The sequence below is a fragment of the Rhipicephalus microplus genome, unplaced genomic scaffold (genome assembly GCF_043290135.1).
Source record: "Rhipicephalus microplus isolate Deutch F79 unplaced genomic scaffold, USDA_Rmic scaffold_14, whole genome shotgun sequence".
Classification (NCBI taxonomy): domain Eukaryota; kingdom Metazoa; phylum Arthropoda; class Arachnida; order Ixodida; family Ixodidae; genus Rhipicephalus; species Rhipicephalus microplus.
The window spans coordinates 41173660-41239252 of NW_027464587.1; positions in this window are offsets into that span (position 1 = coordinate 41173660).

A 65593-nucleotide genomic window follows, 5' to 3' on the forward strand; every position below is an offset into this window, starting at 1 on the left:
CGGAGTTTTCTAGTAGTGAAGTTTCTAGTTATGGAGTCTCTAGTTGTGGGATTTCTAGTTGCGGAGTTTCTAGTTGCGGAGTTTCTGGTTGTGGAGTTTTTAGTTGTGGAGTTTCTTGTTGTGGAGTCTGTAGTTGTGGAGTTTCTAGTGGGAGATTTTCTAGCTGTGCAGTTTCTAGTTGTAGAGTTTCTAGTTGCAGAGTTTCTAGTTGCGAAATTTCTAGATGTGGAGTTTCTAGTTGTGGAATTCGTAGTTGAGGAGTATCTAGTTGTGGTGTTTCAAAATGTGGAGTTTCTAGCTATGGAGTTTCTAGTTGTGGATTTTCTAGTTGCGGAGTTTATTAGTTGTGGAGTTTCAAGTTGTGGAGTTTCTAGTTGCGGAGTTTCTAGTTGTGGAGTTTGTAGTTGTGGTGCATCTAGTTGAGGAGTTTCAAGTTGGGGAGTTTCTAGTTGTGGATTTTGAAGTTGTAGAGTTCCTATTGGCGGAGTGTCTGGTTGGGAGTTTCTAGTTGCGGAGTTTTCTAGTTGTGGAGTCTTTAGTTGTGGCGTTGCTAGTTGTGGAGTTTCCAGTGGTGGATTTTCTAGCTGTGGAGTTTCTATTTGTGGAGTCTCTAGTTGTGGAGTTTCTAGTTGTGGAGTTTCTAGTTGCAAAGTTTGAAGTTGTGGAGTTTCTAGTAACGGAAATTCTTCTTGCTGAGTTTCTGGTTGTGGAGTTTCTAGTGATGGAGTTTCTAGTTACGGAGTTTCCAATTGCGCACTTTCTAGTTGTGGAGTTTCTAGGTTTGGAATTTGTAGTTGTGGAGTATCTATTAGTTGTGTTTCAAGTTGTGGAGTTTCAAGTTGTGGAGGTTCTAGTTGTGGAGTTTCTAGTTGTTGGGTTTCTAGTTGCCGAGTTTCTAGTTGTAAAGTCTCAAGTTGTGGAGTTTCTAGCTGTAGAGTTTCTAGGTGCAGAGTTTCTAGTTGCGGAGTTTCTAATTGTGGAGTTTTTAGTTGTGGAATTCGTAGTTGTGGAGTATCTATTTGTTGTGTTTCAAGTTGTGGAGTTTCTAGTTGTGGAGTTTCTAGTTGTTCGGTTTCTAGTTGCCGAGTTTCTAGTTGCAAAGTCTCAAGTTGCGGAGTTTCTAGCTCTGGAGTTTATAGTTGCGGAGTTTCTAGTTTCGGAGTTATATAGTAGTGGAGTGTCTAGTTATGGAGTTTCTAGTTGCGGAGTTTCAAGTTGTGGAGTTTCTAGTTGTGGAGTTGCTAGTTGTAGAGTTTCTAGTGGTGGATTCTTAGCTGTGGAGTTTCTAGTTGCAGAGTTTCTAGTTGCTGAGTTTCTAGTTGCGGACTTTCTAGCTGTGGAGTTTTTGTTGCGGAGTTTCTAGTTGTGGAGTTTCTAGTTTTGGAGTTTCTAGTTGCGGAGTTTCTAGTTGAAGATTTTCTAGTTGCGGAGTTTAATAGTTGTGGAGTTTGTAGTGGCGGAGTTTCTAGTTGCGGAGTTTCTAGTTGTGGAGTTTGTAGTTGTGAAGTATCTAGTTGTGGTGTTTCAAGTTGGGGAGTTTCTAGTTGTGGATTTTGAAGTTGTAGAGTTCCTAGTTGCGGAGTGTCTGGTTGGGAGTTTATAGTTGCGGAGTTTTCTAGTTGCGGAGTCTGTAGTTCTGGAGTTGCTAGTTGTGGAGTTTCTAGTGGTGGATTTTCTAGCTGTGGAGTTTCTAGTTGCGGAGTTTCTAGTTGCAGAGTTTCTAGTTGCGGACTTTCTAGCTGTGGAGTTTCTAGTTATGAAATTTGTTTTTGTGGAGTATCTACTTGTGGTGTTTCAAGTTGTGGAGTTTCTAGTTGGGAAGTTTCTCGTTGTGGAGTTTCTAGTTATTGTGTTTTTAGTTGCCGAGTCTCTACATACGAAGTCTCAAGCTGTGGAATTTCTAGCTGTGGAGTTTCTGGTTGTGGAGTTTCTAGTTGTGGAGTTCCTAGTTGTGGAGTCTCTAGTTGTGGAGTTTGTAGTTGCGAAGTCTAAAGTTGTTGAGTTTCTAGTTGTAGAATTTCCAGTTGTTGAGTTTGTAGTTGTGGGGTTCGTAGTTGTGGGACTCGTAGTTGTGGAGTTACTAGTTGTGGAGTCTCTAGTTGTGGAGTTTGTAGTTGTGGAGTTTCTAGCTCTGGAGTTTCTAGTTGCGGAGTTTCTAGTTGCAGAGTTTCTAGTTGCGGAGTTTTCCAGTTGTGGAGATTGTAGTGGCGGAGTTTCTAGTTGCGGAGTTTAAAGTTGTGGAGTTTCTAGTTGTGGAGTTTGTAGTTGTGGAGTATCTAGTTGTGGAGTTTCAAGTTGCGAAGTTTTTAGTTGTGGATTTTGAAGTTGTAGAGTTCCTAGTTGCGGATTGTCTAGTTGTGGAGTTTATAGTTGCGGAGTCTGTAGTTGTGGAGTTTCTAGTTGTGGAATTTCTAGCTGTGGATTTTCTAGCTTTGGAGTTTCTAGTTGCGGAGTTTTTAGTTGCGGAGTTTCTGGTTGTGGAGTTTCTAGTGTTAGAGTTTCTAGTTGTGGAGTCCATAGTTGTGGAGTATCTATTTGTGGAGTTTCAAGTTGTGGAGTTTCTAGTTATGGAATTTGTAGTTGTGGAGTATCTAGTTGTGGTGTTTCAAAATGTGGAGTTTCTAGCTGTGGAGTTTCTAGTTGAGGATTTTCTAGTTGCGGAGTTTCTAGTTGTGAAGTCTCTAGTTGTGGAGTCTCTAGTTGTGGGATTTCTAGTTGCGGAGTTTCTAGTTGCGGAGTTTCTGGTTGTGGAAATTCTAGTTGTGGAGTTTCTAGTTGTGGAGTCTGTAGTTGTGGAGTCTGTAGTTGTGGAGTTTCTAGTTGTGGAGTTCCTAGTTATGGAGTCTCTAGTTGTGGAGTTTCTAGTTGCGGAGTTTCAAGTTGTGGAGTTTTTAGTTGTGGAGTTTCTAGTTGTGGAGTTTGTAGTTGTGGAGTATCTAGTTGTAGTGTTTCAAGTTGTGGAGTTTCTAGTTGAGGAGTTTCTAGTTGTGGAGTTTATGGTTGTAGAATTCGCAGTTTTGGAGTATCTAGTTGTAGTGTTTCAAGTAGTGAAGTTTCTAGCTCTGGAGTTTCAAGTTGCGGAGTTTCTAGTTGCAGAGTTTCTAGTTGCGGAGTTTTCTAGTAGTGAAGTTTCTAGTTATGGAGTCTCTAGTTGTGGGATTTCTAGTTGCGAAATTTCTAGCTGTGGAGTTTCTAGTTGTGGAATTCGTAGTTGAGGAGTATCTAGTTGTGGTGTTTCAAAATGTGGAGTTTCTAGCTGTGGAGTTTCTAGTTGTGGATTTTCTAGTTGCGGAGTTTATTAGTTGTGGAGTTTCAAGTTGTGGAGTTTCTAGTTGCGGAGTTTCTAGTTGTGGAGTTTGTAGTTGTGGAGTATCTAGTTGAGGAGTTTCAAGTTGGGGAGTTTCTAGTTGTGGATTTTGAAGTTGTAGAGTTCCTAGTTGCGGAAATTCTTCTTGCTGAGTTTCTGGTTGTGGAGTTTCTAGTGATGGAGTTTCTAGTTGCGGAGTTTCTAATTGCGCAGTTTCTAGTTGTGGAGTTTCTAGGTTTGGAATTTGTAGTTGTGGAGTGTCTATTAGTTGTGTTTCAAGTTGTGGAGTTTCAAGTTGTGGAGGTTCTAGTTGTGGAGTTTCTAGTTGTTGGGTTTCTAGTTGCCGAGTTTCTAGTTGTAAAGTCTCAAGTTGTGGAGTTTCTAGCTGTAGAGTTTCTAGGTGCGGAGTTTCTAGTTGCGGAGTTTCTAATTGTGGAGTTTTTAGTTGTGGAATTCGTAGTTGTGGAGTATCTATTTGTTGTGTTTCAAGTTGTGGAGTTTCTAGTTGTTCGGTTTCTAGTTGCCGAGTTTCTAGTTGCAAAGTCTCAAGTTGTGGAGTTTCTAGCTGTGGAGTTTATAGTTGCGGAGTTTCTAGTTGCGGAGTTTCTAGTTGCGGAGTTTCAAGTTATGGAGTTTCTAGTTGTGGAGTTGCTAGTTGTAGAGTTTCTAGTGGTGGATTCTTAGCTGTGGAGTTTCTAGTTGCAGAGTTTCTAGTTGCTGAGTTTCTAGTTGCGGACTTTATAGCTGTAGAGTTTTTGTTGCGGAGTTTCTAGTTGTGGAGTTTCTAGTTTTGGAGTTTCTAGTTGTGGAGTTTCTAGTTGCGGAGTTTCAAGTTGTGGAGTTTGTAGTTTTGGAGTTTGTAGTTGTGGAGTATCGTGTTGTGGAGTTTCAAGTTGTGGAGTTTCTAGTTGTGGGTTTTGAAGTTGTAGAGTTCCAGGTTGCGGAGTGTCAAGTTGGGAGTTTCTAGTTGCGGAGTTTTCTTAATGCGGAGTCTGTAGTTGTGGAGTTGCCAGTTGTGGAGTTTCTAGTGGTGGATTTTCTAGCTGTGGAGTTTCTAGTTGCGGAGTTTCTAGTTGTGGAGTCTCTAGTTGTGGAGTTTGTAGTTGTGGAGTTTCTAGCTGTGGAGTTTCTAGCTGTGGAGTTTCTAGTTGCGGAGTTCGTAGTTGTGGAGTCTCTAGTTGGGGAGTTTCTAATTGCGAAGTCTAAAGTTGTTGAGTTTCTAGTTGTGGAATTTCTAGTTGTTGAGTTTGTAGTTGCGGGGTTCGTAGTTGTGGTACTCGTAGTTGTGGAGTCTCTAGTTGTGGAGTTTGTAGTTGTGGAGTTTCTAGCTCTGGAGTTTCTAGTTGCGGAGTTTCTAGTTGCAGAGTTTCTAGTTGCGGGCTTTCTAGCTGTGGAGTTTCTAGTTGCGGAGTTTCTAGTGGTGGAGTTTCTAGTTGTGGAGTTTCTAGTAGTGGAGTTTCTAGTTGTGGAGTTTGTTGTTTTGAAGTCTCAAGTTGTGGAGTTTCTAGTTGCGGAGTTTCTTGTTGCGGAAAGTCTAGTTGGGAGTTTCTAGTTGCGGAAATTTGTAGTTCCAGAGTCTTTAGTTGTGGAGTAGCTAGTTGTGGAATTTCTAGCTGTGGATTTTTTAGCTGTGGAGTTTCTATTTGCGGAGTTTTTAGTTGCGGAGTTTCTGGTTGTGGAGTTTATATTGTTGGAGTTTCTAGTTGTAGAGTCCGTAGTTGTGGAGTTTCTATTTGTTGGGTTTTAAGTTGTGGAGTTTCTAGTTGTGGAGTTTCTAGAGAATCTAGTTGTGGTGTTTCAAGTTGTGGAGTTTCAAGTAGTGAAGTTTCTAGCTGTGGAGTTTCTAGTTGCGCAGTTTCTACTTGCAGAGTTTCTAGTTGTGGTGTTTCAAGTAGTGAAGTTTCTAGCTGTGGAGTTTTACTTGCGGAGTTTCTAGTTGCAGAGTTTCTAGTTGCGGAGTTTTCTAGTAGTGGAGTTTCTAGTTATGGAGTTTCTAGTTGTGGAGTTTCAAGTTGTGGAGTTTGTAGTTGTGGAGTTTGTAGTTGTGGAGTATCTAGTTGTGGAGTTTCAAGTTGTGGAGTTTCTAGTTGTGGATTTTGAAGTTTTAGAGTTCCTAGTTGCGGAGTGTCTAGTTGGGAGTTGCTAGTTGTGGAGTTTCTAGTGGTGGATTTTCTAGCTGTGCAGTTTCTAGTTGCGGAGTTTCTAGTTGCAGAGTTTCTAGTTGCGGACTTTCTAGCTGTGGAGTTTCTAGTTGCGGAGTTTCTAGTGGTGGAGTTTCTAGTTATGCAGTTTCTAGTTGTGGAGTTTCTAGTTGTGGACTTTGAAGTTTCGAAGTCTCAAGTTGTGGAGTTTCTAGTTGCGGAGTTTCTTGTTGCGGAAAGTCTAGTTGGGAGTTTCTAGTTGCGGAGTTTTCTAGTTCCGGAGTCTTTAGCTGTGGAGTAGCTAGTTGTGGAGTTTTTAGTGGTGGATTTTCTAGCTGTGCAGTTTCTAGTTGTGGAGTTTCTAGTTGCAGAGTTTCAAGTTGCGGACTTCCTAGCTGTGGAGTTTCTAGTTGTAGAATTCGTAGTTGTGGAGTATCTAGTTGTGGTGTTTCAAAGAGTGAAATTTCTAGTTGTGGAGTTTCTCGTTGTGGAGTTTCTAGTTGTGGTGTTTCTAGTTGCCGAGTCTCTACATATGAAGTCTCAAGCTGTGGAATTTCTAGCTGTGGAGTTTCTGGTTGTGGAGTCTCTAGTTGTAGAGTTCCTAGTTGTAGAATTTCCAGTTGTTGAGTTTGTAGTTGTGGGGTTCGTAGTTGTGGGACTCGTAGTTGTGGAGTTACTAGTTGTGGAGTCTCTAATTGTGGAGTTTGTAGTTGTGGAGGTTCTAGCTCTGGAGTTTCTAGTTGCGGAGTTTCTAGTTGCGGAGTTTTCCAGTTGTGGAGATTGTAGTGGCAGAGTTTCTAGTTGCGGAGTTTCAAGTTGTGGAGTTTCTAGTTGTGGAGTTTGTAGTTGTGGAGTATCTAGTTGTGGAGTTTCAAGTTGCGAAGTTTTTAGTTGTGGATTTTGAAGTTGTAGAGTTCCTAGTTGCGGATTGTCCAGTTGTGGAGTTTATAGTTGCGGAGTCTGTAGTTGTGGAGTTTCTAGTTGTGGAATTTCTAGCTGTGGATTTTCTAGCTGTGCAGTTTCTAGTTGCGGAGTTTTTAGTTGCGGAGTTTCTGGTTGTGGAGTTTCTAGTGTTAGAGTTTCTAGTTGTGGAGTCCATAGTTGTGGAGTATCTATTTGTGGAGTTTCAAGTTGTGGAGTTTCTAGTTATGGAATTTGTAGTTGTGGAGTATCTAGTTGTGGTGTTTCAAAATATGGAGTTTCTAGCTGTGGAGTGTCTAGTTGTGGATTTTCTAGTTGCGGAGTTTCTAGTTGTGAAGTCTCTAGTTGTGGAGTCTCTAGTTGTGGGATTTCTAGTTGCGGAGTTTCTAGTTGCGGAGTTTCTGGTTGTGGAAATTCTAGTTGTGGAGTTTCTAGTTGTGGAGTTTGTAGTTGTTTATTATCTAGTTGTGGTGTTTCAAGTTGTGGAGTTTCTAGTTGAGGAGTTTCTTGTTGTGGAGTTTCTCATTGCGGAGTTTCTAGTTTTGGAGTTTATGGTTGTAGAATTCACAGTTTTGGAGTATCTAGTTGTAGTGTTTCAAGTAGTGAAGTTTCTAGCTCTAGAGTTTCAAGTTGCGGAGTTTCTAGTTGCAGAGTTTCTAGTTGCGGAGTTTTCTAGTAGTGAAGTTTCTAGTTATGGAGTCTCTAGTTGTGGGATTTCTAGTTGCGGAGTTTCTAGTTGCGGAGTTTCTGGTTGTGGAGTTTTTAGTTGTGGAGTTTCTTGTTGTGGAGTCTGTAGTTGTGGAGTTTCTAGTGGGAGATTTTCTAGCTGTGCAGTTTCTAGTTGTAGAGTTTCTAGTTGCAGAGTTTCTAGTTGCGAAATTTCTAGATGTGGAGTTTCTAGTTGTGGAATTCGTAGTTGAGGAGTATCTAGTTGTGGTGTTTCAAAATGTGGAGTTTCTAGCTATGGAGTTTCTAGTTGTGGATTTTCTAGTTGCGGAGTTTATTAGTTGTGGAGTTTCAAGTTGTGGAGTTTCTAGTTGCGGAGTTTCTAGTTGTGGAGTTTGTAGTTGTGGTGCATCTAGTTGAGGAGTTTCAAGTTGGGGAGTTTCTAGTTGTGGATTTTGAAGTTGTAGAGTTCCTATTGGCGGAGTGTCTGGTTGGGAGTTTCTAGTTGCGGAGTTTTCTAGTTGTGGAGTCTTTAGTTGTGGCGTTGCTAGTTGTGGAGTTTCCAGTGGTGGATTTTCTAGCTGTGGAGTTTCTATTTGTGGAGTCTCTAGTTGTGGAGTTTCTAGTTGTGGAGTTTCTAGTTGCAAAGTTTGAAGTTGTGGAGTTTCTAGTAACGGAAATTCTTCTTGCTGAGTTTCTGGTTGTGGAGTTTCTAGTGATGGAGTTTCTAGTTACGGAGTTTCCAATTGCGCACTTTCTAGTTGTGGAGTTTCTAGGTTTGGAATTTGTAGTTGTGGAGTATCTATTAGTTGTGTTTCAAGTTGTGGAGTTTCAAGTTGTGGAGGTTCTAGTTGTGGAGTTTCTAGTTGTTGGGTTTCTAGTTGCCGAGTTTCTAGTTGTAAAGTCTCAAGTTGTGGAGTTTCTAGCTGTAGAGTTTCTAGGTGCAGAGTTTCTAGTTGCGGAGTTTCTAATTGTGGAGTTTTTAGTTGTGGAATTCGTAGTTGTGGAGTATCTATTTGTTGTGTTTCAAGTTGTGGAGTTTCTAGTTGTGGAGTTTCTAGTTGTTCGGTTTCTAGTTGCCGAGTTTCTAGTTGCAAAGTCTCAAGTTGCGGAGTTTCTAGCTCTGGAGTTTATAGTTGCGGAGTTTCTAGTTTCGGAGTTATATAGTAGTGGAGTGTCTAGTTATGGAGTTTCTAGTTGCGGAGTTTCAAGTTGTGGAGTTTCTAGTTGTGGAGTTGCTAGTTGTAGAGTTTCTAGTGGTGGATTCTTAGCTGTGGAGTTTCTAGTTGCAGAGTTTCTAGTTGCTGAGTTTCTAGTTGCGGACTTTCTAGCTGTGGAGTTTTTGTTGCGGAGTTTCTAGTTGTGGAGTTTCTAGTTTTGGAGTTTCTAGTTGCGGAGTTTCTAGTTGAAGATTTTCTAGTTGCGGAGTTTAATAGTTGTGGAGTTTGTAGTGGCGGAGTTTCTAGTTGCGGAGTTTCTAGTTGTGGAGTTTGTAGTTGTGAAGTATCTAGTTGTGGTGTTTCAAGTTGGGGAGTTTCTAGTTGTGGATTTTGAAGTTGTAGAGTTCCTAGTTGCGGAGTGTCTGGTTGGGAGTTTATAGTTGCGGAGTTTTCTAGTTGCGGAGTCTGTAGTTCTGGAGTTGCTAGTTGTGGAGTTTCTAGTGGTGGATTTTCTAGCTGTGGAGTTTCTAGTTGCGGAGTTTCTAGTTGCAGAGTTTCTAGTTGCGGACTTTCTAGCTGTGGAGTTTCTAGTTATGAAATTTGTTTTTGTGGAGTATCTACTTGTGGTGTTTCAAGTTGTGGAGTTTCTAGTTGGGAAGTTTCTCGTTGTGGAGTTTCTAGTTATTGTGTTTTTAGTTGCCGAGTCTCTACATACGAAGTCTCAAGCTGTGGAATTTCTAGCTGTGGAGTTTGTAGTTGCGAAGTCTAAAGTTGTTGAGTTTCTAGTTGTAGAATTTCCAGTTGTTGAGTTTGTAGTTGTGGGGTTCGTAGTTGTGGGACTCGTAGTTGTGGAGTTACTAGTTGTGGAGTCTCTAGTTGTGGAGTTTGTAGTTGTGGAGTTTCTAGCTCTGGAGTTTCTAGTTGCGGAGATTCTAGTTGCAGAGTTTCTAGTTGCGGAGTTTTCCAGTTGTGGAGATTGTAGTGGCGGAGTTTCTAGTTGCGGAGTTTAAAGTTGTGGAGTTTCTAGTTGTGGAGTTTGTAGTTGTGGAGTATCTAGTTGTGGAGTTTCAAGTTGCGAAGTTTTTAGTTGTGGATTTTGAAGTTGTAGAGTTCCTAGTTGCGGATTGTCTAGTTGTGGAGTTTATAGTTGCGGAGTCTGTAGTTGTGGAGTTTCTAGTTGTGGAATTTCTAGCTGTGGATTTTCTAGCTTTGGAGTTTCTAGTTGCGGAGTTTTTAGTTGCGGAGTTTCTGGTTGTGGAGTTTCTAGTGTTAGAGTTTCTAGTTGTGGAGTCCATAGTTGTGGAGTATCTATTTGTGGAGTTTCAAGTTGTGGAGTTTCTAGTTATGGAATTTGTAGTTGTGGAGTATCTAGTTGTGGTGTTTCAAAATGTGGAGTTTCTAGCTGTGGAGTTTCTAGTTGAGGATTTTCTAGTTGCGGAGTTTCTAGTTGTGAAGTCTCTAGTTGTGGAGTCTCTAGTTGTGGGATTTCTAGTTGCGGAGTTTCTAGTTGCGGAGTTTCTGGTTGTGGAAATTCTAGTTGTGGAGTTTCTATTTGTGGAGTCTGTAGTTGTGGAGTCTGTAGTTGTGGAGTTTCTAGTTGTGGAGTTCCTAGTTATGGAGTCTCTAGTTGTGGAGTTTCTAGTTGCGGAGTTTCAAGTTGTGGAGTTTTTAGTTGTGGAGTTTCTAGTTGTGGAGTTTGTAGTTGTGGAGTATCTAGTTGTAGTGTTTCAAGTTGTGGAGTTTCTAGTTGAGGAGTTTCTAGTTGTGGAGTTTATGGTTGTAGAATTCGCAGTTTTGGAGTATCTAGTTGTAGTGTTTCAAGTAGTGAAGTTTCTAGCTCTGGAGTTTCAAGTTGCGGAGTTTCTAGTTGCAGAGTTTCTAGTTGCGGAGTTTTCTAGTAGTGAAGTTTCTAGTTATGGAGTCTCTAGTTGTGGGATTTCTAGTTGCGAAATTTCTAGCTGTGGAGTTTCTAGTTGTGGAATTCGTAGTTGAGGAGTATCTAGTTGTGGTGTTTCAAAATGTGGAGTTTCTAGCTGTGGAGTTTCTAGTTGTGGATTTTCTAGTTGCGGAGTTTATTAGTTGTGGAGTTTCAAGTTGTGGAGTTTCTAGTTGCGGAGTTTCTAGTTGTGGAGTTTGTAGTTGTGGAGTATCTAGTTGAGGAGTTTCAAGTTGGGGAGTTTCTAGTTGTGGATTTTGAAGTTGTAGAGTTCCTAGTTGCGGAAATTCTTCTTGCTGAGTTTCTGGTTGTGGAGTTTCTAGTGATGGAGTTTCTAGTTGCGGAGTTTCTAATTGCGCAGTTTCTAGTTGTGGAGTTTCTAGGTTTGGAATTTGTAGTTGTGGAGTGTCTATTAGTTGTGTTTCAAGTTGTGGAGTTTCAAGTTGTGGAGGTTCTAGTTGTGGAGTTTCTAGTTGTTGGGTTTCTAGTTGCCGAGTTTCTAGTTGTAAAGTCTCAAGTTGTGGAGTTTCTAGCTGTAGAGTTTCTAGGTGCGGAGTTTCTAGTTGCGGAGTTTCTAATTGTGGAGTTTTTAGTTGTGGAATTCGTAGTTGTGGAGTATCTATTTGTTGTGTTTCAAGTTGTGGAGTTTCTAGTTGTTCGGTTTCTAGTTGCCGAGTTTCTAGTTGCAAAGTCTCAAGTTGTGGAGTTTCTAGCTGTGGAGTTTATAGTTGCGGAGTTTCTAGTTGCGGAGTTTCTAGTTGCGGAGTTTCAAGTTATGGAGTTTCTAGTTGTGGAGTTGCTAGTTGTAGAGTTTCTAGTGGTGGATTCTTAGCTGTGGAGTTTCTAGTTGCAGAGTTTCTAGTTGCTGAGTTTCTAGTTGCGGACTTTATAGCTGTAGAGTTTTTGTTGCGGAGTTTCTAGTTGTGGAGTTTCTAGTTTTGGAGTTTCTAGTTGTGGAGTTTCTAGTTGCGGAGTTTCAAGTTGTGGAGTTTGTAGTTTTGGAGTTTGTAGTTGTGGAGTATCGTGTTGTGGAGTTTCAAGTTGTGGAGTTTCTAGTTGTGGGTTTTGAAGTTGTAGAGTTCCAGGTTGCGGAGTGTCAAGTTGGGAGTTTCTAGTTGCGGAGTTTTCTTAATGCGGAGTCTGTAGTTGTGGAGTTGCCAGTTGTGGAGTTTCTAGTGGTGGATTTTCTAGCTGTGGAGTTTCTAGTTGCGGAGTTTCTAGTTGTGGAGTCTCTAGTTGTGGAGTTTGTAGTTGTGGAGTTTCTAGCTGTGGAGTTTCTAGCTGTGGAGTTTCTAGTTGCGGAGTTCGTAGTTGTGGAGTCTCTAGTTGTGGAGTTTCTAATTGCGAAGTCTAAAGTTGTTGAGTTTCTAGTTGTGGAATTTCTAGTTGTTGAGTTTGTAGTTGCGGGGTTCGTAGTTGTGGTACTCGTAGTTGTGGAGTCTCTAGTTGTGGAGTTTGTAGTTGTGGAGTTTCTAGCTCTGGAGTTTCTAGTTGCGGAGTTTCTAGTTGCAGAGTTTCTAGTTGCGGGCTTTCTAGCTGTGGAGTTTCTAGTTGCGGAGTTTCTAGTGGTGGAGTTTCTAGTTGTGGAGTTTCTAGTAGTGGAGTTTCTAGTTGTGGAGTTTGTAGTTTTGAAGTCTCAAGTTGTGGAGTTTCTAGTTGCGGAGTTTCTTGTTGCGGAAAGTCTAGTTGGGAGTTTCTAGTTGCGGAAATTTGTAGTTCCAGAGTCTTTAGTTGTGGAGTAGCTAGTTGTGGAATTTCTAGCTGTGGATTTTTTAGCTGTGGAGTTTCTATTTGCGGAGTTTTTAGTTGCGGAGTTTCTGGTTGTGGAGTTTATATTGTTGGAGTTTCTAGTTGTAGAGTCCGTAGTTGTGGAGTTTCTATTTGTTGGGTTTTAAGTTGTGGAGTTTCTAGTTGTGGAGTTTCTAGAGAATCTAGTTGTGGTGTTTCAAGTTGTGGAGTTTCAAGTAGTGAAGTTTCTAGCTGTGGAGTTTCTAGTTGCGCAGTTTCTACTTGCAGAGTTTCTAGTTGTGGTGTTTCAAGTAGTGAAGTTTCTAGCTGTGGAGTTTTAGTTGCGGAGTTTCTAGTTGCAGAGTTTCTAGTTGCGGAGTTTTCTAGTAGTGGAGTTTCTAGTTATGGAGTTTCTAGTTGTGGAGTTTCAAGTTGTGGAGTTTGTAGTTGTGGAGTTTGTAGTTGTGGAGTATCTAGTTGTGGAGTTTCAAGTTGTGGAGTTTCTAGTTGTGGATTTTGAAGTTTTAGAGTTCCTAGTTGCGGAGTGTCTAGTTGGGAGTTGCTAGTTGTGGAGTTTCTAGTGGTGGATTTTCTAGCTGTGCAGTTTCTAGTTGCGGAGTTTCTAGTTGCAGAGTTTCTAGTTGCGGACTTTCTAGCTGTGGAGTTTCTAGTTGCGGAGTTTCTAGTGGTGGAGTTTCTAGTTATGCAGTTTCTAGTTGTGGAGTTTCTAGTTGTGGACTTTGAAGTTTCGAAGTCTCAAGTTGTGGAGTTTCTAGTTGCGGAGTTTCTTGTTGCGGAAAGTCTAGTTGGGAGTTTCTAGTTGCGGAGTTTTCTAGTTCCGGAGTCTTTAGCTGTGGAGTAGCTAGTTGTGGAGTTTTTAGTGGTGGATTTTCTAGCTGTGCAGTTTCTAGTTGTGGAGTTTCTAGTTGCAGAGTTTCAAGTTGCGGACTTCCTAGCTGTGGAGTTTCTAGTTGTAGAATTCGTAGTTGTGGAGTATCTAGTTGTGGTGTTTCAAAGAGTGAAATTTCTAGTTGTGGAGTTTCTCGTTGTGGAGTTTCTAGTTGTGGTGTTTCTAGTTGCCGAGTCTCTACATATGAAGTCTCAAGCTGTGGAATTTCTAGCTGTGGAGTTTCTGGTTGTGGAGTCTCTAGTTGTGGAGTTCCTAGTTGTAGAATTTCCAGTTGTTGAGTTTGTAGTTGTGGGGTTCGTAGTTGTGGGACTCGTAGTTGTGGAGTTACTAGTTGTGGAGTCTCTAATTGTGGAGTTTGTAGTTGTGGAGGTTCTAGCTCTGGAGTTTCTAGTTGCGGAGTTTCTAGTTGCGGAGTTTTCCAGTTGTGGAGATTGTAGTGGCAGAGTTTCTAGTTGCGGAGTTTCAAGTTGTGGAGTTTCTAGTTGTGGAGTTTGTAGTTGTGGAGTATCTAGTTGTGGAGTTTCAAGTTGCGAAGTTTTTAGTTGTGGATTTTGAAGTTGTAGAGTTCCTAGTTGCGGATTGTCCAGTTGTGGAGTTTATAGTTGCGGAGTCTGTAGTTGTGGAGTATCTAGTTGTGGAGTTTCAAGTTGTGGAGTTTCTAGTTGTGGATTTTGAAGTTTTAGAGTTCCTAGTTGCGGAGTGTCTAGTTGGGAGTTGCTAGTTGTGGAGTTTCTAGTGGTGGATTTTCTAGCTGTGCAGTTTCTAGTTGCGGAGTTTCTAGTTGCAGAGTTTCTAGTTGCGGACTTTCTAGCTGTGGAGTTTCTAGTTGCGGAGTTTCTAGTGGTGGAGTTTCTAGTTATGCAGTTTCTAGTTGTGGAGTTTCTAGTTGTGGACTTTGAAGTTTCGAAGTCTCAAGTTGTGGAGTTTCTAGTTGCGGAGTTTCTTGTTGCGGAAAGTCTAGTTGGGAGTTTCTAGTTGCGGAGTTTTCTAGTTCCGGAGTCTTTAGCTGTGGAGTAGCTAGTTGTGGAGTTTTTAGTGGTGGATTTTCTAGCTGTGCAGTTTCTAGTTGTGGAGTTTCTAGTTGCAGAGTTTCAAGTTGCGGACTTCCTAGCTGTGGAGTTTCTAGTTGTAGAATTCGTAGTTGTGGAGTATCTAGTTGTGGTGTTTCAAAGAGTGAAATTTCTAGTTGTGGAGTTTCTCGTTGTGGAGTTTCTAGTTGTGGTGTTTCTAGTTGCCGAGTCTCTACATATGAAGTCTCAAGCTGTGGAATTTCTAGCTGTGGAGTTTCTGGTTGTGGAGTCTCTAGTTGTAGAGTTCCTAGTTGTAGAATTTCCAGTTGTTGAGTTTGTAGTTGTGGGGTTCGTAGTTGTGGGACTCGTAGTTGTGGAGTTACTAGTTGTGGAGTCTCTAATTGTGGAGTTTGTAGTTGTGGAGGTTCTAGCTCTGGAGTTTCTAGTTGCGGAGTTTCTAGTTGCGGAGTTTTCCAGTTGTGGAGATTGTAGTGGCAGAGTTTCTAGTTGCGGAGTTTCAAGTTGTGGAGTTTCTAGTTGTGGAGTTTGTAGTTGTGGAGTATCTAGTTGTGGAGTTTCAAGTTGCGAAGTTTTTAGTTGTGGATTTTGAAGTTGTAGAGTTCCTAGTTGCGGATTGTCCAGTTGTGGAGTTTATAGTTGCGGAGTCTGTAGTTGTGGAGTTTCTAGTTGTGGAATTTCTAGCTGTGGATTTTCTAGCTGTGCAGTTTCTAGTTGCGGAGTTTTTAGTTGCGGAGTTTCTGGTTGTGGAGTTTCTAGTGTTAGAGTTTCTAGTTGTGGAGTCCATAGTTGTGGAGTATCTATTTGTGGAGTTTCAAGTTGTGGAGTTTCTAGTTATGGAATTTGTAGTTGTGGAGTATCTAGTTGTGGTGTTTCAAAATATGGAGTTTCTAGCTGTGGAGTGTCTAGTTGTGGATTTTCTAGTTGCGGAGTTTCTAGTTGTGAAGTCTCTAGTTGTGGAGTCTCTAGTTGTGGGATTTCTAGTTGCGGAGTTTCTAGTTGCGGAGTTTCTGGTTGTGGAAATTCTAGTTGTGGAGTTTCTAGTTGTGGAGTTTGTAGTTGTTTATTATCTAGTTGTGGTGTTTCAAGTTGTGGAGTTTCTAGTTGAGGAGTTTCTTGTTGTGGAGTTTCTCATTGCGGAGTTTCTAGTTTTGGAGTTTATGGTTGTAGAATTCACAGTTTTGGAGTATCTAGTTGTAGTGTTTCAAGTAGTGAAGTTTCTAGCTCTAGAGTTTCAAGTTGCGGAGTTTCTAGTTGCAGAGTTTCTAGTTGCGGAGTTTTCTAGTAGTGAAGTTTCTAGTTATGGAGTCTCTAGTTGTGGGATTTCTAGTTGCGGAGTTTCTAGTTGCGGAGTTTCTGGTTGTGGAGTTTTTAGTTGTGGAGTTTCTTGTTGTGGAGTCTGTAGTTGTGGAGTTTCTAGTGGGAGATTTTCTAGCTGTGCAGTTTCTAGTTGTAGAGTTTCTAGTTGCAGAGTTTCTAGTTGCGAAATTTCTAGATGTGGAGTTTCTAGTTGTGGAATTCGTAGTTGAGGAGTATCTAGTTGTGGTGTTTCAAAATGTGGAGTTTCTAGCTATGGAGTTTCTAGTTGTGGATTTTCTAGTTGCGGAGTTTATTAGTTGTGGAGTTTCAAGTTGTGGAGTTTCTAGTTGCGGAGTTTCTAGTTGTGGAGTTTGTAGTTGTGGTGCATCTAGTTGAGGAGTTTCAAGTTGGGGAGTTTCTAGTTGTGGATTTTGAAGTTGTAGAGTTCCTATTGGCGGAGTGTCTGGTTGGGAGTTTCTAGTTGCGGAGTTTTCTAGTTGTGGAGTCTTTAGTTGTGGCGTTGCTAGTTGTGGAGTTTCCAGTGGTGGATTTTCTAGCTGTGGAGTTTCTATTTGTGGAGTCTCTAGTTGTGGAGTTTCTAGTTGTGGAGTTTCTAGTTGCAAAGTTTGAAGTTGTGGAGTTTCTAGTAACGGAAATTCTTCTTGCTGAGTTTCTGGTTGTGGAGTTTCTAGTGATGGAGTTTCTAGTTACGGAGTTTCCAATTGCGCACTTTCTAGTTGTGGAGTTTCTAGGTTTGGAATTTGTAGTTGTGGAGTATCTATTAGTTGTGTTTCAAGTTGTGGAGTTTCAAGTTGTGGAGGTTCTAGTTGTGGAGTTTCTAGTTGTTGGGTTTCTAGTTGCCGAGTTTCTAGTTGTAAAGTCTCAAGTTGTGGAGTTTCTAGCTGTAGAGTTTCTAGGTGCAGAGTTTCTAGTTGCGGAGTTTCTAATTGTGGAGTTTTTAGTTGTGGAATTCGTAGTTGTGGAGTATCTATTTGTTGTGTTTCAAGTTGTGGAGTTTCTAGTTGTGGAGTTTCTAGTTGTTCGGTTTCTAGTTGCCGAGTTTCTAGTTGCAAAGTCTCAAGTTGCGGAGTTTCTAGCTCTGGAGTTTATAGTTGCGGAGTTTCTAGTTTCGGAGTTATATAGTAGTGGAGTGTCTAGTTATGGAGTTTCTAGTTGCGGAGTTTCAAGTTGTGGAGTTTCTAGTTGTGGAGTTGCTAGTTGTAGAGTTTCTAGTGGTGGATTCTTAGCTGTGGAGTTTCTAGTTGCAGAGTTTCTAGTTGCTGAGTTTCTAGTTGCGGACTTTCTAGCTGTGGAGTTTTTGTTGCGGAGTTTCTAGTTGTGGAGTTTCTAGTTTTGGAGTTTCTAGTTGCGGAGTTTCTAGTTGAAGATTTTCTAGTTGCGGAGTTTAATAGTTGTGGAGTTTGTAGTGGCGGAGTTTCTAGTTGCGGAGTTTCTAGTTGTGGAGTTTGTAGTTGTGAAGTATCTAGTTGTGGTGTTTCAAGTTGGGGAGTTTCTAGTTGTGGATTTTGAAGTTGTAGAGTTCCTAGTTGCGGAGTGTCTGGTTGGGAGTTTATAGTTGCGGAGTTTTCTAGTTGCGGAGTCTGTAGTTCTGGAGTTGCTAGTTGTGGAGTTTCTAGTGGTGGATTTTCTAGCTGTGGAGTTTCTAGTTGCGGAGTTTCTAGTTGCAGAGTTTCTAGTTGCGGACTTTCTAGCTGTGGAGTTTCTAGTTATGAAATTTGTTTTTGTGGAGTATCTACTTGTGGTGTTTCAAGTTGTGGAGTTTCTAGTTGGGAAGTTTCTCGTTGTGGAGTTTCTAGTTATTGTGTTTTTAGTTGCCGAGTCTCTACATACGAAGTCTCAAGCTGTGGAATTTCTAGCTGTGGAGTTTGTAGTTGCGAAGTCTAAAGTTGTTGAGTTTCTAGTTGTAGAATTTCCAGTTGTTGAGTTTGTAGTTGTGGGGTTCGTAGTTGTGGGACTCGTAGTTGTGGAGTTACTAGTTGTGGAGTCTCTAGTTGTGGAGTTTGTAGTTGTGGAGTTTCTAGCTCTGGAGTTTCTAGTTGCGGAGATTCTAGTTGCAGAGTTTCTAGTTGCGGAGTTTTCCAGTTGTGGAGATTGTAGTGGCGGAGTTTCTAGTTGCGGAGTTTAAAGTTGTGGAGTTTCTAGTTGTGGAGTTTGTAGTTGTGGAGTATCTAGTTGTGGAGTTTCAAGTTGCGAAGTTTTTAGTTGTGGATTTTGAAGTTGTAGAGTTCCTAGTTGCGGATTGTCTAGTTGTGGAGTTTATAGTTGCGGAGTCTGTAGTTGTGGAGTTTCTAGTTGTGGAATTTCTAGCTGTGGATTTTCTAGCTTTGGAGTTTCTAGTTGCGGAGTTTTTAGTTGCGGAGTTTCTGGTTGTGGAGTTTCTAGTGTTAGAGTTTCTAGTTGTGGAGTCCATAGTTGTGGAGTATCTATTTGTGGAGTTTCAAGTTGTGGAGTTTCTAGTTATGGAATTTGTAGTTGTGGAGTATCTAGTTGTGGTGTTTCAAAATGTGGAGTTTCTAGCTGTGGAGTTTCTAGTTGAGGATTTTCTAGTTGCGGAGTTTCTAGTTGTGAAGTCTCTAGTTGTGGAGTCTCTAGTTGTGGGATTTCTAGTTGCGGAGTTTCTAGTTGCGGAGTTTCTGGTTGTGGAAATTCTAGTTGTGGAGTTTCTATTTGTGGAGTCTGTAGTTGTGGAGTCTGTAGTTGTGGAGTTTCTAGTTGTGGAGTTCCTAGTTATGGAGTCTCTAGTTGTGGAGTTTCTAGTTGCGGAGTTTCAAGTTGTGGAGTTTTTAGTTGTGGAGTTTCTAGTTGTGGAGTTTGTAGTTGTGGAGTATCTAGTTGTAGTGTTTCAAGTTGTGGAGTTTCTAGTTGAGGAGTTTCTAGTTGTGGAGTTTATGGTTGTAGAATTCGCAGTTTTGGAGTATCTAGTTGTAGTGTTTCAAGTAGTGAAGTTTCTAGCTCTGGAGTTTCAAGTTGCGGAGTTTCTAGTTGCAGAGTTTCTAGTTGCGGAGTTTTCTAGTAGTGAAGTTTCTAGTTATGGAGTCTCTAGTTGTGGGATTTCTAGTTGCGAAATTTCTAGCTGTGGAGTTTCTAGTTGTGGAATTCGTAGTTGAGGAGTATCTAGTTGTGGTGTTTCAAAATGTGGAGTTTCTAGCTGTGGAGTTTCTAGTTGTGGATTTTCTAGTTGCGGAGTTTATTAGTTGTGGAGTTTCAAGTTGTGGAGTTTCTAGTTGCGGAGTTTCTAGTTGTGGAGTTTGTAGTTGTGGAGTATCTAGTTGAGGAGTTTCAAGTTGGGGAGTTTCTAGTTGTGGATTTTGAAGTTGTAGAGTTCCTAGTTGCGGAAATTCTTCTTGCTGAGTTTCTGGTTGTGGAGTTTCTAGTGATGGAGTTTCTAGTTGCGGAGTTTCTAATTGCGCAGTTTCTAGTTGTGGAGTTTCTAGGTTTGGAATTTGTAGTTGTGGAGTGTCTATTAGTTGTGTTTCAAGTTGTGGAGTTTCAAGTTGTGGAGGTTCTAGTTGTGGAGTTTCTAGTTGTTGGGTTTCTAGTTGCCGAGTTTCTAGTTGTAAAGTCTCAAGTTGTGGAGTTTCTAGCTGTAGAGTTTCTAGGTGCGGAGTTTCTAGTTGCGGAGTTTCTAATTGTGGAGTTTTTAGTTGTGGAATTCGTAGTTGTGGAGTATCTATTTGTTGTGTTTCAAGTTGTGGAGTTTCTAGTTGTTCGGTTTCTAGTTGCCGAGTTTCTAGTTGCAAAGTCTCAAGTTGTGGAGTTTCTAGCTGTGGAGTTTATAGTTGCGGAGTTTCTAGTTGCGGAGTTTCTAGTTGCGGAGTTTCAAGTTATGGAGTTTCTAGTTGTGGAGTTGCTAGTTGTAGAGTTTCTAGTGGTGGATTCTTAGCTGTGGAGTTTCTAGTTGCAGAGTTTCTAGTTGCTGAGTTTCTAGTTGCGGACTTTATAGCTGTAGAGTTTTTGTTGCGGAGTTTCTAGTTGTGGAGTTTCTAGTTTTGGAGTTTCTAGTTGTGGAGTTTCTAGTTGCGGAGTTTCAAGTTGTGGAGTTTGTAGTTTTGGAGTTTGTAGTTGTGGAGTATCGTGTTGTGGAGTTTCAAGTTGTGGAGTTTCTAGTTGTGGGTTTTGAAGTTGTAGAGTTCCAGGTTGCGGAGTGTCAAGTTGGGAGTTTCTAGTTGCGGAGTTTTCTTAATGCGGAGTCTGTAGTTGTGGAGTTGCCAGTTGTGGAGTTTCTAGTGGTGGATTTTCTAGCTGTGGAGTTTCTAGTTGCGGAGTTTCTAGTTGTGGAGTCTCTAGTTGTGGAGTTTGTAGTTGTGGAGTTTCTAGCTGTGGAGTTTCTAGCTGTGGAGTTTCTAGTTGCGGAGTTCGTAGTTGTGGAGTCTCTAGTTGTGGAGTTTCTAATTGCGAAGTCTAAAGTTGTTGAGTTTCTAGTTGTGGAATTTCTAGTTGTTGAGTTTGTAGTTGCGGGGTTCGTAGTTGTGGTACTCGTAGTTGTGGAGTCTCTAGTTGTGGAGTTTGTAGTTGTGGAGTTTCTAGCTCTGGAGTTTCTAGTTGCGGAGTTTCTAGTTGCAGAGTTTCTAGTTGCGGGCTTTCTAGCTGTGGAGTTTCTAGTTGCGGAGTTTCTAGTGGTGGAGTTTCTAGTTGTGGAGTTTCTAGTAGTGGAGTTTCTAGTTGTGGAGTTTGTAGTTTTGAAGTCTCAAGTTGTGGAGTTTCTAGTTGCGGAGTTTCTTGTTGCGGAAAGTCTAGTTGGGAGTTTCTAGTTGCGGAAATTTGTAGTTCCAGAGTCTTTAGTTGTGGAGTAGCTAGTTGTGGAATTTCTAGCTGTGGATTTTTTAGCTGTGGAGTTTCTATTTGCGGAGTTTTTAGTTGCGGAGTTTCTGGTTGTGGAGTTTATATTGTTGGAGTTTCTAGTTGTAGAGTCCGTAGTTGTGGAGTTTCTATTTGTTGGGTTTTAAGTTGTGGAGTTTCTAGTTGTGGAGTTTCTAGAGAATCTAGTTGTGGTGTTTCAAGTTGTGGAGTTTCAAGTAGTGAAGTTTCTAGCTGTGGAGTTTCTAGTTGCGCAGTTTCTACTTGCAGAGTTTCTAGTTGTGGTGTTTCAAGTAGTGAAGTTTCTAGCTGTGGAGTTTTAGTTGCGGAGTTTCTAGTTGCAGAGTTTCTAGTTGCGGAGTTTTCTAGTAGTGGAGTTTCTAGTTATGGAGTTTCTAGTTGTGGAGTTTCAAGTTGTGGAGTTTGTAGTTGTGGAGTTTGTAGTTGTGGAGTATCTAGTTGTGGAGTTTCAAGTTGTGGAGTTTCTAGTTGTGGATTTTGAAGTTTTAGAGTTCCTAGTTGCGGAGTGTCTAGTTGGGAGTTGCTAGTTGTGGAGTTTCTAGTGGTGGATTTTCTAGCTGTGCAGTTTCTAGTTGCGGAGTTTCTAGTTGCAGAGTTTCTAGTTGCGGACTTTCTAGCTGTGGAGTTTCTAGTTGCGGAGTTTCTAGTGGTGGAGTTTCTAGTTATGCAGTTTCTAGTTGTGGAGTTTCTAGTTGTGGACTTTGAAGTTTCGAAGTCTCAAGTTGTGGAGTTTCTAGTTGCGGAGTTTCTTGTTGCGGAAAGTCTAGTTGGGAGTTTCTAGTTGCGGAGTTTTCTAGTTCCGGAGTCTTTAGCTGTGGAGTAGCTAGTTGTGGAGTTTTTAGTGGTGGATTTTCTAGCTGTGCAGTTTCTAGTTGTGGAGTTTCTAGTTGCAGAGTTTCAAGTTGCGGACTTCCTAGCTGTGGAGTTTCTAGTTGTAGAATTCGTAGTTGTGGAGTATCTAGTTGTGGTGTTTCAAAGAGTGAAATTTCTAGTTGTGGAGTTTCTCGTTGTGGAGTTTCTAGTTGTGGTGTTTCTAGTTGCCGAGTCTCTACATATGAAGTCTCAAGCTGTGGAATTTCTAGCTGTGGAGTTTCTGGTTGTGGAGTCTCTAGTTGTGGAGTTCCTAGTTGTAGAATTTCCAGTTGTTGAGTTTGTAGTTGTGGGGTTCGTAGTTGTGGGACTCGTAGTTGTGGAGTTACTAGTTGTGGAGTCTCTAATTGTGGAGTTTGTAGTTGTGGAGGTTCTAGCTCTGGAGTTTCTAGTTGCGGAGTTTCTAGTTGCGGAGTTTTCCAGTTGTGGAGATTGTAGTGGCAGAGTTTCTAGTTGCGGAGTTTCAAGTTGTGGAGTTTCTAGTTGTGGAGTTTGTAGTTGTGGAGTATCTAGTTGTGGAGTTTCAAGTTGCGAAGTTTTTAGTTGTGGATTTTGAAGTTGTAGAGTTCCTAGTTGCGGATTGTCCAGTTGTGGAGTTTATAGTTGCGGAGTCTGTAGTTGTGGAGTTTCTAGTTGTGGAATTTCTAGCTGTGGATTTTCTAGCTGTGCAGTTTCTAGTTGCGGAGTTTTTAGTTGCGGAGTTTCTGGTTGTGGAGTTTCTAGTGTTAGAGTTTCTAGTTGTGGAGTCCATAGTTGTGGAGTATCTATTTGTGGAGTTTCAAGTTGTGGAGTTTCTAGTTATGGAATTTTTTGTTGTGGAGTTTCTAGTTGTGGTGTTTCAAAATGTGGAGTTTCTAGCTGTGGAGTTTCTAGTTGTGGAGTTTCTAGTTGCGGAGTTTCTAGTTGTGAAGTCTCTAGTTGTGGAGTCTCTAGTTGTGGGATTTATAGTTGGGGAATTTCTAGCTGTGGTGTTTCTAGTGGCGGAGTTTCTAGTTGCGGAGTTTTTAGTTGTGGAGGTTCTAGTTGTGGAGTCTGTAGTTGTGGAGTTTCTAGTGGTAGATTTTCTAGCTGTGCAGTTTCTAGTTGTGGACTTTCTAGTTGCAGAGATTCTAGTTGCGGACTTTCCAGCTGTGGAGTTTCTAGTTGCGGAATTTGTAGATGTGGAGTACCTAGTTGTGGTGTTTCAAGTAGTGAAGTATCTAACTGTGGAGTTTCTAGTTGCAGATTTTCTAGTTGCCGAGTTTATTAGTTGTGGAGTTTCAAGTTGTGGAGTTTCTAGTTGGATAGTTTCTTGTTGTGGAGTCTCTAGTTGCGGAGTTTCTAGTTGCAGAGTATCTAGTTGTGGTGTTTATAGTTGCAGAGATTCTAGTTGCGGACTTTCTAGTTGTGGAGTTTCTAGTTGCAGAGATTCTAGTTGCGGACTTTCTAGCTGTGGAGTTTCTAGTTGAGGAGTTTCTAGTTGTGGAGTTTCTAGTTGCAGAGTTTCTAGTGTTGGAGTTTATTGTTGTGGAATTCGTAGTTTTGGAGTATCTAGTTGTAGTGTTTCAAGTAGTGAAGTTTCTAGCTGTGGAGTTTCTAGTTGTGGAGTCTTCTAGTCGTGGAGTTTCTAGTTATGGAGTTTCAAGTTGTGGAGTTTCTAGTTGTGGAATTTGTAGTTGTATAGTATCTAGTTGTGGTAATTCAAGTTTTGGAGTTTCTAGCTGTGGAGTTTCTAGTTGCGGACTTTCTAGCTGTGGAGTTTCTAGTTGCGGAGTTTATAGTTGCGGAGTTTCTAGTTGTTGAGTTTTCTAGTGGCCGAGTCTCTAAATGCGAAGTCTCAAGTTGTGGAGTTTCTAGCTGTGGAGTTTCTGGTTGTGGAGTCTCTAGTTGTGGAGTTCCTAGTTGTGGAGTCTCTAGTTGTGGAATTTGTAGTTGTGGAGTAACTAGTTGTGGAGTTTCAAGTTGGGGAGTTTCTAGTTGTGGATTTTGAAGTTGTAGAGTTCCTAGTTGCGGAGTGTCTAGTTGGGAGTTGCTAGTTGTGGAGATTCTAGTGGTGGAGTTTCTAGCTGTGGAGTTTCAGTTGCGGAGTTTCTAGTTGCAGATTTTCTAGTTGCGGAGTTTAATAGTTGTGGAGTTTCTAGTGGCGGAGTTTCTAGTTGCGGAGTTTCTAGTTGTGGAGTTTGTAGTTGTTGAGTATCTAGTTGTGGTGTTTCAAGTTGGGGAGTTTCTAGTTGTGGATTTTGAAGTTGTAGAGTTCCTAGTTGCGGAGTGTCTTGTTGGGAGTTTCTAGTTGCGGAGTTTTCTAGTTGCGGAGTCTGTAGTTGTGGAGTTGCTAGTTGTGGAGTTTCTAGTGGTGGATTTTCTAGCTTTGGAGTTTCTAGTTGCGGAGTTTCTAGTTGCAGAGTTTCTAGTTGCGGACTTTCTAGCTGTGGAGTTTCTAGTTATGAAATTTGTTTTTGTAGAGTATCTAGTTGTGGTGTTTCAAGTTGTGGAGTTTCTAGTTGTGAAGTTTCTCGTTGTGGAGTTTCTAGTTGTTGTGTTTTTAGTTGCCGAGTCTCTACATACGAAGTCTCAAGCTGTAGAATTTCTAGCTGTGGAGTTTCTGGTTGTGGAGTCTCTAGTTGTGGAGTTCCTAGTTGTGGAGTCTCTAGTTGTGGAGTTTCTAGTTGCGAAGTCTTAAGTTGTTGAGTTTCTAGTTGTAGAATTTCCAGTTGTTGAGTTTGTAGTTGTGGGGTTCGTAGTTGTGGGACTCGTAGTTGTGGAGTTACTAGTTGTGGAGTCTCTAGTTGTGATGTTTGTAGTTGTGAAGTTTCTAGCTCTGGAGTTTCTAGTTGCGGAGTTTCTAGTTGCAGAGTTTCTAGTTGCGGAGTTTTCCAGTTGTGGAGATTGTAGTGGCGGAGTTTCTAGTTGCGGAGTTTGAGGTTGTGGAGTTTCTAGTTGTGGAGTTTGTAATTGTGGAGTATCTAGTTGTGGAGTTTCAAGTTGCGAAGTTTTTAGTTGTGGATTTTGAAGTTGTAGAGTTCCTAATTGCGGATTGTCTAGTTGTGGAGTTTATAGTTGCGGAGTCTGTAGTTGTGGAGTTTCTAGTTGTGGAATTTCTAGCTGTGGATTTTCTAGCTGTGGAGTTTCTAGTTGTGAAGTTTTTAGTTGCGGAGTTTCTGGTTGTGGAGTTTCTAGTGTTAGAGTTTCTAGTTGTGGAGTCCATAGTTGTGGAGTATCTATTTGTGGAGTTTCAAGTTGTGGAGTTTCTATTTATGGAATTTGTAGTTGTGGAGTATCTAGTTGTGGTGTTTCAAAATGTGGAGTTTCTAGCTGTGGAGTTTCTAGTTGTGCATTTTCTAGTTGCGGAGTTTCTAGTTGTGAAGTCTCTAGTTGCGGAGTCTCTAGTTGTGGAATTTCTAGTTGGGGACTTTCTAGCTGTGGAGTTTCTAGTGGCGGAGTTTCTAGTTGCGGAGTTTTTAGTTGTGGAGGTTCTAGTTGTGGAGTCTGTAGTTGTGGAGTTTCTAGTGGTAGATTTTCTAGCTGTGCAGTTTCTAGTTGTGGAGTTTCTAGTTGCAGAGATTCTAGTTGCGGACTTTCTAGCTGTGGAGTTTCTAGTTGCGGAATTTCTAGTTGTGGAGTATCTAGTTGTGGTGTTTCAAGTAGTGAAGTATCTAACTGTGGAGTTTCTAGTTGCAGAATTTCTAGTTGCGGAGTTCATTAGTTGTGGAGTTTCAAGTTGTGAAGTTTCTAGTTGGATAGTTTCTTGTTGTGGAGTCTCTAGTTGCGGAGTTTCTAGTTGCAGAGTTTCTAGTTGTGGAGTTTCTAGTTGCAGAGATTCTAGTTGCGGACTTTCTAGTTGTGGAGTTTCTAGTTGCAGAGATTCTAGTTGCGGACTTTCTAGCTGTGGAGTTTCTAGTTGAGGAGTTTCTAGTTGTGGAGTTTCTAGTTGAGAGTTTCTAGTGTTGGAGTTTATTGTTGTGGAATTCGTAGTTTTGGAGTATCTAGTTGTAGTGTTTCAAGTAGTGAAGTTTCTAGCTGTGGAGTTTCTAGTTGTGGAGTTTTCTAGTCGTGGAGTTTCTAGTTATGGAGTTTCAAGTTGTGGAGTTTCTAGTTGTGGTAATTCAAGTTTTGGAGTTTCTAGCTGTGGAGTTTCTAGTTGCGGACTTTCTAGCTGTGGAGTTTCTAGTTGCGGAGTTGATAGTTGCGGAGTTTCTAGTTGTTGAGTTTCTAGTTGCCGAGTCTCTATATGCGAAGTCTCAAGTTGTGGAGTTTCAAGTTGTGGAGTTTCTAGTTGTGGAGTTTCTAGAGTATCTAGTTGTGGTGTTTCAAGTTGTGGAGATTCTAGTTGAGGAGTTTCTAGTTGTGGAGTTTCTAGTTGCGGAGTTTCTAGTTGCGGAGTTTGTAGTTGTGGAGTTTGTAGTTGTGGATAATCTAGTTGTGGTGTTTCAAGTTGGGGAGTTTCTAGTTGTGGATTTTGAAGTTGTTGAGTTCCTAGTTGCAGAGTGTCTGGTTGGGAGTTTCTAGAATCGGAGTTTTCTAGTGGTGGATTTTCTAGCTGTGGAGTTTCTAGTGGCGGAGTTTCTAGTTGCAGAGTTTCTAGTTGTGGACTTTCTAGCTGTGGAGTTTCTAGTTATGAAATTTGTTTTTGTGGAGTATCTAGTTGTAGTGTTTCAAGTTGTGGAGTTTCTAGTTGTGGAGTTTCTAGTTGTGGAGTTTCTAGTTGTTGAGTTTCTAGTGGCCGAGTCTCTAAATACGAAGTCTCAAGCTGTTGAATTTCTAGCTGCGGAGTTTCTTGATGTGGAGTCTCTAGTTGTGGAGTTCCTAGTTGTGGAGTCTCTAGTTGTGGAGTTTCTAGTTGCGAAGTCTAAAGTTGTTGAGTTTCTAGTTGTGGAATTTCTAGTTGTTGAGTTTGTAGTTGTGGGCTTTGTAGTTGTGGGACTCGTAGTTGTGGAGTTTCTTGTTTTGGAGTTTGTAGTTGTGGCGTTTCTAGTTGCGGAGTTTTTAGGTCGGAGTTTCTGGTTGTGGAGTTTCTAGTGTTGGAGTTTCAAGTTTTGGAGTCCGCAGTTGTGGAGTATCTATTTGTTGGGTTTCAAGTTGTGGAGTTTCTAGTTGTGGAATTTGTAGTTGCGGAGTTTCAAGTTGTGGAGTTTCTAGTTGTGGAGTTTCTAGAGTATCTAGTAGTGGTGTTTCAAGTTGTGGAGTTTCTAGTTGAGGAGTTTCTAGTTGTGGAGTTTCTAGTTGCGGAGTTTCTAGTGTTGGAGTTTATTGTTGTGGAATTCGTAGTTTTTGAGTATCTAGTTGTAGTGCTTCAAGTAGTGAAGTTTCCAGCTGTGGAGTTTCTAGTGGCGGAGTTTCTAGTTGCAGAGTTTCTAGTTGTGCAGTTTTCTAGTAGTGGAGTTTCTAGTTATGGAGTTTCAAGTTGTGTAGTATCAAGTTGTGGTAATTCAAGTTTTGGAGTTTTTAGCTGTGGAGTTTCTAGTTGTGGTGTTCCTAGTTGCGGAGTTTCTAGTTGTAAAGTCTCTAGTTGTGGAGTTTCTAGCTGTGGAGTTTCTGGTTGTGGAGTCTCTAGTTGTGGAGTTCCTAGTTGTGGAGTCTCTAGTTGTGGATTTCTAGTTGCGAAGTCTAAAGTTGTGGAGTTTCTAGTTGTGGAGTTTCTAGTTGTGGAGTTTGTAGTAATGGGGTTCGTAGTTGTGGAGTTCGTAGTTGTGGAGTTTCTAGTTGTGGAGTCTCTTGTTGTGGAGTTTGTAGTTGTGGAGTTTCTAGCTGTGGAGTTTGTAGTTGCGGAGTTTCTAGTTGCAGAGTTTCTAGTTGCAGAGTTTTCCAGTTGTGAAGATTGCAGTGGCGGAGTTTCTAGTTGCGGACTTTCTAGCTGTGGAGTTTCTACTTGCGGAGTTTATAGTTGCGGAGTTTTAGTTGTGGAGTTTCTAGTTGTGAAATTTGTAGTTGTGGAGTATCTAGTTGTGGTGTTTCAAGTTTTGGAGTTTCTAGTTGTGAAGTTTCTAGTTGTGGAGTTTCTAGTTGTTGAGTTTCTAGTTGCCGAGTCTCTAAATGCGAAGTCTCAAGTTGTGGAGTTTTTAGCTAAGGAGTTTCTGGTTGTGGAGTCTCTAGCTGTGGAGTTCCTAGTTGTGGAGTCTCTAGTTGTGGAGTTTGTAGTTGCGAAGTCTAAAGTTGTGGAGTTTCTAGTTGTTTAGTTTCTAGTTGTGGAGTTTGTAGTTGTGGGGTTCGTATTTGTGGAGTTCGTAGTTGTGAAGTTTCTAGTTGTGGAGTCTCTAGTCGTGGAGTTTGTAGTTGTGGAGTTTCCAGCTGTGGAGTTTCTAGTTGCGGAGTTTCTAGTGGCGGAGTTTCAAGTTGCAGAGTTTCTGGTTGCAGAGTTTTCCAGTTGTGGAGATTGTAGTGGCGGTGTATCTAGTTGCGGAGTTTCAAGTTGTGGAGTTTACAGTTGTGGAATATCTAGTTGTGGAGTTTCAAGTTGTGGAGTTTTCAGTTGTGGATTTTGAAGTTGTAGAGTTCCTAGATGCGGATTGTCTAGTTGTTGAGTTTATAGTTGTGGAGTTTTCTAGTTGCGGAGTCTGTAGTTGTGGAGTTTCTAGTTGTGGAATTTAAAGCTGTGGATTTTCTAGCTGCGGAGTTTCTAGTTGCGGAGTTTTTGGTTGCGGAGTTTCTGGTTGTGGAGTTTCTAGTGTTGGAGTATCTAGTTGTAGAGTCCGTAGTTGTGGAGTATCTATTTGTTGGGTTTAAAGTTGTGGAGTTTCTTGTTGTGTAATTTGTAGTTGTGGAGTATCTAGTTGAGGTGTTTCAAGTTGTGGAGTTTCTAGCTTTGGAGTTTCTAGTAGTGGAGTTTCTAGTATCGGAGTTTCTAGTTGTGAAGTCTTTAGTTGTGGAGTCTCTAGTTTTGGGATTTCTAGTTGCGGAGTTTCTATTTGCAGAGTTTCTGGTTGTGGAGTTTCTAGTTGTGAAGTTTATAGTTATGGAGTCTCTAGTTGTGGAGTTTCTAGTTGTGGAATTTCTAGTTGTGGAGCTTCTAGTTGTGGAGTTTCTAGTTGTGGAGTTCGTAGTTGTGGAGTATCTAGTTGTGGTATTTCAAGTTGTGGAGTTTCTAGATGAGGAGTTTCTAGTTGTGGAGTTTCTAGTGGTTGAGTTTCTAGTTGCCGTGTTTCTAGTTGAAAAATCTCAAGTTGTGGAGTTTCTAGCTGTAGAGTTTCTAGTTGCGGAGTTTCTAGTTGCGGAGTTTCTAATTGTGGAGTTTCTAGTTGTGGAATTCGTAGTTGTGGAGTATCTATTTGTTGTGTTTCAAGTTGTGGAGTTTCTAGTTGTTCGGTTTCTAGTTGCCGAGTTTCTAGTTGCAAAGTCTCAAGTTTGGAGTTTCTAGCTGTGGAGTTTCTAGTTGCGGAGTTTTATAGTAGTGGAGTTTCTAGTTATGGAGTTTCTAGTTGCGGAGTTTCAAGTTGTGGAGTTTCTAGTTGTGGAGTTTTTAGTTGTGGAGTTTCTAGTTGTGGAGTATCTAGTTTTGGAGTTTCAAGTTCTGGGGTTCGTAGTTGTGGGACTCGTAGTTGTGGAGTTTCTTGTTGTGGAGTCTCCAGTTGTGTAGTTTGTAGTTGTGGGGTTTCTAGTTGCGGAGTTTTTAGGTCGGAGTTTCTGGTTGTGGAGTTTCTAGTGTTGGAGTTTCGAGTTTTGGAGTCCGTAGTGGTGGAGTATCTATTTGTTGGGTTTCAAGTTGTGGAGTTTCTAGTTGTGGAATTTGTAGTTGCGGAGTTTCAATTTGTGGAGTTTCTAGTTGTGGAGTTTCTAGAGTATCTAGTAGTGGTGTTTCAAGTTGTGGAGTTTCTAGTTGAGGAGTTTCTAGTTGTGGAGTTTATTGTTGTGGAATTCGTAGTTTTGAAGTATCTAGTTGTAGTGTTTCAAGTAGTGAAGTTTCTAGCCGTGGAGTTTCTAGTGGCGGAGTTTCTTGTTGCAGAGTTTCTAGTTGTGGAGTTTTCTAGTAGTGGAGTTTCTAGTCATGGAGTTTCAAGTTATGTAGTATCTAGTTGTGGTAATTCAAGTTTTGGAGTTTCTAGCTGTGGAGTTTCTAGTTGTGGAGTTTCTAGTTGCGGAGTTTCTAGTTGTAAAGTCTCTAGTTGTGGAGTTTCTAGCAGTGAAGTTTCTGGTTGTGGAGTCTCTAGCTGTGGAGTTCCTAGTTGTTGAGTCTCTAGTTGTGGATTTCTAGTTGCAAAGTCTAAAGTTGTGGAGTTTCTAGTTGTGGAGTTTCTAGTTGTGGAGTTTGTAGTAATGGGGTTCGTAGTTGTGGAGTTCGTAGTTGTGGAGTTTCTAGTTGTGGAGTCTCTAGTTGTGGTGTTTGTAGTTGTGGAGTTTCTAGCTGTGGAGTTTGTAGTTGCGGAGTTTCTAGTTGCAGAGTTTCTAGTTGCAGAGTTATCCAGTTGTGAAGATTGCAGTGGCGGAGTTTCTAGTTGCGGACTCTCTAGCTGTGGAGTTTCTAGTTGCGGAGTTTATACTTGAGGAGTTTTTAGTTGTGGAGTTTCTAGTTGTGAAATTTGTAGTTGTGGAGTATCTAGTTGTGGTGTTTCAAGTTGTGGAGTTTCTAGTTGTGAAGTTTCTAGTTGTGGAGTTTCTAGTTGTTGAGTTTCTAGTTGCCGAGTCTCTAAATGCGAAGTCTCAAGTTGTGGAGCTTTTAGCTATGGAGTTTCTGGTTGTGGAGTCTCTAGTTGTGGAGTCTGTAGTTGTGGAGTCTGTAGTTGTGGAGTTTCTAGTTGTGGAGTTCCTAGTTATGGAGTCTCTAGTTGTGGAGTTTCTAGTTGCGGAGTTTCAAGTTGTGGAGTTTTTAGTTGTGGAGTTTCTAGTTGTGGAGTTTGTAGTTGTGGAGTATCTAGTTGTAGTGTTTCAAGTTGTGGAGTTTCTAGTTGAGGAGTTTCTAGTTGTGGAGTTTATGGTTGTAGAATTCGCAGTTTTGGAGTATCTAGTTGTAGTGTTTCAAGTAGTGAAGTTTCTAGCTCTGGAGTTTCAAGTTGCGGAGTTTCTAGTTGCAGAGTTTCTAGTTGCGGAGTTTTCTAGTAGTGAAGTTTCTAGGTATGGAGTCTCTAGTTGTGGGATTTCTAGTTGCGAAATTTCTAGCTGTGGAGTTTCTAGTTGTGGAATTCGTAGTTGAGGAGTATCTAGTTGTGGTGTTTCAAAATGTGGAGTTTCTAGCTGTGGAGTTTCTAGTTGTGGATTTTCTAGTTGCGGAGTTTATTAGTTGTGGAGTTTCAAGTTGTGGAGTTTCTAGTTGCGGAGTTTCTAGTTGTGGAGTTTGTAGTTGTGGAGTATCTAGTTGAGGAGTTTCAAGTTAGGGAGTTTCTAGTTGTGGATTTTGAAGTTGTAGAGTTCCTAGTTGCGGAAATTCTTCTTGCTGAGTTTCTGGTTGTGGAGTTTCTAGTGATGGAGTTTCTAGTTGCGGAGTTTCTAATTGCGCAGTTTCTAGTTGTGGAGTTTCTAGGTTTGGAATTTGTAGTTGTGGAGTGTCTATTAGTTGTGTTTCAAGTTGTGGAGTTTCAAGTTGTGGAGGTTCTAGTTGTGGAGTTTCTAGTTGTTGGGTTTCTAGTTGCCGAGTTTCTAGTTGTAAAGTCTCAAGTTGTGGAGTTTCTAGCTGTAGAGTTTCTAGGTGCAGAGTTTCTAGTTGCGGAGTTTCTAATTGTGGAGTTTTTAGTTGTGGAATTCGTAGTTGTGGAGTATCTATTTGTTGTGTTTCAAGTTGTGGAGTTTCTAGTTGTTCGGTTTCTAGTTGCCGAGTTTCTAGTTGCAAAGTCTCAAGTTGTGGAGTTTCTAGCTGTGGAGTTTATAGTTGCGGAGTTTCTAGTTGCGGAGTTTCTAGTTGCGGAGTTTCAAGTTATGGAGTTTCTAGTTGTGGAGTTGCTAGTTGTAGTTTCTAGTGGTGGATTCTTAGCTGTGGAGTTTCTAGTTGCAGAGTTTCTAGTTGCTGAGTTTCTAGTTGCGGACTTTATAGCTGTAGAGTTTTTGTTGCGGAGTTTCTAGTTGTGGAGTTTCTAGTTTTGGAGTTTCTAGTTGTGGAGTTTCTAGTTGCGGAGTTTCAAGTTGTGGAGTTTGTAGTTTTGGAGTTTGTAGTTGTGGAGTATCGTGTTGTGGAGTTTCAAGTTGTGGAGTTTCTAGTTGTGGGTTTTGAAGTTGTAGAGTTCCAGGTTGCGGAGTGTCAAGTTGGGAGTTTCTAGTTGCGGAGTTTTCTTAATGCGGAGTCTGTAGTTGTGGAGTTGCCAGTTGTGGAGTTTCTAGTGGTGGATTTTCTAGCTGTGGAGTTTCTAGTTGCGGAGTTTCTAGTTGCAGAGTTTCTAGTTGCGGACTTTCTAGTTGTGGAGTCTCTAGTTGTGGAGTTTGTAGTTGTGGAGTTTCTAGCTGTGGAGTTTCTAGCTGTGGAGTTTCTAGTTGCGGAGTTCGTAGTTGTGGAGTCTCTAGTTGTGGAGTTTCTAATTGCGAAGTCTAAAGTTGTTGAGTTTCTAGTTGTGGAATTTCTAGTTGTTGAGTTTGTAGTTGCGGGGTTCGTAGTTGTGGTACTCGTAGTTGTGGAGTCTCTAGTTGTGGAGTTTGTAGTTGTGGAGTTTCTAGCTCTGGAGTTTCTAGTTGCGGAGTTTCTAGTTGCAGAGTTTCTAGTTGCGGGCTTTCTAGCTGTGGAGTTTCTAGTTGCGGAGTTTCTAGTGGTGGAGTTTCTAGTTGTGGAGTTTCTAGTAGTGGAGTTTCTAGTTGTGGAGTTTGTAGTTTTGAAGTCTCAAGTTGTGGAGTTTCTAGTTGCGGAGTTTCTTGTTGCGGAAAGTCTAGTTGGGAGTTTCTAGTTGCGGAAATTTGTAGTTCCAGAGTCTTTAGTTGTGGAGTAGCTAGTTGTGGAATTTCTAGCTGTGGATTTTTTAGCTGTGGAGTTTCTATTTGCGGAGTTTTTAGTTGCGGAGTTTCTGGTTGTGGAGTTTATATTGTTGGAGTTTCTAGTTGTAGAGTCCGTAGTTGTGGAGTTTCTATTTGTTGGGTTTTAAGTTGTGGAGTTTCTAGTTGTGGAGTTTCTAGAGAATCTAGTTGTGGTGTTTCAAGTTGTGGAGTTTCAAGTAGTGAAGTTTCTAGCTGTGGAGTTTCTAGTTGCGCAGTTTCTACTTGCAGAGTTTCTAGTTGTGGTGTTTCAAGTAGTGAAGTTTCTAGCTGTGGAGTTTTAGTTGCGGAGTTTCTAGTTGCAGAGTTTCTAGTTGCGGAGTTTTCTAGTAGTGGAGTTTCTAGTTATGGAGTTTCTAGTTGTGGAGTTTCAAGTTGTGGAGTTTGTAGTTGTGGAGTTTGTAGTGTTGGAGTATCTAGTTGTGGAGTTTCAAGTTGTGGAGTTTCTAGTTGTGGATTTTGAAGTTTTAGAGTTCCTAGTTGGGGAGTGTCTAGTTGGGAGTTGCTAGTTGTGGAGTTTCTAGTGGTGGATTTTCTAGCTGTGCAGTTTCTAGTTGCGGAGTTTCTAGTTGCAGAGTTTCTAGTTGCGGACTTTCTAGCTGTGGAGTTTCTAGTTGCGGAGTTTCTAGTGGTGGAGTTTCTAGTTATGCAGTTTCTAGTTGTGGAGTTTCTAGTTGTGGACTTTGAAGTTTCGAAGTCTCAAGTTGTGGAGTTTCTAGTTGCGGAGTTTCTTGTTGCGGAAAGTCTAGTTGGGAGTTTCTAGTTGCGGAGTTTTCTAGTTCCGGAGTCTTTAGCTGTGGAGTAGCTAGTTGTGGAGTTTTTAGTGGTGGATTTTCTAGCTGTGCAGTTTCTAGTTGTGGAGTTTCTAGTTGCAGAGTTTCAAGTTGCGGACTTCCTAGCTGTGGAGTTTCTAGTTGTAGAATTCGTAGTTGTGGAGTATCTAGTTGTGGTGTTTCAAAGAGTGAAATTTCTAGTTGTGGAGTTTCTCGTTGTGGAGTTTCTAGTTGTGGTGTTTCTAGTTGCCGAGTCTCTACATATGAAGTCTCAAGCTGTGGAATTTCTAGCTGTGGAGTTTCTGGTTGTGGAGTCTCTAGTTGTGGAGTTCCTAGTTGTAGAATTTCCAGTTGTTGAGTTTGTAGTTGTGGGGTTCGTAGTTGTGGGACTCGTAGTTGTGGAGTTACTAGTTGTGGAGTCTCTAATTGTGGAGTTTGTAGTTGTGGAAGTTCTAGCTCTGGAGTTTCTAGAGCCGGAGTTTCTAGTTGCGGAGTTTTCCAGTTGTGGAGATTGTAGTGGCAGAGTTTCTAGTTGCGGAGTTTCAAGTTGTGGAGTTTCTAGTTGTGGAGTTTGTAGTTGTGGAGTATCTAGTTGTGGAGTTTCAAGTTGCGAAGTTTTTAGTTGTGGATTTTGAAGTTGTAGAGTTCCTAGTTGCGGATTGTCCAGTTGTGGAGTTTATAGTTGCGGAGTCTGTAGTTGTGGAGTTTCTAGTTGTGGAATTTCTAGCTGTGGATTTTCTAGCTGTGGAGTTTCTAGTTGTGAAGTTTTTAGTTGCGGAGTTTCTGGTTGTGGAGTTTCTAGTGTTAGAGTTTCTAGTTGTGGAGTCCATAGTTGTGGAGTATCTATTTGTGGAGTTTCAAGTTGTGGAGTTTCTATTTATGGAATTTGTAGTTGTGGAGTATCTAGTTGTGGTGTTTCAAAATGTGGAGTTTCTAGCTGTGGAGTTTCTAGTTGTGGATTTTCTAGTTGCGGAGTTTCTAGTTGTGAAGTCTCTAGTTGCGGAGTCTCTAGTTGTGGAATTTCTAGTTGGGGACTTTCTAGCTGTGGAGTTTCTAGTGGCGGAGTTTCTAGTTGCGGAGTTTTTAGTTGTGGAGGTTCTAGTTGTGGAGTCTGTAGTTGTGGAGTTTCTAGTGGTAGATTTTCTAGCTGTGCAGTTTCTAGTTGTGGAGTTTCTAGTTGCAGAGATTCTAGTTGCGGACTTTCTAGCTGTGGAGTTTCTAGTTGCGGAATTTCTAGTTGTGGAGTATCTAGTTGTGGTGTTTCAAGTAGTGAAGTATCTAACTGTGGAGTTTCTAGTTGCAGAATTTCTAGTTGCGGAGTTCATTAGTTGTGGAGTTTCAAGTTGTGAGGTTTCTAGTTGGATAGTTTCTTGTTGTGGAGTCTCTAGTTGCGGAGTTTCTAGAGTATCTAGTTGTGGTGTTTCAAGTTGTGGAGATTCTAGTTGAGGAGTTTCTAGTTGTGGAGTTTCTAGTTGCGGAGTTTCTAGTTGCGGAGTTTGTAGTTGTGGAGTTTGTAGTTGTGGACAATCTAGTTGTGGTGTTTCAAGTTGGGGAGTTTCTAGTTGTGGATTTTGAAGTTGTTGAGTTCCTAGTTGCAGAGTGTTTGGTTGGGAGTTTCTAGAATCGGAGTTTTCTAGTGGTGGATTTTCTAGCTGTGGAGTTTCTAGTGGCGGAGTTTCTAGTTGCAGAGTTTCTAGTTGTGGACTTTCTAGCTGTGGAGTTTCTAGTTATGAAATTTGTTTTTGTGGAGTATCTAGTTGTAGTGTTTCAAGTTGTGGAGTTTCTAGTTGTGGAGTTTCTAGTTGTGGAGTTTCTAGTTGTTGAGTTTCTAGTGGCCGAGTCTCTAAATACGAAGTCTCAAGCTGTTGAATTTCTAGCTGCGGAGTTTCTTGATGTGGAGTCTCTAGTTGTGGAGTTCCTAGTTGTGGAGTCTCTAGTTGTGGAGTTTCTAGTTGCGAAGTCTAAAGTTGTTGAGTTTCTAGTTGTGGAATTTCTAGTTGTTGAGCTTGTAGTTGTGGGCTTTGTAGTTGTGGGACTCGTAGTTGTGGAGTTTCTTGTTTTGGAGTTTGTAGTTGTGGCGTTTCTAGTTGCGGAGTTTTTAGGTCGGAGTTTCTGGTTGTGGAGTTTCTAGTGTTGGAGTTTCAAGTTTTGGAGTCCGCAGTTGTGGAGTATCTATTTGTTGGGTTTCAAGTTGTGGAGTTTCTAGTTGTGGAATTTGTAGTTGCGGAGTTTCAAGTTGTGGAGTTTCTAGTTGTGGAGTTTCTAGAGTATCTAGTAGTGGTGCTTCAAGTTGTGGAGTTTCTAGTTGAGGAGTTTCTAGTTGTGGAGTTTCTAGTTGCGGAGTTTCTAGTGTTGGAGTTTATTGTTGTGGAATTCGTAGTTTTTGAGTATCTAGTTGTAGTGTTTCAAGTAGTGAAGTTTCCAGCTGTGGAGTTTCTAGTGGCGGAGTTTCTAGTTGCAGAGTTTCTAGTTGTGCAGTTTTCTAGTAGTGGAGTTTCTAGTTATGGAGTTTCAAGTTGTGTAGTATCAAGTTGTGGTAATTCAAGTTTTGGAGTTTTTAGCTGTGGAGTTTCTAGTTGTGGTGTTCCTAGTTGCGGAGTTTCTAGTTGTAAAGTCTCTAGTTGTGGAGTTTCTAGCTGTGGAGTTTCTGGTTGTGGAGTCTCTAGTTGTGGAGTTCCTAGTTGTGGAGTCTCTAGTTGTGGATTTCTAGTTGCGAAGTCTAAAGTTGTGGAGTTTCTAGTTGTGGAGTTTCTAGTTGTGGAGTTTGTAGTAATGGGGTTCGTAGTTGTGGAGTTCGTAGTTGTGGAGTTTCTAGTTGTGGAGTCTCTTGTTGTGGAGTTTGTAGTTGTGGAGTTTCTAGCTGTGGAGTTTGTAGTTGCGGAGTTTCTAGTTGCAGAGTTTCTAGTTGCAGAGTTTTCCAGTTGTGAAGATTGCAGTGGCGGAGTTTCTAGTTGCGGACTTTCTAGCTGTGGAGTTTCTACTTGCGGAGTTTATAGTTGCGGAGTTTTAGTTGTGGAGTTTCTAGTTGTGAAATTTGTAGTTGTGGAGTATCTAGTTGTGGTGTTTCAAGTTTTGGAGTTTCTAGTTGTGAAGTTTCTAGTTGTGGAGTTTCTAGTTGTTGAGTTTCTAGTTGCCGAGTCTCTAAATGCGAAGTCTCAAGTTGTGGAGTTTTTAGCTAAAGAGTTTCTGGTTGTGGAGTCTCTAGCTGTGGAGTTCCTAGTTGTGGAGTCTCTAGTTGTGGAGTTTGTAGTTGCGAAGTCTAAAGTTGTGGAGTTTCTAGTTGTTTAGTTTCTAGTTGTGGAGTTTGTAGTTGTGGGGTTCGTATTTGTGGAGTTCGTAGTTGTGAAGTTTCTAGTTGTGGAGTCTCTAGTCGTGGAGTTTGTAGTTGTGGAGTTTCCAGCTGTGGAGTTTCTAGTTGCGGAGTTTCTAGTGGCGGAGTTTCAAGTTGCAGAGTTTCTGGTTGCAGAGTTTTCCAGTTGTGGAGATTGTAGTGGCGGTGTATCTAGTTGCGGAGTTTCAAGTTGTGGAGTTTACAGTTGTGGAATATCTAGTTGTGGAGTTTCAAGTTGTGGAGTTTTCAGTTGTGGATTTTGAAGTTGTAGAGTTCCTAGATGCGGATTGTCTAGTTGTTGAGTTTATAGTTGTGGAGTTTTCTAGTTGCGGAGTCTGTAGTTGTGGAGTTTCTAGTTGTGGAATTTAAAGCTGTGGATTTTCTAGCTGCGGAGTTTCTAGTTGCGGAGTTTTTGGTTGCGGAGTTTCTGGTTGTGGAGTTTCTAGTGTTGGAGTATCTAGTTGTAGAGTCCGTAGTTGTGGAGTATCTATTTGTTGGGTTTAAAGTTGTGGAGTTTCTTGTTGTGTAATTTGTAGTTGTGGAGTATCTAGTTGTGGTGTTTCAAGTTGTGGAGTTTCTAGCTTTGGAGTTTCTAGTAGTGGAGTTTCTAGTATCGGAGTTTCTAGTTGTGAAGTCTTTAGTTGTGGAGTCTCTAGTTTTGGGATTTCTAGTTGCGGAGTTTCTATTTGCAGAGTTTCTGGTTGTGGAGTTTCTAGTTGTGAAGTTTATAGTTATGGAGTCTCTAGTTGTGGAGTTTCTAGTTGTGGAATTTCTAGTTGTGGAGCTTCTAGTTGTGGAGTTTCTAGTTGTGGAGTTCGTAGTTGTGGAGTATCTAGTTGTGGTGTTTCAAGTTGTGGAGTTTCTAGATGAGGAGTTTCTAGTTGTGGAGTTTCTAGTGGTTGAGTTTCTAGTTGCCGTGTTTCTAGTTGAAAAATCTCAAGTTGTGGAGTTTCTAGCTGTAGAGTTTCTAGTTGCGGAGTTTCTAGTTGCGGAGTTTCTAATTGTGGAGTTTCTAGTTGTGGAATTCGTAGTTGTGGAGTATCTATTTGTTGTGTTTCAAGTTGTGGAGTTTCTAGTTGTTCGGTTTCTAGTTGCCGAGTTTCTAGTTGCAAAGTCTCAAGTTTGGAGTTTCTAGCTGTGGAGTTTATAGTTGCGGAGTTTCTAGTTGCGGAGTTTTATAGTAGTGGAGTTTCTAGTTATGGAGTTTCTAGTTGCGGAGTTTCAAGTTGTGGAGTTTCTAGTTGTGGAGTTTTTAGTTGTGGAGTTTCTAGTTGTGGAGTATCTAGTTTTGGAGTTTCAAGTTGTGGGGTTCGTAGTTGTGGGACTCGTAGTTGTGGAGTTTCTTGTTGTGGAGTCTCCAGTTGTGTAGTTTGTAGTTGTGGGGTTTCTAGTTGCGGAGTTTTTAGGTCGGAGTTTCTGGTTGTGGAGTTTCTAGTGTTGGAGTTTCGAGTTTTGGAGTCCGTAGTGGTGGAGTATCTATTTGTTGGGTTTCAAGTTGTGGAGTTTCTAGTTGTGGAATTTGTAGTTGCGGAGTTTCAATTTGTGGAGTTTCTAGTTGTGGAGTTTCTAGAGTATCTAGTAGTGGTGTTTCAAGTTGTGGAGTTTCTAGTTGAGGAGTTTCTAGTTGTGGAGTTTATTGTTGTGGAATTCGTAGTTTTGAAGTATCTAGTTGTAGTGTTTCAAGTAGTGAAGTTTCTAGCCGTGGAGTTTCTAGTGGCGGAGTTTCTTGTTGCAGAGTTTCTAGTTGTGGAGTTTTCTAGTAGTGGAGTTTCTAGTCATGGAGTTTCAAGTTATGTAGTATCTAGTTGTGGTAATTCAAGTTTTGGAGTTTCTAGCTGTGGAGTTTCTAGTTGTGGAGTTTCTAGTTGCGGAGTTTCTAGTTGTAAAGTCTCTAGTTGTGGAGTTTCTAGCAGTGAAGTTTCTGGTTGTGGAGTCTCTAGCTGTGGAGTTCCTAGTTGTTGAGTCTCTAGTTGCGGATTTCTAGTTGCAAAGTCTAAAGTTGTGGAGTTTCTATTTGTGGAGTTTCTAGTTGTGGAGTTTGTAGTAATGGGGTTCGTAGTTGTGGAGTTCGTAGTTGTGGAGTTTCTAGTTGTGGAGTCTCTAGTTGTGGTGTTTGTAGTTGTGGAGTTTCTAGCTGTGGAGTTTGTAGTTGCGGAGTTTCTAGTTGCAGAGTTTCTAGTTGCAGAGTTATCCAGTTGTGAAGATTGCAGTGGCGGAGTTTCTAGTTGCGGACTTTCTAGCTGTGGAGTTTCTAGTTGCGGAGTTTATACTTGCGGAGTTTTTAGTTGTGGAGTTTCTAGTTGTGAAATTTGTAGTTGTGGAGTATCTAGTTGTGGTGTTTCAAGTTGTGGAGTTTCTAGTTGTGAAGTTTCTAGATGTGGAGTTTCTAGTTGTTGAGTTTCTAGTTGCCGAGTCTCTAAATGCGAAGTCTGAAGTTGTGGAGCTTTTAGCTATGGAGTTTCTGGTTGTGGAGTCTCTAGTTGTGGAGTTCCTAGTTGTGGAGTCTGTAGTTGTGGAGTTTGTAGTTGCGAAGTCTAAAGTTGTGGAGTTTCTAGTTGTTTAGTTTCTAGTTGTGGAGTTTGTAGTTGTGGGGTTCATATTTGTGGAGTTCGTAGTTGTGAAGTTTCTAGTTGTGGAGTCTCTAGTCGTGGAGTTTGTAGTTGTGGAGTTTCTAGCTGTGGAGTTTCTAGTTGCGGATATTCTAGTGGCGGAGTTTCAAGTTGCAGAGTTTCTAGTTGCAGAGTTTTCCAGTTGTAGAGATTGTAGTGGCGGTGTATCTAGTTGCGGAGTTTCAAGTTGTGGAGTTTACAGTTGTGGAATATCTAGTTGTGGAGTTTCAAGTTGGGGAGTTTTCAGTTGTGGATTTTGAAGTTGTAGAGTTCCTAGATGCGGATTGTCTAGTTGTTCAGTTAATACTTGCAGAGTTTTCTAGTTGCGAAGTCTGTAGTTGTGGGGTATCTAGTTGTGGAATTTAAAGCTGTGGATTTTCTAGCTGCGGAGTTTCTAGTTGCGGAGTTTTTAGTTGCGGAGTTTCTGGTTGTGGAGTTTCTAGTGTTGGAGTATCTAGTTGTAGAGTCCATGTTGTGGAGTATCTATTTGTTGGGTTTCAAGTTGTGGAATTTCTTGTTGTGTAATTTGTAGTTGTGGAGTATCTAGTTGTGGTGTTTCAAGTTGTGGAGTTTCTAGCTGTGGAGTTTCTAGCTGTGGAGTTTCTGGTAGTGGAGTTTCTAGTATCGGAGTTTCTAGTTGTGAAGTCTTTAGTTGTGGAGTCTCTGGGTGTGGGATTTCTAGTTGCGGAGTTTCTATTTGCAGAGTTTCTGGTTGTGGAGTTTCTAGTTGTGAAGTTTATAGTTATGGAGTCTCTAGTTGAGGAGTTTCTAGTTGCGGAATTTCTAGTTGTGGAGCTTCTAGTTGTGGAGTTTCTAGTTGTGTTGTTTCAAGTTGTGGAGTTTCTAGATGAGGAGTTTCTAGTTGTGGAGTTTCTAGTGGTTGAGTTTCTAGTTGCCGAGTTTCTAGTTGAAAAATCTCAAGTTGTGGAGTTTCTAGCTGTGGAGTTTCTAGTTGCGGAGTTTCTAGTTGCGGAGTTTCTGGTTGTGGAGTTTTAAGTTGTGGAATTTGTAGTTTTGGAGTATCTAGTTGTGGTGTTTCAAGTTGTAAAGTTTCTAGCTGTGGAGTTTTTAGTTGCGGAGTTTCTAGTTGCAGAGTTTCTAGTTGTGGAATTTGTAGTTGTGGAGTATCTAGTTGTGGTGTTTCAAGAGTGGGAGTTTCTAGTTGAGGAGTTTCTAGTTGCAAAATCTCAAGTTGTGGAGTTTCTAGCTGTGGAGTTTCTAGTTGCGGAGTCTCTAGTTGTGGTGTTCCTAGCTGTGGAGTCTCTAGTTGTGGAGTTTCTAGTCATGGAGTTTTAGTTGCGGAGTGTCCAGTCGTGGGGTTTCTATTTGCGGAGTTTTCTAGTTGTGAAGTCTCAACTTTTGGAGTTTCTAGTCGCAAATTGTCTAGTTGTGGAGTGTCTAGTTGTGGAGTTTCAAGTTGTGCAGTTTGTATTTAAAGGTTTTAGTTTTCGAGTTTTTAGTTGTAGATTTCCTAGTTGCGGAGTTCCTAGTTGTGGAGTTTTCAGCTTTGGGTTTTCTAGATGTTGAAATTCTAGCAGTGGAGTTTCTACTTTTGGATTCTCTAGTCGTGGAGTTTCTGGTTGTGTAGTTTCTACCTGAGGAGTTTTTAAATGCAAAGTCTCTAATTGTGCAGTCTTTGGTTGTGGAGTTTCTAGTTGTGGAGTTTCTAGTTGTGGAGTTTCTAGTGGAGTTTCTAGTTGTGAAGTTTCTTGTTGCGGACTCTTAGTTGTGAAGTTTTTAGTTCTGGAGTCTCTAGTTGTGGAGTTTCTAGTTGCGGAGTTTCTAACTGTGGAATTTCTAGTTGCGGAGTCTGTAGTTGTGGAGTATGTAGTTGTGGAGTTTCTAGTTGAGGAGTTCCTAGTTATGGAGTTTCTAGATACGAAGTTTCTAGTTGCGGAGTTTCTAGATACGGAGTTTCTAAATGTGGAGTTTCTAGTTGTGGAATTTTAGTTGTGGAGTATCTAGTTGTGGTGTTTCAAGTTGTGGAGTTTCTAGTTGAGGAGTTTCTAGTTGTGGAGTGTCTAGTGGTTGAGTTTCTAGTTGTGGAGTTTCTTGTTGTGGAATTCGTAGTTTTGGAGTATCTAGTTGTGGTGTTTCAAGTAGTAAGGTTTCTAGCTGTGGAGTTTCTAGTTGCGGAGTTTCTAGTTGCAGAGTTTCTAGTTGCGAAGTTTTCTAGTTGCTAAGTCTCAAGTTGTGGAGTTTCTAGTTGCGGAGTTTCTTGTTGCCGAGTTTCTGGTAGTGGAGTTCCTAGTGATGGAGTTTCTAGTTGTGGAGTATCTAGTTGTGGAGTTTAAGTTGTGGAGTTCTAGTTGTAGATTTTGAAGTTGTAGAGTTTCTAGTTGCAGTGTGTCTGGTTGAGAGTTTCTAGTTGTGGAGTTTTCTAGTTGCGGAGTCTGTAGTTGTGGAGTTGCTAGTTGTGGAGTTTCCAGTGGTGGATTTTCTAGCTGTGGAGTTTCTAGTTGTGGAGTCTCTAGTTGTGGAGTTTCTAGTTTTGGAGTTTCTAGTTGCGAAGTTTCAAGTTGTGGAGTTTCTAGTTGCGGAGTTTCTTCTTGTGGAGTTTCTGGTTATGGAGTTTCTAGTGATGGAGTTTCTAGTTGCGGAGTTTCTAATTGCGGAGTTTCTAGTTGTGAAGTTTCTTGTTGTGGAATTTGTAGTTGTGGAGTATCTATTAGTTGTGTTTCAAGTTGTGGAGTTTCAAGTTGTGGAGGTTTTAGTTGTTGGGTTTCTAGTTGTTGGGTTTCTAGTTGCCGAGTTTCTAGTTGCAAAGTCTCAAGTTGCGGAGTTTCTAGCTGTAGAGTTTCTAGTTGCGGAGTTTCTAGTTGCGGAGTTTCTAATTGTGGAGTTTCTAGTTGTGGAATTCGTAGTTGTGGAGTATCTATTTGTTGTGTTTCAAGTTGTGGAGTTTCTAGTTGTTCGGTTTCTAGTTGCCGAGTTTCTAGTTGCGGAGTTTTATAGTAGTGGAGTTTCTAGATATGGAGTTTCTAGTTGCGGAGTTTCAAGTTGTGGAGTTTGTAGTTGTGGAGTTTTTAGTTGTGGAGTTTCTAGTTGTGGAGTATCTAGTTTTGGAGTTTCAAGTTGTGGAGTTTCTAGTTGTGGATTTTGAATTTGTAGAGTTTCTAGTTGCGGAGTGTCTAGTTTGGAGTTTCTAGTTGCAGAGTTTTCTAGTTGCGGAGTCGGTAGTTGTGGAGTTGCTAGTTGTAGAGATTCTAGTGGTGGATTTTCCAGGTGTGGAGTTTCTAGTTGCGGAGTTTCTAGTTGCTGAGTTTCTAGTGGCGGACTTTCTAGCTGTGGAGTTTCTTGTTGCGGAGTTTCTAGTTGTGGAGTTTCTAGTTTTGCAGTTTCTAGTTTGGAGTTTCTAGTTGTGGAGTTTCTAGTTGTGGAGTTTCTAGTTGCGAAGTCTCAAGTTGTGGAGTTTCTAGTTGTGCAGGTTTTGTTGCGGAAAGTCTAAGTGGGAGTTTCTAGTTGCGCAGTTTTCTAGTTGCAGAGTCTGTAGTTGTGGAGTTGCTAGTTGTGGAGTTTCTAGTGGTGGATTTTCTATCTGTGCAGTTTCTAGTTGTGGAGTTTCTAGTTGCAGAGTTTCTAAATGTGGACTTTCTAGCTGTGGAGTTTCTAGTTGTGGAATTCGTAGTTTTGGAGTATCTAGTTGTGGTGTTTCAAGTAGTGAAGTTTCTAGCTGTGGAGTTTCTAGTTGTGGAGTTTCTAGTTGCAGATTTTCTAGTTGCGGAGTTTATTAGTTGTGGAGTTTCAAGTTGTGGAGTTTCTAGTTGCGGAGTTTCTAGTTGCGGAGTTTGTAGTTGTGGAGTATCTAGTTGTGGAGTTTCAAGTTGGGGAGTTTCTAGTAGTGGATTTTGAAGTTGTAGAGTTCCTAGTTGCTGAGTGTCTAGTTGCGGAGTTTCTAGTTGCAGTGTATCTAGTTGCGGACTTTCTAGCTGTGGAGTTTCTAGTTGCGGAGTTTCTAGTTGCGGAGTTTTAGTTGTGGAGTTTCTAGTAGTGAAATTTGTAGTTGTGGAGTGTCTAGTTGTGGTGTTTCAAGTTGTGAAGTTTCTAGTTGTGGAGTTTCTAGTTTGTGGAGTTTCTAGTTGTTGAGTTTCTAGTTGCCGATTCTCTAAATGCGAAGTCTCACTTTGTGGAGTTTCTAGCTGTGGAGTTTCTGGTTGGGGAGTCTCTAGTTGTGGAGTTCCTAGTTGTGGAGTCTCTAGTTGTGGAGTTTCTAGTTGCGAAGTCTAATGTTGTGGAGTTTCTAGTTGTGAAGTTTCAAGTTGTGGAGTTTGTAGTTGTGGGGTTCGTAGTTGTGAAGTTCGTAGTTGTGGAGTTTCTCGCTGTGGAGTTTCTAGCTGTGGAGTTTCTTGTTGCGGATTTCAAGTTGCAGAGTTTCTAGTTGCAGAGTTTTCCAGTTGTGGAGATTGTAGTGGCGGATTTTGTAGTTGCGGATTTTCAAGTTGTGGAGTTTCTAGTTGTGGAGTTTGTAGTTGTGGAGTATCTAGTTGTGGAGTTTCAAGTTTTGAAGTTTTTAGTTGTGTATTTTGTAGTTGTAGAGTTCCTAGTTGCGGATTGTCTAGTTGCGGAGTTTATAGTTGGGGAGTTTTCTAGTTGCGGAGTCTGTAGTTGTGGAGTTTGTAGTTGTGGAATTTCTAGCTGTGGATTTTTTAGCTGTGGAGTTTCTAGTTGCGGAGTTTTTAGTTGCGGAGTTTCTGGTTGTGGAGTTTCCAGTGTTGGAGTTTCTAGTTTTGAGTCCGTAGTTGTGGAGTATCTATTGGTTGGGTTTCAAGTTGTGGAGTTTCTAGTTGTGGAATTTGTAGTTGCGGAGTTTCAAGTTGTGGAGTTTCTAGTTGTGAGTTTCTAGAGAATCTAGTTGTGGTGTTTCAAGTTGTGGAGTTTCTAGCTGTGGAGTTTCTAGTCGCGGAGTTTCTAGTTGCAGAGTTTCTAGTTGTGGAGTTTTCTAGTAGTGGAGTTTCTAGTTATGGAGTTTCAAGTTGTGGAGTTTCCAGTGGTGGAGTTTCTAGTTGTGGAGTTTCTAGTTGTGGAGTTTGTAGTTGTGGAGTATCTAGTTGTGGTGTTTCAAGTTGTGGAGTTTTTAGTTGAGGAGTTTCTAGTTGTGGAGTTTCTAGTGGTTGAGTTTCTAGTTGCCGAGTTTCTAGTTGCAAAATCTCCAGTTGTGGAGTTCCTAGTTTCGGAGTTTCTAGTTGTGGAGTTTCTAGTTGTGGAGTTTCTTGTTGTGGAATTCGTAGTTTTGGAGTATCTAGTTGTGGTGTTTCATGTAGTAAGGTTTTTAGCTGTGGTGTTTCTAGTTTCAGTTTCAGTTTCAGTTTATTATTCATTTCAAAAAAAGTAGTACAGTAATATTAATATACAGACGGGGGTCCCAAAGTTAAAAACTGTAACGGGACCCCCGACGAGGGTCCCGAAGTTAAAAACTGTAACGGGACCCTCGATTCATTATAATAATCAATAATTCAGATCAAGTTAACAAGCAACGAGTGAATGGAAATCAATTATACAATACAGAGTGATAAGTAATTTTTATAGGCTAAGTGACACATCAGGCAACAAAAAGCAAGGCAAATAAGGAAAGAAAAAAGAAAGAACGGAAAAAAAAACATCTCGTTCAGTGGCGGACATTGTCAATCGAACTGCAATGATCTAAATGGCATAACTAAAAACGCAAAGCCCCCAAAATGCACATATACAGGCAGCTAATAATTTAACAGAAAACTTTTAAGCGACTTTTTGAATGATGACAATGTGGGCATCGTTTTAACAGAAAGAGGCATGTTATTCCAAAAAGTAATGGCCGCATAGGCAGTGGTCATTTTTCCATAATTTGTGCGCGACACGGTTAGCAAAAAGTTAAGGTTCATTGCAAATCTGGTTACATTGTTGTTTTGTAAGAAAACTGAATCAATGAACTAAAACGGTAGCAGTGCATTGCGCAATTGAAACAGAAGAACGGCTATGCTATAAAAAAATAACTTACGAACAGGTAGGATTTTGTTGTCTTGGAGTAGATGGCCTGCACTGGAGTATCGTTGCGGAGTTTCTGGTTGCAGAGTTTCTAGTTGCGGAGTTTTCTAGTTGCAAAGTCTTAAGTTGTGGAGTTTCTAGTTGCGGAGTTTCTTGTTGCCGAGTTTCTGGTTGTGGAGTTTCTAGTGATGGAGTTTCTAGTTGTGGAGTATCTAGTTGTGGAGTTTCAAGTTGTGGATTTCTAGTTGTGGATTTTGAAGTTGTAGAGTTCCTAGTTGCAGTGTGTCTGGTTGAGAGTTTCTAGTTGTGGAGTTTTTTAGTGGCGGAGTCTGTAGTTGTGGAGTTGCTAGTTGTGGAGTTTCCAGTGGTGGATTTTCTAGCTGTGGAGTTTCTAGTTGTGGAGTCTCTAGTTGTGGAGTTTCTAGTTGTGGAGTTTCTAGTTGCGAAGTTTCAAGTTGTGGAGTTTCTAGTTGCGGAGTTTCTTCTTGCCGAGTTTCTGGTTGTGGAGTTTCTAGTGATGGAGTTTCTAGTTGCGGAGTTTCTAATTGCGGAGTTTCTAGTTGTGAAGTTTCTAGTTGTGGAATTTGTAGTTGTGGAGTATCTATTAGTTGTGCTTCAAGTTGTGGAGTTTCAAGTTGTGGAGGTTCTAGTTGTGGAGTTTTTAGTTGTTGGGTTTCTAGTTGCCGAGTTTCTAGTTGTAAAGTCTCAAGTTGTGGAGTTTCTAGCTGTAGAGTATCTAGGTGCGGAGTTTCTAGTTGCGGAGTTTCTAATTGTGGAGTTTCTAGTTGTGGAATTCGTAGTTGTGGAGTATCTATTTGTTGTGTTTCAAGTTGTGGAGTTTCTAGTTGTGGAGTTTCTAGTTGTTCGGTTTCTAGTTGCCAAGTTTCTAGTTGCAAAGTCTCAAGTTGTGGAGTTTCTAGCTGTGGAGTTTATAGTTGCGGAGTTTCTAGTTGCGGAGTGTCTAGTTGCGGAGTTTTATAGTAGTGGATTGTCTGGTTATGGAGTTTCTAGTTGCGGAATTTTAAGTTGTGGAGTTTCTAGTTGTGGAGTTTTTAGTTTAGGAGTTTCTAGTTGTGGAGTATCTAGTTGTGGAGTTTCAAGTTGTGGAGTTTCTAGTTGTGGATTTTGAAGTTGTAGAGTTTCTAGTTGCAGAGTGTCTAGTTGGGAGTTTCTAGTTGCAGAGTTTTCTAGTTGCGGAGTCTGTAGTTGTGGAGTTGCTAGTTGTAGAGTTTCTAGTGGTGGATTTTCTAGCTGTGGAGTTTCTAGTTGCGGAGTTTCTGGTTGCTGAGTTTCTAGTTGCGGACTTTCTAGCTGTGGAGTTTTTGTTGCGGAGTTTCTAGTTGTGGAGTTTTTAGTTTGGAGTTTCTAGTTGTGGAGTTTCTAGTTGTGGAGTTTCTAGTTGTGGAGTTTCTAGTTGCGAAGTCTCAAGTTGTGGAGTTTCTAGTTGCGTGGTTTCTTGTTGCGGAAAGTCTAAGTAGGAGTTTCTAGTTGCGCAGTTTTCTAGTTGCGGAGTCTGTAGTTGTGGAGTTGCTAGTTGTGGAGTTTCTAGTGGTGGATTTTCTATCTGTGCAGTTTCTAGTTGTGGAGTTTCTAGTTGCAGAGTTTCTAGTTGTGGACTTTCTAGCTGTGGAGTTTCTAGTTGTGGAATTCGTAGTTGTGGAGTATCTAGTTGTGGTGTTTCAAGTAGTGAAGTTTCTAGCTGTGGAGTTTCTAGTTGCGGAGTTTCTAGTTGCAGATTTTCTAGTTGCGGAGTTTATTAGTTGTGGAGTTTCTAGTTGTGGAGTTTCTAGTTGTTGAGTTTCTAGTTGCCGAGTCTCTAAATGTGAAGTCTCAAGTTGTGGAGTTACTAGCTGTGGAGTTTCTGGTTGTGGAGTCTCTAGTTGTGGAGTTTCTAGTTGCGAAGTCTAAAGTTGTGGAGTTTCTAGTTGTGAAGTTTCTAGTTGTGGAGTTTGTAGTTGTAGGGTTCGTAGTTGTGGAGTTCGTAGTTGTGGAGTTTCTAGTTGTGGAGTCTCTAGTTGTGGAGTTTCTAGCTGTGGAGTTTCTAGCCGTGGAGTTTCTAGCTGTGGAGTTTCTAGTTGCGGAGTTTCTAGTTGTGGAATTCGTAGTTTTGAAGTATCTAGTTGTGGTGTTTCAAGTAGTGAAGTTTCTAGCTGTGGAGTTTCTAGTTGCGGAGTTTCTAGTTGCCGAGTTCCTAGTTGCGGAGTTTTCTAGTAGTGGAGTTTCTGGTTATGGAGTTTCTAGTTGCGGAGTTTCAAGTTGTGGAGTTTGTAGTTGTTGAGTTTGTAGTTGTGGAGTATCTAGTTGAGGAGTTTCAATTTGTGGAGTTTCTAGTTGTGGATGTTGAAGTTGTAGAGTTCCTAGTTGCGGAGTGTCAAGTTGGGAGTTTCTAGTTGCGGAGTTTTTTTATGGTGGAGTTTGTAGTTGTGGAGTTGCTAGTTGTGGAGTTTCTAGTGGTGGATTTTCTAGCTGTGGAGTTTCTAGTTGCGGAGTTTCTATTTGCAGAGTTTCTAGTTGCGGACTTTCTAGTTGTGGAGTCTCTAGTTGTGGAGTTTGTAGTTGTGGAGTTTCTAGCTGTGGAGTTTCTAGCTGTGGAGTTTCTTGTTGCGGAGTTTGTAATTGTGGAGTCTCTAGTTGTGGAGTTTCTAGTTGCGAAGTCTAAAGTTGTTGAGTTTCTAGTTGTGGAATTTCTAGTTGTTGAGTTTGTTGTTGTGGAGTTCGTAGTTGTGGTACTCGTAGTTGTGGAGTTTTTAGTTGTGGAGTCTCTAGTTGTGGAGTTTGTAGTTGTGGAGCTTCTAGCTCGGGAGTTTCTAGTTGCGGAGTTTCCAGTTGCAGAGTTTCTAGTTGCGGAGTTTTCCAGTTGTGGAGTTTGTAGTGGCGGAGTTCCTAGTTGCGGAGTTTCAAGTTGTGGAGTTGCTAGTTGTGGAGTTTGTAGTTGTGGAGTATCTAGTTGTGGAGTTTCAAGTTGTGAAGTTTTTAGTTGTGGATTTTGAAGTTGTAGAGTTTCTAGTTGCGGATTGTCTAGTTGTGGAGTTTATAGTTGCGGAGTTTTCTAGTTGCGGAGTCTGTAGTTGTGGAGTTTCTAGTTGTGGAATTTCTAGCTGTGGATTTTTTAGCTGTGGAGTTTCTATTTGCGGAGTTTTTAGTTGCGGAGTTTCTGGTTGTGGAGTTTCTAGTGTTGGAGTTTCTAGTTGTGGAGTCCGTAGTTGTGGAGTATCTATTTGTTGGGTTTCAAGTTGTGGAGTTTCTAGTTGTGGAATTTGTAGTTGCGGAGTTTCAAGTTGTGGAGTTTCTAGTTGTGGAGTTTCTAGAGAATCTAGTTGTGGTGTTTCAAGTTGTGCAGTTTCTAGTTGAGGAGTTTCTAGTTGTGGAGTTTCTAGTTGCGGAGTTTCTAGTGTTGGAGTTTATTGTTGTGGAATTCGTAGTTTTGGAGTATCTAGTTGTAGTGTTTCAAGTAGGGAAGTTTCTAGCTGTGGACTTTCTAGTTGCGGAGTTTCTAGTTGCAGAGTTTCTAGTTGTGGAGTTTTCTAGTAGTGGAGTTTCTAGTTATGGAGTTTCAAGTTGTGGAGTTTCTAGTTGTGGAGTTTCTAGTTGTGGAGTTTGTAGTTGTGGAGTATCTAGTTGTGGTGTTTCAAGTTGTGGAGTTTTTAGTTGAGAAGTTTCTAGTTGTGGAGTTTCTAGTGGTTGAGTTTCTAGTTGCCGAATTTCTAGTAGCAAAATCTCAAGTTGTGGAGTTTCTAGCTGTGGAGTTTCTAGTTGCGGAGTTTCTAGTTGCGAAGTTTCTAGTTGCGGAGTTTCTAGTTGTGGAATTCGTAGTTTTGGAGTATCTAGTTTTAGTGTTTCAAGTAGTGAAGTTTCTAGCTGTGGAGTTTCTAGTCGCGGAGTTTCTAGTTGCAGAGTTTCTAGTTGTGGAGTTTTCTAGTAGTGGAGTTTCTAGTTATGGAGTTACAAGTTGTGGAGTTTCTAGTGATAGAGTTTTTAGTTGTGGGGTATCTAGTTGTGGATTTTCAAGTTGTGGAGTTCTAGTTGTGGATTTTGAAGTTGTAGTGCTCCTAGTTGCAGTGTGTCTGGTTGAGAGTTTCTAGTTGTGGAGTTTTCTAGTGGCGGAGTCTGTAGTTGTGGAGTTGCTAGTTGTGGAGTTTCCAGTGGTGGATTTTCTAGCTGTGGAGTTTCTAGTTGTGGAGTCTCTAGTTGTGGAGTTTCTAGTTGTGGAGTTTCTAGTTGCGAAGTTTCAAGTTGTGGAGTTTCTAGTTGCGGAGTTTCTTCTTGCCGAGTTTCTGGTTGTGGAGTTTCTAGTGATGGAGTTTCTAGTTGCAGAGTGTCTAGTTGGGAGTTTCTAGTTGCAGAGTTTTCTAGTTGCGGAGTCTGTAGTTGTGGAGTTGCTAGTTGTAGAGTTTCTAGTGGTGGATTTCCTAGCTGTGGAGTTTCTAGTTGCGGAGTTTCTAGTTGCTGAGTTTCTAGTTGCGGACTTTCTAGCTGTGGAGTTTTTGTTGCGGAGTTTCTAGTTGTGGAGTTTCTAGTTTTGGAGTTTCTAGTTGTGGAGTTTCTAGTTGTGGAGTTTCTAGCTGTGGAGTTTCTAGTTGCGAAGTCTCAAGTTGAGGAGTTTCTAGTTGCGTAGTTTCTTGTTGCGGAAAGTCTAAGTAGGAGTTTCTAGTTGCGCAGTTTTCTAGTTGCGGAGCCTGTAGTTGTGGAGTTGCTAGTTGTGGAGTTTCTAGTGGTGGATTTTCTATCTGTGCAGTTTCTAGTTGTGGAGTTTCTAGTTGCAGAGTTTCTAGTTGTGGACTTTCTAGCTGTGGAGTTTCTAGTTGTGGAATTCGTAGTTGTGGAGTATCTAGTTGTGGTGTTTCAAGTAGTGAAGTTTCTAGCTGTGGAGTTTCTAGTTGCAGATTTTCTAGTTGCGGAGTTGATTAGTTGTGGAGTTTCAAGAGTTGGAGTTTCTAGTTGCGGAGTTTCTAGTTGCGGAGTTTGTAGTTGTGGAGTATCTTGTTGTGGAGTTTCAAGTTGGGGAGTTTCTAGTTGTGGATTTTGAAGTTGTAGAGTTCCTAGTTGCTGGGTGTCTAGTTACGGAGTTTCTAGTTGCAGTGTATCTAGTTGCAGACATTCTAGCTGTCGAGTTTCTAGTTGCGGAGTTTATAGTTGCGGAGTTTTAGTTGTGGAGTTTCTATTAGTGAAATTTGTAGTTGTGGAGTATCTAGTTGTGGTGTTTCAAGTTGTGGAGTTTCTAGTTGTGGAGTTTCTAGTTGTGGAGTTTCTAGTTGTGGAGTTTCTAGTTGCCGAGTCTCTAAATGCGAAGTCTCAAGTTGTGGAGTTTCTAGCTGTGGAGTTTCTGGTTGTGGAGTCTCTAGTTGTGGAGTTCCTAGTTGTGGAGTCTCTAGTTGTTGAGTTTCTAGTTGCGAAGTCTAAAATTGTGGAGTTTCTAGTTGTGAAGTTTCTAGTTGTGGAGTTTGTAGTTGTGGGGTTCGTAGTGTGGAGTTGGTAGTTGTGGAGTTTCTAGCTGTGGAGTTTCTAGCTGTGGAGTTTCTAGCTTTGGAGTTTCTAGTTGCGGAGTTTCTAGTTGTGGAATTCGTAGTTTTGAAGTATCTAGTTCTGGTGTTTCAAGTAGTGAAGTTTCTAGCTGTGGAGTTACTAGTTGCGGAGTTTGTAGTGGCAGAGTTTCTAGTTGCGGAGTTTTCTAGTCGTGGAGTTTCTGGTTATGGAGTTTCTAGTTGCGGAGTTTCAAGTTGTGGAGTTTGTAGTTGTTGAGTTTGTAGTTGTGGAGTATCTAGTTGTGGAGTTTCAAGTTGTGGAGTTTCTAGTTGTGGATTTTGAAGTTGTAGAGTTCCTAGTTGCGGAGTGTCAAGTTGGGAGTTTCTAGTTGCGGAGTTTTCTTATTGCGGAGTCTGTAGTTGTGGAGTTGCTAGTTGTGGAGTTTCTAGTGGTGGAGTTTCTAGCTCTGGAGTTTCTAGTTGCGGAGTCCCTAGTTGCAGAGTTTCTAGTTGCGGACTTTCTAGTTGTGGAGTCTCTAGTTGTGGAGTTTGTAGTTTTGGAGTTTCTAGCTGTGGAGTTTCTAGCTGTGGAGTTTCTAGTTGCGGAGTTCGTAGTTGTGGAGTCTCTAGTTGTGGAGTTTCTAGTTGCGAAGTCTAAAGTTGTTGAGTTTCTAGTTGTGGAATTTCTAGTTGTTGAGTTTGTAGTTGGGGGGTTCGTAGTTGTGGTACTCGTAGTTGTGGAGTTTCTAGTTGTGGAGTCTCTAGTTGTGGAGTTTCTAGTTGTGGAGTTTGTAGTTGTGGAGTATATAGTTGTGAAGTTTTAAGGTGTTGATTTTGAAGTTGTAGAGTTCCTAGTGTCGGATTGTCTAGTTGTGGAGTTTATAGTTGCGGAGTTTTCTAGTTGCGGAGTCTGTAGTTGTGGAGTTTCTAGTTGTGCAATTTCTAGCTGTGGATTTTTTAGCTGTGGAGTTTCTATTTGCGGAGTTTTTAGTTGCGGAGTTTCTGGTTGTGGAGTTTCTAGTGTTGGAGTTTGTAGTTGTGGAGTCCGTAGTTGTGGAGTATCTATTTGTTGGGTTTCAAGTTGTGGAGTTTCTAGTTGTGGAATTTGTAGTTGCGGAGTTTCAAGTTGTGGAGTTTCTAGTTGTGGAGTTTCTAGAGAATCTAGTTGTGGTGTTTCAAGTTGTGGAGTTTCTAGTTGAGGAGATTCTAGTTGTGGAGTTTCTAGTTGCGGAGTTTCTAGTGTTAGAGTTTATTGTTGTGGAATTCGTAGTTTTGGAGTATCTAGTTGTAGTGTTTCAAGTAGTGAAGTTTCAAGCTGTGGAGTTTCTAGTTGCGGAGTTTCTAGTTATGGAGTTTCAAGTTGTGGAGTTTCTAGTTGTGGAGTTCCTAGTTGTGGAGTTTGTAGTTGTGGAGTATCTAGTTGTGGTGTTTCTAGTTGCGGTGTTTCTAGTTGCAGAGTTTCTAGTTGCGGAGTTTTCCAGTTGTGGAGATTGTAGTGGCGTAGTTTCTAGTTGCGGAGTTTCTAGTTGTGGAGTTTTCTAGCAGTGGAGTTTCTAGTTATGGAGTTTCAAGTTGTGGAGTTTCTAGTTGTGGAGTTTCTAGTTGTGGAGTTTGTAGTTGTGGAGTATCTAGTTGTGGTGTTTCAAGTTGTGGAGTTTTTAGTTGAGAAGTTTCTAGTTGTGGAGTTTCTAGTGGTTGAGTTTCTAGTTGCCGAGTTTCTAGTAGCAAAATCTCAAGTTGTGGAATTTCTAGCTGTGGAGTTTCTAGTTGCGGAGTTTCTAGTTGCGAAGTTTCTAGTTGTGGAATTCGTAGTTTTGGAGTATCTAGTTGTAGTGTTTCAAGTAGTGAAGTTTCTAGCTGTGGAGTTTCTAGTAGCGGAGTTTCGAGTTGCAGAGTTTCTAGTTGTGGAGTTTTCTAATAGTGGAGTTTCTAGTTATGGAGTTTCAAGTTGTGGAGTTTCTAGTTGTGGAGTTTCTAGTTGTGAAGTTTCTAGTTGTGGAGTTTCTAGTTGTGGAGTATCTAGTTGTGGTGTTTCAAGTTGTGGAGTTTTTAGTTAAGGAGTTTCTAGTTCTGGAGTTTCTAGTGGTTGAGTTTCTAGTTGCCGAGTTTCTAGTTGCCAAATCTCAAGTTGTGGAGTTCCTAGTTGCGGAGTTTCTAGTTGTGGAGTTTCTTGTTGTGGAATTCGTAGTTTTGGAGTATCTAGTTAGGTGATTCAAGTAGTAAGGTTTCTAGCGGCGGAGTTTCTAGTTTTGGAGTTTCTAGTTGCGGAGTTTCTAGTTGCGGTGTTTGTAGTTGTGGAGTATCTAGTTGTGGAGTTTCAAGTTGGGGAGTTTCTAGTAGTGGATTTTGAAGTTGTAGAGTTTTTAGTTGCTGAGTGTCTAGTTGCGGAGTTTCTAGTTGCAGTGTATCTAGTTGCGGACTTTCTAGCTGTGGAGTTTCTAGTTGCGGAGTTTATAGTTGCGGAGTTTAAGTTGTGGAGCTTCTAGTAGTGAAATATGTAGTTGTGGAGTATCTAGTTGTGGTGTTTCAAGTTGTGGAGTTTCTAGTTGTGGAGTTTCTAGTTGTGGAGTTTCTAGTTGTGGAGTTTCTAGTTGTGAACTTTCTTGTTGTGGAGTTTGTAGTTGTGGTTTCGTAGTTGTGGAGTTCGTAGTTGTGGAGTTTCTAGTTGTGGAGTCTCTAGTTGTGGAGTTTGTAGTTGTTGAGTTTGTAGTTGTGGAGTATCTAGTTGTGGAGTTTCTAGTTGTGGAGTTTCTAGTTGTGGATTTTGAAGTTGTAGAGTTCCTAGTTGCGGAGTGTCAAGTTGGGAGTTTCTAGTTGCGGAGTTTTCTTATTGCGGAGTCTGTAGTTGTGGAGTTGCTAGTTGTGGAGTTTCTAGTGGTGGATTTTCTAGCTGTGGAGTTTCTAGTTGCGGAGTTTCTAGTTGCAGAGTTTCTAGTTGCGGACTTTCTGGTTGTGGAGTATCTAGTTGTGGAGTTTGTAGTTTTGCAGTAGCTAGCTGTGAAGTTTTCTAGCTGTAGAGTTTCTAGTTCGGAGTTCGTAGTTGTGGAGTCTCTAGTTGTGGAGTTTCTAGTTGCGAAGTCTAAAGTTGTTGAGTTTCTAGTTGTGGAATTTCTAGTTGTTGAGTTTGTAGTTGTGGGGTTCGTAGTTGTGGTACTCGTAGTTGTGGAGTTTCTAGTTGTGGAGTCTCTAGTTGTGGAGTTTGTAGTTGTGGAGCTTCTAGCTATGGAGTTTCTAGTTGTGGAGTTTCTAGTTGCAGAGTTTCTAGTTGTGGAGTTTTCCAGTTGTGGAGATTGTAGTGGCGGAGTTTCTAGTTGCGGAGTTTCAAGTTGTGGAGTTTCTAGTTGTGGAGTTTGTAGTTGTGGAGTATCTAGTTGTGGAGTTTCAAGTTGTGAAGTTTTTAGTTGTGGATTTTGAAGTTGTAGAGTTCCTAGTTGCGGATTGTCTAGTTGTGGAGTTTATTGTTGCGGAGTTTTCTAGTTGCGGAGTCTGTAGTTGTGGAGTTTCTAGTTGTGGAAATTCTAGCTGTGGATTTTTTAGCTGTGGAGTTTCTATTTGCGGAGTTTTTAGTTGCAGAGTTTCTGGTTGTGGAGTTTCTAGTGTTGGAGTTTCTAGTTGTGGAGTCCGTAGTTGTGGAGTATCTATTTGTTGGGTTTCAAGTTGTGGAGTTTCTAGTTGTGGAATTTGTAGTTGCGGAGTTTCAAGTTGTGGAGTTTCTAGTTGTGGAGTTTCTAGAGAATCTAGTGGTGGTGTTTCAAGTTGTGGAGTTTCTAGTTGAGGAGATTCTAGTTGTGGAGTTTCTAGTTGCGGAGTTTCTAGTGTTGGAGTTTATTGTTGTGGAATTCGTAGTTTTGGAGTATCTAGTTGTAAAGTTTCAAGTAGTGAAGTTTCTAGCTGTGGAGTTTCTAGTTGCGGAGTTTCTAGTTGCAGAGTTTCTAGTTGTGGAGTTTTCTAGTAGTGGAGTTTCTAGTTATGGAGTTTCAAGTTGTGGAGTTTCTAGTTGTGGAGTTTCTAGTTGTGGAGTTTGTAGTTGTGGAGTATCTAGTTGTGGTGTTTCAAGTTGTAGAGTTTTTAGTTGAGAAGTTTCTAGTTGTGGAGTTTCTAGTGGTTGAGTTTCTAGTTGCCGAGTTTCTAGTAGCAAAATCTCAAGTTGTGGAGTTTCTAGCTGTGGAGTTTCTAGTTGCGGAGTTTCTAGTTGCGGAGTTTCTAGTTGTGAAATTTGTAGTTTTGGAGTATCTAGTTGTAGTGTTTCAAGTAGTGAAGTTTCTAGCTGTGGAGTTTCTAGTTGCGGAGTTTCTAGTTGCAGAGTTTCTAGTTGTGGAGTTTTCTAGTAGTGGAGTTTCTAGTTGTGGAGTTTCAAGTTGTGGAGTTTCTAGTTGTGGAGTTTCTAGTTGTGAAGTTTCTAGTTGTGGAGTTTGTAGTTGTGGAGTATCTAGTTGTGGTGTTTCAAGTTGTGGAGTTTTTAGTTGAGGAGTTTCTAGTTGTGGAGTTTCTAGTGGTTGAGTTTTTAGTTGCCGAGTTTCTAGTTGCAAAATCTAAAGTTGTGGAGTTTCTAGTTGCGGAGTTTCTAGTTGCGGAGTTTCTAGTTGCGGAGTTTCTAGTTGTGGAGTTTCTTGTTGTGGAATTCGTAGTTTTGGAGTATCTAGTTGTGGTGTTTCAAGTAGTAAGGTTTCTAGCTGCGGAGTTTCTAGTTGCGGAGTTTCTGGTTGCGGAGTCTGTAGTTGTGGGGTTGCTAGTTGTGGAGTTTCTAGTGGTGGATTTTCTAGCTGTGGAGTTTCTAGTGGCAGAGTTTCTAGTTGCAGAGTTTCTAGTTGCGGACTTTCTAGCTGTGGACTTTCTAGTTATGAAATTTGTTTTTGTGGAGTATCTAGTTGTAGTGTTTCAAGTTGAGGAGTTTCTAGTTGTGGAGTTTCTAGTTGTGGAGTTTCTAGTTGTTGAGTTTCTAGTTGCCGAGTCTCTAAATACGAAGTCTCAAGCTGTTGAATTTCTAGCTGCGGAGTTTCTGGTTGTGGAGTCTCTAGTTGTGGAGATCCTAGCTGTGGAGTCTCTAGTTGTGGAGTTTCTAGTTGCGAAGTCTAAAGTTGTTGAGTTTTTAGTTGTGGAATTTCTAGTTGTTGAGTTTGTAGTTGTGGGGTTCGTAGTTGTGGGACTCGTAGTTGTGGAGTTTCTTGTTGTGGAGTCTCCAGTTGTGGAGTTTGTAGTTGTGGAGTTTCTAGTTGCGGAGTTTTTAGGTCGGAGTTTCTGGTTGTGGAGTTTCTAGTGTTGGAGTTTCGAGTTTTGGAGTCCGTAGTTGTGGAGTATCTATTTGTTGGGTTTCAAGTTGTGGAGTTTCTAGTTGTGCAATTTGTAGTTGCGGAGTTTCAAGTTGTGGAGTTTCTAGTTGTGGAGTTTCTAGAGTATCTAGTAGTGGTGTTTCAAGTTGTGGAGTTTCTAGTTGTGCAGTTCCTAGAGTATATAGTAGTGGTGTTTCAAGTTGTGGAGTTTCTAGTTGAGGAGTTTCTAGTTGTGGAGTTTCTAGTTGCGGAGTTTCTTGTGTTCGAGTTTATTGTTGTGGAATTCGTACTTTTGGAGTATCTAGTTGTAGTGTTTCAAGTAGTGAAGTTTCTAGCTGTGGAGTTTCTAGTGGCGGAGTTTCTAGTTGCAGAGTTTCTAGTTGGGGAGTTTTCTAGCTGTGGAGTTTCTGGTTGTGGAGTTTCTGGTTGTGGAGTCTCTAATTGTGGAGTTCCTAGTTGTGGAGTCTCTAGTTGTGGATTTCTAGTTGCGAAGTCTAAAGTTGTGGAGTTTCTAGTTGTGGAGTTTCTAGTTGTGGAGTCTCTAGTTGTGGAGTTTGTAGTTGTGGAGTTTCTAGCTGTGGAGTTTGTAGTTGCGGAGTTTCTAGTTGCAGAGTTTCTAGTTGCAGAGTTTTCCAGTTGTGAAGATTGTAGTGGCGTAGTTTCTAGTTGCGGACTTTCTAGCTGTAGAGTTTCTAGTTGCGGAGTTTATAGTTGCGGAGTTTTTAGCTATGGAGTTTCTGGTTGTGGAGTCTCTAGTTGTGGAGTTCCTAGTTGTGGAGTCTCTAGTTGTGGAGTTTGTTGTTGCGAAGTCTAAAGTTGTGGAGTTTCTAGTTGCTTAGTTTCTAGTTGTGGAGTTTGTAGTTGTGGGGTTGGTATTTGTGGAGTTCGTAGTTGTGAAGTTTCTAGTTGTGGAGTCTCTAGTCGTGGAGTTTGTAGTTGTGGAGTTTCTAGCTTTGGAGTTTCTAGTTGCGGAGTTTCTAGTTGCAGAGTTTCTAGTTGCAGAGTTTTCCAGTTGTGGAGATTGTAGTGGTGGTGTATCTAGTTGCGGAGTTTCAAGTTGTGGAGTTTACAGTTGTGGAATATCTAGTTGTGGAGTTTCTAGTTGTGGAGTTTTTAGTTGTGGATTTTGAAGTTGTAGAGTTCCTAGATGCGGATTGTCTAGTTGTGGAGTTTATAGTTGCGGAGTTTTCTAGTTGCGGAGTCTGTAGTTGTGGAGTTTCTAGTTGTGGAAATTATAGCTGTGGATTTTCTAGCCGCGGAGTTTCTAGTTGTGGAGTTTTTAGTTGTGAAGTTTCTTGTTGTGGAGTTTCTAGTGTTGGAGTATCTAGTTGTAGAGTCCGTAGTTGTGGAGTATCTATTTGTTGGGTTTCAAGTTGTGGAGTTTCTTGTTGTGTAATTTGTAGTTGTGGAGTATCTAGTTGTGATGTTTCAAGTGTGGAGTTTCTAGCTGTTGAGTTTCTAGTAGTGGAGTTTCTAGTTGCGGAGTTTCTAGTTGTGAAATCTCTAGTTGTGGAGTCTCTAGTTGTGGGATTTCTATTTGCGGAGTTTCTATTTGCGGAGTTTCTGGTTGTGGAGTTTCTAGTTGTGAAGTTTATAGTTATGGAGTCTCTAGTTGTGGAGTTTCTAGTTGCGGATTTTCTAGTTGTGGAGCTTCTAGTTGTGTAGTTTCTAGTTGTGGAGTTTGTAGTTGTGGAGTATCTATTTGTGGTGTTTCAAGTTGTGGAGTTTCTAGTTAAGGAGTTTCTAGTTGTGGAGTTTCTAGTGGTTGAGTTTCTAGTTGCCGAGTTTCTAGTTGAAAAATCTCAAGTTGTGGAGTTTCTAGCTGTGGAGCTTCTAGTTGCGGAGTTTCTAGTTGTGGAGTTTCTAGTTGTGGAATTCGTAGTTTTGGAGTATCTAGTTGTGGTGTTTCAAGTAGTGAAGTTTCTAGCTGTGGAGTTTTTAGTTGCGGAGTTTCTAGTTGCAGAGTTTCTAGTTGTGGAATTTGTAGTTGTGGAGTATCTAGTTGTGGTGTTTCAAGAGTTGGAGTTTCTAGTTGAGGAGTTTCTAGTTGCAAAATCTCAAGTTGTGGAGTTTCTAGCTGTGGAGATTCTAGTTGCGGAGTCTCTAGTTGTGGAGTTCCTAGCTGTGGAGTCTCTAGTTGTGGAGTTTCTAGTCATGGAGTTTTAGTTGCGGAGTGTCCAGTCGTGGAGTTTCTATTTGCGGAGTTTTCTAGTTGTGGAGTCTCAACTTTTGGAGTTTCTAGTCGCGAATTGTCTAGTAGTGGAGTGTCTAGTTGGGGAGTTTCAAGTTGTGCAGTTTGTATTTAGAGGTTTTAGTTTTCGAGTTTTTAGTTGTAGATTTCCTAGTTGCGGAGTTCCTAGTTGTGGAGTTTTTAGCTTTGGGTTTTCTAGATGTTGAATTTCTAGCAGTGGAGTTTCTACTTTTGGATTCTCTAGTCGTGGAGTTTCTAGTTGTGTAGTTTCTACCTGAGGAGTTTCTAAATGCAAAGTCTCTAATTGTGCAGTCTTTGGTTGTGGAGTTTCTAGTTGTGGAGTTTCTTGTTGCGGAGACTAAGTTGTGAAGTTTGTAGTTCTGGAGTCTCTAGTTGTGGAGTTTCTAGTTGCGGAGTTTCTAGCTGTGGAATTTCTAGTTGCGGAGTCTGTAGTTGTGGAGTCTGTAGTATTGGAGTTTCTAGTTGAGGAGTTCCCAGTTATGGAGTTTCTAGATACGAAGTTTCTAGTAGCGAAGTTTCTAGATACGGAGTTTCTAAAAGTGGAGTTTCTAGTTGTGGAGTTTCTAGTTGTAGAGTTTGTAGTTGCAGAGTTTTCTAGTAGTGGAGTTTCTAGTTATGGAGTTTCAAGTTGTGTAGTATCTAGTTGTCGTAACTCAAGTTTTGGAGTTTCTAGCTGTGGAGTTTCTAGTTGTGGAGTTTCTAGTTGCGGAGTTTCTAGTTGTAAAGTCTCTAGTTGTGGAGTTTTAAGTATGGAGTTTCTAGGTTTGGAGTCTCTAGTTGTGGAGTTCCTAGTTGTGGTGTCTCTAGTTGTGGAGTTTGTAGTTGCGAAGTCTAAAGTCGTGGAGTTTCTAGTTGTTTAGTTTCTAGTTGTGGAGTTTGTAGTTGTGGGGTTCGTATTTGTGGAGTTCGTAGTTGTGAAGTTTCTAGTTGTGGAGTCTCTAGTCGTGGAGTTTCTAGTTGCGGAGTTTCTAGTTGTGAAGTCTCTAGTTGTGGGATTTCTAGTTGCGGAGTTTCTATTTGCGGAGTTTCTGATTGTGGAGTTTCTAGTTGTGAAGTGTATAGTTATGGAGTCTCTAGTTGTGGAGTTTCTAGTTGCAGAATTTCTAGTTGTGGAGCTTCTAGTTGTGGAGTTTCTAGTTGTGGAGTTTGTAGTTGTGGAGTATCTAGTTGTGGTGTTTCAAGTTGTGGAGTTTCTAGTTGAGGAGTTTCTAGTTGTGGAGTTTCTAGTGGTTGAGTTTCTAGTTGCCGAGTTTCTAGTTGAAAAATCTCAAGTTGTGGAGTTTCTAGCTGTGGAGTTTCTATTTGCGGAGTTTCTAGCTGTGGAGTTTCTTGTTGCGGAGTTTCTAGTTGTGGAGTTTCTAGTTTGGAGTTTCTAGTTGTGGAGTTTCTAGTTGTGGAGTTTCTAGTTGCGAAGTCTCAAGTTGTGGAGTTTCTAGTTGCGCAGTTTTTGTTGCGGAAAGTCTAAGTGGGAGTTTCTAGTTGCGCAGTTTTCTAGTTGCAGAGTCTGTAGTTGTGGAGTTGCTAGTTGTGGAGTTTCTATTGGTGGATTTTCTATCTGTGCAGTTTCTAGTTGTGGAGTTTCTAGTTGTAGAGTTTCTAGATGTGGACTTTCTAGCTGTGGAGTTTCTAGTTGTGGAGTTCTTAGTTTTGAGTATCTAGTTGTGGTGTTTCAAGTAGTGAAGTTTCTAGCTGTGGAGTTTCTAGTTGCGGAGTTTCTAGTTGCAGATTTTCTAGTTGCGGAGTTTATTAGTTGTGGAGTTTCAAGTTGTGGAGTTTCTAGTTGCGGAGTTTCTAGTTGCGAAGTTTGTAGTTGTGGAGTATCTAGTTGTGGAGTTTCAAGTTGGGGAGTTTCTAGTAGTGGATTTTGAAGTTGTAGAGTTCCTAGTTGCTGAGTGTCTAGTTGCGGAGTTTCTACTTGCAGTGTATCTAGTTGCGGACTTTCTAGCTGTGGAGTTTCTAGTTGCGGAGTTTATAGCTGCGGAGTTTTAGTTGTGGAGTTTCTAGTAGGGAAATGTGTAGTTGTGGAGTATCTAGTTGTGGTGTTGAAAGTTGTGGAGTTTCTAGTTGTGGAGTTTCTAGTTGTGGAGTTTCTAGTTGTGGAGTTTCTAGTTGTGGAGTTTCTAGTTGTTGAGTTTCTAGTTGCCGAGTCTCTAAATGCGAAGTCTCAAGTTGTGGAGTTTCTAGCTGTGGAGTTTCTGGTTGTGGAGTCTCTAGTTGTGGAGTTCCTAGTTGTGGAGTCTCTAGTTGTGGAGTTTCTAGTTGCGAAGTCTAATGTTGTGGAGTTTCCAGTTGTGAAGTTTCTAGTTGTGGAGTTTGTAGTTGTGGGGTTCGTAGTTGTGGAGTTCGTAGTTGTGGAGTTTCTAGTTGTGGAGTCTCTAGTTGTAGAGTTTGTAGTTGTGGAGTTTCTAGCTGTGGAGTTTCAAGCTGTGGAGTTTCTAGTTGCGGAGTTTCTAGTTGCAGAGTTTCTAGTTGCAGAGTTTTCCAGTTGTGGAGATTGTAGTGGCGGAGTTTGTAGTTGCGGCGTTCCAAGTTGTGGAGCTTCTAGTTGTGGAGTTTGTAGTTGTTGAGTATCTAGTTGTGGAGTTTCAAGTTGGGAAGTTTTTAGTTGTGGATTTTGTAGCTGTAGAGTTCCTAGTTGCGGATTGTCTAGTTGTGGAGTTTATAGTTGCGGAGTTTCTTCTTGCCGAGTTTCTGGTTGTGGAGTTTCTAGTGATGGAGTTTCTAGTTGCGGAGTTTCTAATTGCGGAGTTTCTAGTTGTGGAGTTTCTAGTTGTGGAATTTGTAGTTGTGGAGTATCTATTAGTTGTGTTTCAAGTTGTGGAGTTTCAAGTTGTGGAGGTTCTAGTTGTGGAGTTTCTAGTTGTTGGGTTTCTTGTTGCCGAGTTTCTAGTTGCAAAGTCTCAAGTTGTGGAGTTTCTAGCTGTAGAATTTCTAGTTGCGGAGTTTCTAGTGGCGGAGTTTCTAATTGTGGAGATTCTAGTTGTGGAATTCGTAGTTGTGGAGTATCTATTTGTTGTGTTTCAAGTTGTGGAGTTTCTAGTTGTTCGGTTTCTAGTTGCCGAGTTTCTAGTTGCAAAGTCTCAAGTTGTGGAGTTTCTAGCTGTGGAGTTTATAGTTGCGGAGTTTCTAGTTGCGGAGTTTTATAGCAGTGGAGTTTCTAGTTATGGAGTTTCTAGTTGCGGAGTATCAAGTTGTGGTGTTTCTAGTTGTGGAGTTTTTAGTTGTGGAGTTTCTAGTTGTGGAGTATCTAGTTTTGGAGTTTCAAGTTGTGGAGTTTCTAGTTGTAGATTTTGAAGTTGTAGAGTTTCTAGTTGCGGAGTGTCTAGTTGGAGTTTCTAGTTGCAGAGTTTTCTAGTTGCGGAGTCTGTAGTTGTGGAGTGGCTAGTTGTAGAGTTTCTAGTGGTGGATTTTCTAGCTGTGGAGTTTCTAGTTGCGGAGTTCCTAGTTGCTGAGTTTCTAGTTGCGGACTTTCTAGCTGTGGAGTTTCTAGTTGCGAAGTCTAAAGTTGTGGAGTTTCTAGTTGTGGAGTTTCTAGTTGTGGAGTCTCTAGTTGCGAAGTCTAAAGTTGTGGAGTTTCTAGTTGCGCAGTTTCTTGTTGCGGAAAGTCTAAGTGGGAGTTTCTAGTTGCGCAGTTTTCTAGTTGCGGAGTCTGTAGTTGTGGAGTTGCTAGTTGTGGAGTTTCTAGTGGTGGATTTTCTATCTGTGCAGTTTCTAGTTGTGGAGTTTCTAGCTGCAGAGTTTCTAGATGTGGACTTTCTAGCTGTGGAGTTTCTAGTTGTGGAATTCGTAGTTTTGGAGTATCTAGTTGTGGTGTTTCAAGTAGTGAAGTTTCCAGCTGTGGAGTTTCTAGTTGCGGAGTTCCTAGTTGCTGAGTTTCTAGTTGCGGACTTTCTAGCTGTGGAGTTTCTAGTTGCGAAGTTTAAAGGTGTGGAGTTTCTAGTTGTGGAGTCTCTAGTTGCGAAGTCTTAAGTTGTGGAGTTTCTAGTTGCGCAGTTTCTTGTTGCGGAAAGTCTAAGTGGGAGTTTCTAGTTGCGCAGTTTTCTAGTTGCGGAGTCTGTAGTTGTGGAGTTGCTAGTTGTGGAGTTTCTAGTGGTGGATTTTCTATCTGTGCAGTTTCTAGCTGTGGAGTTTCTAGCTGCAGAGTTTCTAGATGTGGACTTTCTAGCTGTGGAGTTTCTAGTTGTGGAATTCGTAGTTTTGGAGTATCTAGTTGTGGTGTTTCAAGTAGTGAAGTTTCTAGCTGTGGAGTTTCTTGTTGCGGAGTTTCTAGTTGCGGAGTTTGTAGTTGTGGAGTATCTAGTTGTGGAGTTTCTAGTTGTGGAGTTTCTAATTGTTGAGTTTCTAGTTGCCGAGTCTCTAACTGCGAAGTATCAAATTGTGGAGTTTCTAGCTGTGGAGTTTCTGGTTGTAAAGTCTCTAGTTGTGGAGTTCCTAGTTGTGGAGTCTCTAGTTGTGGAATTTCTAGTTGCGAAGTCTAATGTTGTGGAGTTTCTAGTTGTGAAGTTTCTAGTTGTGGAGTTTGTAGTTGTGGAGTTTGTAGTTGTGGAGTTTCTAGCTGTGGAGTTTGTAGTTGTGGAGTTTCTAGTTGCGGAGTTTCTAGTTGCAGAGTTTCTAGTTGCAGAGTTTTCCAGTTGTGGAGATTGTAGTGGCTTAGTTTGTAGTTGCGGAGTTTCAAGTTGTGGAGTTTCTAGTTGTGGAGTTTGTAGTTGTGGAGTATGTAGTTGTGGAGTTTCAAGTTGTGAGGTTTTTAGTTGTGGATTTTGTAGTTGTAGAGTTCCTTGTTGCGGATTGTCTAGTTGTGGAGTTTATAGTTGCGGAGTTTTCTAGTTGCGGAGTCTGTAGTTGTGGAGTTTCCAGGTTGTGGAATTTCTAGCTGTGGATTTTTTAGCTGTGGAGTTTCTAGTTGCGGAGTTTCTAGTTGCGGAGTTTCTGGTTGTGGAGTTTCCAGCTTTGGAGTTTCTAGTTGTCGAGTCCGTAGTTGTGGAGTATCTATTTGTTGGGTTTCAAGTTGCGGAGTTTCTAGTTGTGGAATTTGTAGTTGCGGAGTTTCAAGTTGTGGAGTTTCTAGTTGTGGAGTTTCTAGAGAATCTAGTTGTGGTGTTTCAAGTTGTGGAGTTTCTAGTTGAGGAGTTTCTAGTTGTGGAGTTTCTAGTTGCGGAGTTTCTAGTGTTGGAGTTTATTGTTGTGGAATTCGTAGTTTTGGAGTATCTAGTTGTAGTGTTTCAAGTAGGGAAGTTTCTAGCTTTGGAGTTTCTAGTTGCGGAGTTTCTAGTTGCAGAGTTTCTAGTTGTGGAGTTTTCTAGTAGTGGAGTTTCTAGTTATGGAGTTTCAAGTAGTGGAGTTTCTAGTTGTGTAATTTCTAGTTGTGGAGTATCTAGTTGTGGTGTTTCTAGTTGTGGAGTATCTAGTTTTGGAGTTTCAAGTTGTGGAGTTTTTAGTTGTGGATTTTGAAGTTGTAGAGTTTCTAGTTGCGGAGTTTCTAGTTGCGAAGTTTCTAGTTGCGGAGTTTCTAGTTGTGGAGTTTCTTGTTGTGGAATTCGTAGTTTTGGAGTATCTAGTTGTGGTGTTTCAAGTAGTAAGGCTTCTAGCTGTGGAGTTTCTAGTTGCGGAGATTCTGGTTGCAGAGTTTCTAGTTGCGGAGTTTTCTAGTTGCAAAGTCTCAAGTTGTGGAGTTTCTAGTTGCGGAGTTTCTTGTTGCCGAGTTTCTGGTTGTGGAGTCTCTAATTTTGGAGTTCCTAGTTGTGGAGTCTCTAGTTGTGGATTTCTAGTTGCGAAGTCTAAAGTTGTGGAGTTTCTAGTTGTGGAGTTTCTAGTTGTGGAGTCTCTAGTTGTGGAGTTTCTAGCTGTGGAGTTTGTAGTTGAGGAGTTTCTAGCTGCAGAGTTTCTAGTTGCAGAGTTTCTAGTTGCAGAGTTTTCCAGTTGTGGAGATTGTAGTGGTGGTGTATCTAGTTGCGGAGTTTCAAGTTGTGGAGTTTACAGTTGTGGAATATCTAGTTGTGGAGTTTCTAGTTGTGGAGTTTTTAGTTGTGGATTTTGAAGTTGTAGAGTTCCTAGATGCGGATTGTCTAGTTGTGGAGTTTATAGTTGCGGAGTTTTCTAGTTGCGGAGTCTGTAGTTGTGGAGTTTCTAGTTGTGGAAATTATAGCTGTGGATTTTCTAGCCGCGGAGTTTCTAGTTGTGGAGTTTTTAGTTGTGAAGTTTCTTGTTGTGGAGTTTCTAGTGTTGGAGTATCTAGTTGTAGAGTCCGTAGTTGTGGAGTATCTATTTGTTGGGTTTCAAGTTGTGGAGTTTCTTGTTGTGTAATTTGTAGTTGTGGAGTATCTAGTTGTGATGTTTCAAGTTGTGGAGTTTATAGCTGTGGAGTTTCTAGTAGTGGAGTTTCTAGTTGCGGAGTTTCTAGTTGTGAAGTCTCTAGTTGTGGAGTCTCTAGTTGTGGGATTTCTATTTGCGGAGTTTCTATTTGCGGAGTTTCTGGTTGTGGAGTTTCTAGTTGTGAAGTTTATAGTTATGGAGTCTCTAGTTGTGGAGTTTCTAGTTGCGGATTTTCTAGTTGTGGAGCTTCTAGTTGTGTAGTTTCTAGTTGTGGAGTTTGTAGTTGTGGAGTATCTAGTTGTGGTGTTTCAAGTTGTGGAGTTTCTAGTTAAGGAGTTTCTAGTTGTGGAGTTTCTAGTGGTTGAGTTTCTAGTTGCCGAGTTTCTAGTTGAAAAATCTCAAGTTGTGGAGTTTCTAGCTGTGGAGCTTCTAGTTGCGGAGTTTCTAGTTGTGGAGTTTCTAGTTGCGGAATTCGTAGTTTTGGAGTATCTAGTTGTGGTGTTTCAAGTAGTGAAGTTTCTAGCTGTGGAGTTTTTAGTTGTGGAGTTTCTAGTTGCAGAGTTTCTAGTTGTGGAATTTGTAGTTGTGGAGTATCTAGTTGTGGTGTTTCAAGAGTTGGAGTTTCTATTTGAGGAGTTTCTAGTTGCAAAATCTCAAGTTGTGGAGTTTCTAGCTGTGGAGTTTCTAGTTGCGGAGTCTCTAGTTGTGGAGTTCCTAGCTGTGGAGTCTCCAGTTGTGGAGATTCTAGTCATGGAGTTTTAGTTGCGGAGTGTCCAGTCGTGGAGTTTCTATTTGCGGAGTTTTCTAGTTGTGGAGTCTCAACTTTTGGAGTTTCTAGTCGCGAATTGTCTAGTTGTGGAGTGTCTAGTTGGGGAGTTTCAAGTTGTGCAGTTTGTATTTAGAGGTTTTAGTTTTCGAGTTTTTAGTTGTAGATTTCCTAGTTGCGGAGTTCCTAGTTGTGGAGTTTTTAGCTTTGGGTTTTCTAGATGTTGAATTTCTAGCAGTGGAGTTTCTACTTTTGGATTCTCTAGTCGTGGAGTTTCTAGTTGTGTAGTTTCTACCTGAGGAGTTTCTAAATGCAAAGTCTCTAATTGTGCAGTCTTTGGTTGTGGAGTTTCTAGTTGTGGAGTTTCTTGTTGCGGAGACTTAGTTGTGAAGTTTGTAGTTCTGGAGTCTCTAGTTGTGGAGTTTCTAGTTGCGGAGTTTCTAGCTGTGGAATTTCTAGTTGCAGAGTCTGTAGTTGTGGAGTCTGTAGTTGTGGAGTTTCTAGTTGAGGAGTTCCCAGTTATGGAGTTTCTAGATACGAAGTTTCTAGTTGCGAAGTTTCTAGATACGGAGTTTCTAAAAGTGGAGTTTCTAGTTGTGGAATTTGTAGTTGTGGAGTATCTAGTTGTGGTGTTTCAAGTTGTGGAGTTTCTAGTTGAGGAGTTTAGAGTTGTGGAGTGTCTAGTGGTTGAGTTTTTAGTTGCAGAGTTTCTAGTTGCAAAATATCAAGTTTTGGAGTTCCTAGCTGTGGAGTTTCTAGTTGCGGAGTTTCTAGTTGCGCAGTTTCTTGTTGTGGAATTCGTAGTTTTGGAGTATCTAGTTGTGGTGTTTCAAGTAGTAAGGTTTCTAGCTGTGGAGTTTCTAGTTGCGGAGTTTCTAGTTGCAGAGTTTCTAGTTGCGGAGTTTTCTAGTTGCAAAGTCTCAAGTTGTGGAGTTTCTAGTTGCGGAGCTTCTTGTTGCCGAGTTTCTGGTTGTGGAGTTTCTAGTGATGGAGTTTCTAGTTGTGGAGTATCTAGTTGTGGAGTTTCAAGTTGTGGAGTTCTAGTTGTGGATTTTGAAGTTGTACAGTTCCTAGTTTCAGTGTGTCTGGTTGAGAGTTTCTAGTTGTGGAGTTTTCTAGTTGCGGAGTCTGTAGTTGTGGAGTTGCTAGTTGTGGAGTTTCCAGTGGTGGATTTTCTAGCTGTGGAGTTTCTAGTTGTGGAGTCTCTAGTTGTGGAGTTTCTAGTTGTGGAATTT